At 57.3% G+C, this 68,956-nt stretch overlaps 2 protein-coding genes across 4 annotated transcripts; one reads left to right on the plus strand and one right to left on the minus strand.

The window, feature by feature from the left end:
* Positions 1-21,462: 21,462 nt before the first annotated feature.
* Positions 21,463-35,754, minus strand: TTLL1 (TTL family tubulin polyglutamylase complex subunit L1). Of its 2 annotated transcripts, none has more exons than XM_070408015.1 (11): positions 35,647-35,754; positions 33,149-33,221; positions 32,356-32,472; positions 29,895-30,103; positions 28,802-28,982; positions 27,677-27,811; positions 26,970-27,078; positions 24,948-25,091; positions 24,283-24,369; positions 22,233-22,396; positions 21,463-21,723 (listed from the first exon to the last, which is right to left on the minus strand). In XM_070408015.1, the coding sequence occupies exons 3-11, from the start codon at positions 32,469-32,471 to the stop codon at positions 21,594-21,596; spliced, it is 1,275 nt and encodes a 424-aa protein (XP_070264116.1). In that variant the 5' UTR covers position 32,472; positions 33,149-33,221; positions 35,647-35,754; the 3' UTR covers positions 21,463-21,593. The 2 variants fall into 2 exon arrangements, with proteins under 2 accessions (XP_070264116.1, XP_070264115.1); XM_070408014.1 differs by having other exon boundaries at positions 35,588-35,753.
* Positions 35,755-49,411: 13,657 nt separating this feature from the next.
* Positions 49,412-68,703, plus strand: BIK (BCL2 interacting killer). 2 transcript variants are annotated; one of them, XM_070408017.1, is made up of 5 exons: positions 49,412-49,461; positions 65,114-65,245; positions 66,941-67,048; positions 67,649-67,766; positions 68,250-68,703. In XM_070408017.1, exons 2-5 carry the CDS (start codon positions 65,121-65,123, stop codon positions 68,337-68,339), a joined length of 441 nt encoding a protein of 146 aa, XP_070264118.1. In that variant the 5' UTR covers positions 49,412-49,461; positions 65,114-65,120; the 3' UTR covers positions 68,340-68,703. The 2 variants fall into 2 exon arrangements, with proteins under 2 accessions (XP_070264118.1, XP_070264117.1); XM_070408016.1 differs by lacking the exon at positions 49,412-49,461 and adding an exon at positions 64,398-64,474.
* Positions 68,704-68,956: the final 253 nt, after the last annotated feature.

A 68,956-nucleotide genomic window follows, 5' to 3' on the forward strand; every position in this document is an offset into this window, starting at 1 on the left:
GGGGATGGGAGCATGAGTGGGGGGTGAGGGGGGGGTTGGAGGTTAATGGGGGGGATGATGACACATTTGTAATATCTTAACTAATAAAAAAAATAAATAAATAAAAATAAATTTAAAAAAGGGTGTTGTTTCCAGCAATTAGGAAATTCAGGCCAGAAATTCCCTGTATTATTACTATTATTATTATTATTATTATTATTTTGCTTTGTTTTTGGTTTTAACAGACTTTGTGGACTTGGGCAAGTCACCTCATTTCTTGGCCTCAGAGTCCTTGTCTGGACAGGGGAACAATGGCTCACCCCTATCTGGGGGAGGGGATTAAATGCGGCCATGGACTAGCATTCTGCACGGTGCCGGCACACAGTAGGTGCTCACTCCCCTGATGCTGGTCCTGCCTTTGCCCTCGTGCACATGTCCACCTGAGCCACCTCCTGGTCTGTGAAGGGGAGAGTGACAGATGACAGGCTTGGCAGGCCCCGGTGGACACGCTAGCTCCCTCACCATCCGGTCCCCACGCCCTCCACCTCCTCCCATTGACTCCCGCTATCCCCTCACTGCTGATGAGCCCGCCCAGACACGTGCTGCCCTCCTCCCCTGAGACCCTCCTCCCCTGAGGCCCTCCTTGGTGGCTCCCTCTGACAAGCATGATGCCAGGCACCTAGGCCTGAATGGAAAATGCACAGACCCCACCTCTGAGTAGCCCATTGTGGGCGCCCAGGAGGCAGCTGAGAGCAGGGCTGAGAGGGGCCAGCAGCGCCCTGGGGGGCCCTGGGGCTCCTGAGAAAAGCACATCCTCAAAGACACGCAGCACAGCCCGGCCGGTGTGGCTCAGTGGTTGAGCGTCGACCTATGAACCAGGAGGTCAGGGTTCGATTTCCGGTCAGGGCACAGGCCCGGGTTGTGGGCTCGATCCCCAGTGAGGGGCATGCAGGAGGCAGCCGATCCATGATTCTCTCTCATCATCGATGTCTCTCTCTCTCTCTCTTCCTCCCCCTGCACTGCCCGCCCCGAGAGGGGCAGAGCTAAGGGTGCTGTTCCGAGGATGAGTTTCAGGGGCGCTGGGCCTCAGCTCACCCACGGAGGAATGTGGGCACCTTCTCTCCGCCTCACCGGCCGCCCCGCCCTGCAGCCTGCGTTCCCACTCCCACGGCCTCTGCTCCTCCCCGGCCATTTCATGCCTGGCCTCACTCCCTGTCCCCCTCCCTCTGCAGGAGCCTCCAACCAAGTCTCAGACCCATCAGACCCGCCCTCCAATCAAACAGCCCACAGCAACTTCAAGCAACTCCTGCCCTGGCTGGTGTGGCTCAGTGGATAGAGGGCCAGCCTGCAGCCTGAAGGGCCCAGGTTCGATTCCGGTCAAGGGCATATGCCTCAGTCGCAGGCTCAGTGCCTGGCTCTGGTCGGGAAGCCTGCAGGAGGCAACTAATTGATCTTTCTCTCTCTGTGTCTCACCACCTCCCTTCCACTATCTCTAGAAAAAATATCCTCGGGTGAGATTAACAAAAAATAAACAAAAAGAAATTCAAGCAACTCCTTTGCCCATGGCCACCCACTTTCTCTCCCCTCTGGGTCCGGTCAGCAGGTATAGATCCAGCCAGAGCTGCCGGTCGGCAGGTTCACAGTTAAAAAGCACAGGGCACATGCCCGGGTTGTGGGCTCGATCCCCAGTGAGGGGCGTGCAGGAGGCAGCCTCAGTGATTCCCTCTCATCATCAATGTCTCCATCTCTCTCTCCCTCTCCCTTCCTCTCTGAAATCAATAAAAATATATTTTTTTAAAAAGAAGATAAGCAGGACTCGGAAGGTCACATTTGAGGGGTAGGTGATGGGGACCTGAGGTGGGGCACAGGCAGGTCCCCAAAGGCCGTGTGCAAACAAGCCTCCTTGCAGGTTAAGTCCAAGGTCAGGGGAGCAGCCCAAGTCCCGGTACCCACCCTCTAGGCCTCTGGGTCCGGCAGCTCCCGGGTGGCCTGGTGCTGGGAGCGGGGCCGCCTCCTCCCACTGTCCCTCCTGAACCCGCCCTTCCTGTTGTGACAACTCCGTTCTCTGTGCAACTGGTTCCAGCTGTGGCTCGGGTTTCAGGTTGCGGCACGTGCACCATCGAGGCTGATGCGAGTATCATGTGGGCACCGAGAGCCGCCCGCCTGCGCGGCCCGGCGGGTTAATTACAGGTCACGGCAGCCGTGTGCCCGGAGCCGGCACCCAGAGCCAGGCCTCCCGGGACAAGGCCTGGGCCCGGCCCCCACGTGCTCATTCATGCTGTCGCCAGGCCAGCCTTCCCGGAGCACCTGCGGGGGCAGATCGCCTGCTGGGCTGGGCGGGGCGGGCGGGGGGGGGGGGGGCCCATGGGGTCGAACTGACCCGGGCTCCGCCCAGCCCCCAGGAGTAACCATGGCTGTCCCCCAATGACCTCCGTCCGTGGCGACAGGCCCTGTGACGATGCTTAGACATAGCAGCTCCTGCTTCCTCACAACCCCACTGTGCACTTGGGGAAACTGAGGCTCAGAGTGATGAAGTGACTTCTCCGAGGTCACTTGGCTCCAAGCCATGCCCTTCGTACCACCCACACCCTCTAAGTCTCCCCGTGGGGAGGGCCCGGGGGGGGGGCGGGGGCAGAGTTCATGCCCTGGCCAGTGTCTCAGGCCTGGGCCGCGCTGAGCAGGGCCTTGGGACCTGCCTGGGTGTTGGAGGCTGTTGCTGGGCACCTGCTCTGGGATGCCCTCGCCCACCTAGCCCCGTGCCCTCTCCCGCCTCCTGGCATTGGCTCCCGCATCCTCCCTCCCCTGCTAGCTGCCCCTCGCCCCCCAGACATGAGCCCATCCCCTTCCTCTGAGACCCTCCTCGGTGCCTCTTTCAAGAAGGCCTCTCAGACCCCCTCCCTCTCAGGAAACACAGGCCTGGCCGGGCCTCCCACCCCACAGCTCAGGAACTGACCGAATCCTCCACGGGTAAACTCCTCGGCCAGCTCATCCCAGCACCAGGCACCGGGCACCCAGCACGGTGGGAAATTCCTCAGCAGGGGCCTCTGCAGCTCCTCCTGGGCTCAGGCCTCGGGGAAGAAAGGTCGTGATGAGAGAGGACAGAGGCACCGTCTCCAAAGGAGGACGTCAGTGCTGACAAGAAGAGGTGAGTTGTTTTAGAGCAGTTTTAGGTTCACAAAAACATTGACCAGAAAATACAGAGAGTCCCGCACCTGCTTACATGTCTCTCCTCCCCACCATAGAGCCCCTGGTTTTTACAGCCATTCGTTACATCCATTTGCTACAACTGATGAGCCTGTATTAGCACAGCATTATTATTAGTATTATTATCTACATATGAGAGGCCAGGTGCATGAAATTCGTGCACGAGGAGGGGGGGTTCTCTCAGCCCGGACTGCACCCTCTCCATTCCAGGACCCCTCGGGGGATAACCGGCCGTTGGACATCCCTCTTGCAATCCGGGACCGCTGGCTCCTAACCGCTTACCTGCCTGCCTGCCTGGTCAGCCCTAACTGCCCTCCCCTGCTGGCCTGGTCACCCCTAACAGCCTCTGCCTTGGCCCCCGCCACCGTGGCTTTGTCTGGAAGGATGTCCGGAAGATGTCTGATTTAATTAGCATATTGCCCTTTTATTGGTATAGATATAAAAGGCTAATATGCTAAGTGTCCAACCGTCCAACCGGTCGCTATGATGTGCAGTGACCACCAGAGGGCAGACGCTCAACACAGGAGCTGCCGGGACGCGCACTGGCCATTTACAAAGAAACGGCACCTTGGACTTGGCACCCCCAAAGCAACACTCGGCTTCTCCCAAGTGGAACACAGGCCCCGCCACCACCTTGGAGCGACACCCCACCAAATTACAGCCTAAACTGCCGAGACCCCATGGCACAAAATGCAGCTCACTGTAGGTGGCAGTAGGTGCCAGGTAATGACATCACACAGCAACGCCCGGGTTCCTCTCCCTAGCAACTAGCCTCCTTGCAGTTTCTCCAGCCCAGGAACAGGACTTGCTTTACAGCCAGGTGGAAACATTTCACACTGTAACCAAATGTCTGTGAAGCATTTCCCATGCCTCATCTCATTTGATCCTCACAGAAGTCCTGGAGTAGGCAGATAGAAGAGTCGGTGGAATCCTATTTTCTTTTCATTAGCCGGAAAATAGAGATTTAGAAAGCTTAGAAACTTGACCTGACTAAAAAGAAGAAATGGTAGACCTTGAAAATGACTTCAGGTTTTCCCACTGAGCAGAATAGAGTCCAGTGGTTCTCAACCTTCTGGCCCTTTAAATACAGCTCCTCATGTTGTGACCCCCAACCATAAAATTATTTTCGTTGCTACTTCATAACTGTAATGTTGCTGCTGTTATGAATCGTCATGTAAATATCTGATATGCAGGATGGTCGTAGGCGACCCCTGTGAAAGGGTCGTTCGACCGCCAAAGGGGTCGCGACCCACAGGTTGAGAACCGCTGGTGTAGTCAAACACTGCTACAGTTAAATATTTTACCCTTTGTTCTCCCTGCGAGATCTACAATAATCATCTGCTCCGTGTTGGTATTTACTGCTGTGTTGCTGACCATTACCTGAAAGAGAAGTTGGGGTGCTTCACTGGGCTGGGAAAAGTTTAGCTACATCAGAAAGCAGGTCTAATGAAGCAAGTTTATTCTGTATCTATAAAAGGCTAAGCTGACTTGCGCATGCGCGATACATATAAAGCTCTCGCTGGCGCCAATCACATGAGTGTGTTTTGATCTGTCATTGTCGATCGTGAATTTGGTTGACACTGCTATTATAGAGAAAAGGCAAATAGTGCTATTAAAATATTTCTTCTAATTAATTTCCTTTCAATGTGTACAGATCTGTGCACCGGGCCACTAGTTTTAATATATTTTTATTGATTTCAGAGAGGAAAGAAGAGGGAGAGATGGAAACATCAATGATGAGAATCATTGATTGGCTGCCTCCTGCACATCCCACGCTGGGGATCAAGCCCGAAACCCGGGCATGTGCCCTGATTGGGAATCGAACTGTGACCTCCTGGTTGATAGGTCAACACTCAACCACTGAGCCACGCCGGCCGGGCTTATTATTAATCAGAGTCCATGGTTTGCCTTGGGCTCCATTCTTTGTGCTGTACATTCTGTGGATTGTGACCAGTGCATCATGGCGTGTGTCCATCTTACTATGTCATACAGATGGTTTCACTGCCCTAAAAATCCTCCGTGCTCCGCCTACTCCTCCTTCGCCCCACCCTCAACCCTTGGCCCGCACTGACCTCTCTCCTGTCGCCATCCCTCTGCCTTTTCCAGAATATCCGGTGGTTGGAATCATACAGAACGCAGCCTTTTCAGACCGGCTTCTCTCACTTGGAGACACGTGCTTAAGGCTGCTCGGTGTCTTTCTGTAACTTGATAGCTCATTTCTTTTGATCTCTGATAACACGCCATGGCCTGGACCTGCCCCGATTTAGTCATCTGTTCAGCTATCAGAGAACATCCCGGTGGCTTCCCAGTGCTGGCAGTTATAAATAAACCCTGTAAACATTCGTGCGCAGGGTGCTGTGTGCACTTAGGTCCTCAGCTCGCCTGGGGAAATACCCAGGAGCAATCCCAGTTCTCTCAATGAGCAGCTACAGCCTCTCAGGTCCTCACGGTGAGAACAGAAGCAGCGCCGTGAGAAATGGCGTAGACATGTGTGGAGCTGGAGGGAAATGCTTGGGCCCCCAGGCATCTTCGAGCTGGGGGAGGCGGGATTCAGTGAGAGGGCAGAGAGGGGAGAGGAAGGTTCATGCAGAGCACGGACTGACCTGCGGGTGCTCCTGGCAAGGCCTGCAACGTCAAGGGCAGGCAGAGGACAGTGGCAGGGGCTGTGTCAAAAGATGGTTTAGCCCGGCCGGTGTGGCTCAGTGATTGAGCGTCGACCCATGAATCAGGAGATCACGATTCGATTCCCGGTCAGAGCACATGCCCGGGTTGTGGGCTTGATCCCCAGGGTGGGGCGTGCAGGAGGCAGCCGATCCATGATTCTCTCTCATCATGGATGTTTCTCTCTCTCTCTCTCTCTCTCTCCCTCTCCATTCCTCTCTGAAACAAAAGAAAATATATCTTTTAAAGATGGTTTAAAAAACCCATGGTGTTTTATTTTTGTTTATTTATTTGTTTGTTTGTCTGTTTATTTGTTTGTTTTTTAAATTCTCACCCGAGGATATTTTTCCATTGATTTTTAAAGAATGGAAGAGAGAGGGAAAGACAGAGAGAAACATCAATGTGAGAGAAACACATGGATTGGTTGCTTCCTGCATGAGCCCTGACCAGGGCCTGGACCGGGGAGGAGCCTGCAACCAGGTACGTGCTCTTGACTAGAATCGAACCTGGGACCCTTGGGTCCACAGGCGGACGCTCTATCCACTGAGCCACACCAGCCAGGGCCAAACCATGGTGTTTTAACTGTGGGCCTCAGAACGGGCAGGATTTCAGCAGGTGGCCCCGGGCAGGGAGGAGCATGCAGGATGGTGGAACAGCATGAGCTGTGGTCTTTTTTACATCCTCACCCAAAGATATGTTTATTGATTTTAGAGAGAGGGAAGGGAGGGAGAGAGAGAAACATCCATGTGAAAGAGCAACATTGATTGGTTGCCTCCCATACATGCCCTGACCGGGGATCAAACCCAAAACCTAGATACATGCCCTGAGCGGGAATTGGGACTCGAACATGCAACCTTTTGGTGTATGGGACGACGCTCCTACCAACTGCACCGCCTGGCCAGGCTGAGCTGTGGCCTAGCGGAGGGGTTGTGGCGGGGAGGGGCTGTGGGGGAGGGGCGTGGGTGGCTGTGAGCAGGGAGGCCTGGAGCTTCAGCTGTACCCGCCCCGGGCAGCGGCTCCAGGCCAAGTGACAGGAGGGCCAGGTGCAGGCGGGAGCTTTGCTCCAGGTGCTTCCGCTGAAGGGATCCCTGGGCTGCCATGGGATGAACTTCCCCACTTGTCCTCCGGTTTCCTGTCTTTCTCAAAGCCTCTCTGTTTGCCTTGAGGCGTGACACAGCACCCTGCCCACCGGAAGCGAGTGTCCTGTCACCATGACACCCACCCCCACCCTTGAGGCTGTGATGGATGTGACTCAGCCTCACCCAGCCCAGGCTCCGCCAGCCCCGAGCTCGCCCACCTTTGGCCCCGCCAACTGGTCTGCCCTTCCCTGTCGGCCGGCAGGCTGCTGCCCAGGGGACAGTGGGAATGGAGGAGGCGGGCCCAGCAACAAAGAGAGGTGAGCATTGCTGCTGAGAATAGGGGAGCAGCCAGGGCCGGCGGGGTCCCCTGTGTGCAAGCTCAGCCTCTGCTTCTGCTCCCCTGGCTGGGAGGGAGGCCATCACCTCAGGTCACCGTGCACACTTAGACAAGGGAACACCTCCGAGAGGTGAAGGAGCCAGCGAGGCCACACGGCCAGCGAGTGGGCAGGGCTCCCCCCGGACTCGGATCCCCAGCGCTGGGCTTTGAAGCCACAGGTTTATTGAGCACCTACTATACCCTGGACCGGGTTCTGAGCACGGGGAACGCCGTGGTGGCTGAGACAAGTCCCTGCCCTCAGGGGGCGGACCTCCTAAGGGAGAGAGGGCTACTCAAGGTCTCGCAGGGCCGCGGAGCGGGACCCTGCCTCTCCCGGCGGCTGGCGCTCCCCGTGTCTTGACATGGCTCTTCTCTTCTCTATGGGAAAATTCTAGGTCACCCCGGGAAGCTGGGACGACCTTCGATTCCTAGAAGCTCACATGCAGAAAGGCCCTGCAAGCCACCGGTTCCGCCCTTCTTCCTCATGACATCCCCTCCACCCCACCCCTGGGAGTGGCCCTCTCCCCGAGACAGGAGGCTCACTACCTCACACGATGAGCCATTGTGCAAGTAGAGAAGCTACAGAAGTCCTCCCTAAACCGCCACGGGCCTCCGTCTCCTCTGCCACTGCTCCTGGTCCTGCCTGCTGAAACACCCCACCACACATCCCTATCATCTAACGGCCCGTTGGCCCCCCTAAATCTTCTCGGGAATAAATGTCTTCCATTTTTCCACCATCTGGCCTTGCCCTGCCTGGTCAGTGCCCTCCAATGGCTTCCGCTCTGACACTGCCCAGAAACGCTTCGCCTAGTCACCATCCAGGGCCCTGGTGAGCAGGACAGAAACCGCCCTGACCTTATATCTTCCTCGTCTCAGCCTGGGCTGGAGGGCAAAGACCCAGGCAGGCAGCAGGACCACCGGGGGAGGCGGGACTGTCACAGACCAGCAGGCACCGCAGGCTCCTCCCCTCAGCCACTCAGCGGTCCTCCATCGAAGGCCACTCATGCGGGCCAGTGCCAGGAGCACGCCGTGGTGGCTTGTGGAGAAGAAAGTAAAAAAAGCAAGGGAACACCTACCGAAGGTAATTTCAGGCAGCGGTGATGCATTGAAGAAAACTGAAGGAGTTTATAAAAAAAAAAAAAACAACACAATAACAACAACCCAGCCCCACAAAGATCAAGGGGAAGAGAATTCCAGGTAGAGGGCACCTCCCGTGCAAAGGCCCTGAGGCAGGGAGGCCAGGCACATGCAAAGGCCGCTGTGGCTCCAGCAAAAGAAGCCAGGGCCCAGGGAGGGTGTTGGGGGGGGGGGCTGGGGAGGCGGGAGCTTGAGCTTATTCCATGCCCCAGGGCAAGTTCCCCTGGAGGGCATCAGACCTCAGCCGTGACCTGATTCTGACTTTCACATTGAAGAGCACCGAGGGGCCAGTGTGGACTAGTGCTACCAGGAAAGGCTTTGTGGAAGCCGGTGGAACCGTCTAACCCAGAATTACAGAAAAGTCACAAGCTAGGAGCAGTGGAAGATTTACCCCCTTTTTAAACAAAAATTTTAAATATATTTTTATTGATTTCATAGAGGAAGGGAGAGGGAGAGAGAGATAGTGTTAACGTAAAAAAACATTGATACCTGTAAAGAATTGTTGTGAGCTTATTTGAGCCAAACTGTCGACATATGCCAGGAAGCAGAACCTCAATGAATTGAGATAATGCTCCGGAGAATGGCGGGTGACATCTGTATTTATACTTTGCAATCAAAGGAAAGGGACGTAGGTGGGTTACGTGAAATTCATTGGTGACAGACTAGGGAGGTGGGAGAAAGCAAAGCAGGGGAAACCCCTGGGATTGGATAAAAAGTAGAATGATAGACACATACTTAGGTGGGTGCAGGAACAATTAACATGATAACAATGAAGGAATTGGTGGTATCTGTCCTGGAGCCCAGGCACATTAGGCTGGGCCCCAAGGGGTCCAGAAAAAGGGAAGTTACAAGTTACCCAGACATTTCAAGGCTATGTTATCATAGATGCAAAAAGACAGACAGGCTCAGTTAAGGTCAAGGCTGACCTTGTCAGTGAAGATACTGGCCTAGGAGGTGACTACCCACCATCACTGCTTTTAGTTAAAGTTTAATTTCAGACCATCCTTTGTGGTGACTTTAGGTCTCTGAGTTTGCAAGACCTCCATGCAGGCCTTCCCTGAGCTTGTCAGGTCAGCATGTGGCTCCTTTCGTCCACAATAGAAACATCAATGATGAGAGAGAATCATGGATCGGCTGCCTCCTGCACGCCCCACCCTGGGAATCAAGCCCGCAACCTGGGCACGTGTCCTGACCGGGAATGGAACCGTGACCTCCTGGTTCACAGGTCGACGCCCAACCACTGAGCCAGCCGGCCAGGCAGATGCACCCCTTTCAAACGGTTCCTCCAGGAAGAAGCAATAAGCCTGCTCACGCCCACCGCGTGGCTGAATGAGAAGGCAGGTTAGCGGGATGCGGGGAAAGTCCTGCCGCCGGCGAGAATGTGAGGGCGCAGCTGCTTTGGAAAATAGCTTGGCGGTGTCTTAAGCGTGAAGCATATCTTTATCTCCCTGTGACCTGGCGATTCCACCCTGGACACCTACCAGGAGGAATGAAAACCTTCCCACATAAACTCCTGTACCCGATGCTCCTCGCAGCAGCACTCGCTGTTAGGACGCACTGCCCTGGCCTCTCCTGCTCCGACATGTTTTCTGAAACGCACATGGTTACAAGCTTTCCCAGGGCTTGGGGCAGACGGCCAGCGTCCGCAGCAGCAAGATAAGAACTTGTCCCCCTGACGGCCCTATGCACGCCCCTCCCTCGCCTCTGCTTGACGCACTGGCGCACCCACATCCCGACCCTCCGTGGCACACTCCCGCCCCATGTAGAGAACCTGGCCGCCCTCGGCTCACACCCACACGCTGGTCTCAGCCGCCGAGAGAGGATGGAGCACAATTTCCTAAGCTCTCACCACGGCTCGTGGCCTGGCTCCTGTCCGCACGCACCTGACACCCACAATGGCCACGTGGAAACCACTCACATGTCGTCAGTGGTGACGGGCGCACAGCACGCGGAGTGTCTACCGAGACGCTGACACACGCGACGTGCGTGCGCCTCAGGACCACGATGCTGAGTGAGAGAAGCGACGGGCAGAGAAATCCCACACATATTGTAGGGTTCCGTCTGTACAAAATGGCCAACAGCCAAACCTACAGAAACAGAAAGTAGGCTGGTGGTTGCCAGGGGCTGAGAGGAGGGTGGGAAGTCATTGCAAACGGGCCGTGGGCACCTTTTGGAGGATGGGAACGTGCTAAAAGCAGACCACCGATGGTTGTGCAACTCTGTACATTTGCTAAAGAGTCACCGAACCACACACTTGAATTGTGCCCCCAGCACTGCACGTTGCTTCCTTAATCTGAGCCTCAGTCTAGACACAACCCTGGGGGCGGCCACCCAGCTGGGCCAGCTCCCCCCAGGCCTTTCCGGGCCACCTGGGGTGGGGGTGGGACTGTCCTCCACGTCACAGCATTTCTTACCTCCCTAGGAGCTGTTCCTTTCGCTCCTCTCTAGACTGGATCCGGGAAGCGAGGACTCGCCTGTCTTGTTCCTCGCTGTGCCAGCTGCTCAAACAGCGGACGCTCCTCCCGTTCGTTTGTTTGTACGGGGAGGTTTCATGGAGAAGCAGGGGATCCTGCCTGCTGGGGAGAGGGTCCTGCGGGCACACCTGCAGGACGAGGAGTGTGCCTGTAAGTCAGCTTTTCCAGATTTCCTTTCAATCTTATTGTGAAAGCTCTGGTTTCATTTTAACTAGAACAAGATTCCAGAACGGAAGCAAGCCAGGGACTCTCTCACTATTTGGTCATCCCACCGGAGCAGCATGATGCCATCACCATGTGCTAACAGGATCGCCAACAGCTCCGGGAGGTGCTTTAGTTTAGGCAACTCTGCCACGTTGACTTATTCTGCTCACAGGGCTCGAATGCTTTCACAGCCCGCCCCCTGCCGGGCCGCCGAGAATTGCTCTTGGCTCTGACAGCTCCCTCTTCAGGTGCGTGAAGCCACACCCCACCCCACCCACATATCCCCTGCCCCACCTGAGTTCACTCCCGCACCCCTTCACTGCTCTGCTTCCCTCCAGCCTCTGCCCGCCTCGTTCATCCTCTGAACTACCCCCCATCACATCTCTAAGAACACCAGTCTTATCACTCTACTCCTCAAAAGCACTCAATGGCTCCCTAGTGCCTATGGAATTGGCCCACATTCTTTAGCCTGGCATCTGAGATCCTTCATCATCTGGCCGGGAACCATCTTTCTGAAATGACCCCCGCCGTTCCCTGCCCCCCATGCAGTTTCCACTCGTTCTTTAAGACACAACTCGAGGAGGCGCCCCAGATCACCCCGCCAGCCCCGATGACGGGTGAGCCCTGCGCTGTCCATGCCGCCCCAGCACTGAGCTTACGCTGCCTCTTTCATTGCTGCTGTGTCTGGTCCTTACAAGGAACCGTTTCTAATCTCCTTGAGGACAGGCACCAGGCCTTAAAACAAACGTTACTGCACCCGGCCGGCGTGGCTCAGGGTTGAGTGTGGACCTGTGAACCAGGAGGTCTCGGTTTGATTCCCGGTCAGCGCACATGCCCGGGTTGTGGGCTCGATCCCCAGTGTGGAGCCTGTAGGAGGCCGCTGATAGGTGATTCTCTCTCATCATCGATGTTTCTCTCCCCCTCCCTTCCTCTCTGAATTAAAAAACATATATATTAAAATTTAAAAAATTATTGCAAACATTGTAATACTGGTCTGGCACTTTCGCAGGTATTATCTTTCCCTCCTCATAGTGGCCGTGTGGAGTAGGGAGCCCACAGGCTATAATCCCCACCTGGCAGAGGTGAAGCCAGACGCAGAGGCCAAGTAAGTAGCTCGCAGTGGCACAGCGCGCAGCAGGGCCGGGAGCGGGCGGGGCACCCTGCGGTCACCCTGTGCACTTCCCATTTCCCAGGCCTCAGCTACGGCGAGTCACAGCCAATATTTGTCAATTGTATAATCTCTCATTTCAATCTCTGGACAAAGTGCGGTTGCCATAGCGACCTGGTGTTTCCCTGCAAATACAGCCTCCTCTCTGCCCGCTCCATAGGCGGCCACACCCTGCGCTGGACAGACCGGGCGGGAAGTCCCACGCACCAGGTCACCAGATCCCCGTGCAGCTTCTGCCCTTCAATCCCTGTGTGACCTCGGGGAGCCCCCCCTCCCCCGAAGGACTGGGCAGCAGGCCAGGGCTCTCACATTAGGTGCTGGGAGCTGTCTGTCTGTTTTTTAAATTAGTGAGCCCCTAAGGCGCTGTGGGAAATGTAATTTGCCAAGTTTAATAGCCACACCATTGCCCCCAGCAGTCCTAGGCCTGCTGCTTCTCCCTGACCAGGCCGTAAGAAAGGCGGGTGTCCCTGGTGCCCGATGCCCAGGCCCAGCTTCCGCGCTCCCCCCGCCCCCCCCCCCCCCCTCACCGTGGGCATGCCTGCAGCACCGACTGAAGAGGAAAACGTGTTTACCTGTGATCCACTATTAGGCAGGGCTTCTGGCCCCGGCCGGTGTGGCTCAGTGGATAGAGCGTCAGCCCTCAGATAAAGGGTCCAGGTTTGATTCCGATCAAGGGCATGTACCTCAGTTGCAGGTTCCCTGGCCCTGGTCAGGTGCATGCAGGAGGCAACCAGCTGATGTGTCTCTCACATCCATGTTTCCTTCTGTCTCTCCCCCTCCCTTCTACTCTCTCTAAAAATCAATGGAAAGATAGCCTTGGGTGAGGATTAACAAATAAACAGACAAACAAACAGGGCCTCTGCTGACCTTGGGTCATGCTCACTCCGCCAGCTCAGAACCAGTGAAATTTCCCAGGTTCCATCCCTCAAGGTTCTCATAGCCTCGGGTTCTCCCCACAGCGACCACCAGGAGCTCCCCGAGGGTGACCCGGTGGGTGGATCTCTCGGTGGGAGGGGGAGCGCGCCCCCTGGGAGCCCTGGGTGGCACTCCCAAGAGGGTGCCAGAGGGCCTTGTGATGGGGTGCTGGCGGTGCTGGGGGTGTGGGGTGAGGAGGTGGCCTCCTCTGGCTTGGATGCTCTCGGGAAGGGAGTTCCTCCCTGGCCAGGTGTCTGCGTAGGCCTGGCTGCAGGGAGGGAGCTTGGGCAGACCAGCTGTGGCTGGAGAGGCGCAGGCCCTCTCTAGGGTCTGGGGAGTGGGGTCATTTTGGGGGCCTGGATGATGCCCATGCTTTGTCAGCGTCCACAGGACGACGCCCCGCTGAGGGCAGGCTTGCTCCCGCCTGTCAGACTGCTTCCTCCTGGACAGAGCCGGAGGACAGAGTCCACCACTCGGTCTCTCCAGCTGGTGCAGCCCCTGGCGCCTCTGCGGACCCTTTGAAGATGCCTTTTCCTCATCCCTCACCACCTGACGGCTGTCTGTGGGCACCTCGGGTAGGCAGGGCCTCAGCTCAGAGACCCAAGGTGAAGGGGTGGCCAGTCCCCTGCTCTGTGGGTGGGTGGGAGGGAGCACACCTGAGCTCCGGCCAGTGCACTGTTCCAGCCAGAATGGGACTCAGACTCCTCAGCCACAGCAGGAGAGACCCCAGCAGGAGACAGCCCGCCAGCCTCCTCCCCCAGGAAGCCCTCCAGCAGCAGCACCTGCCCCTGACGGTGACCTGCCAGGTATGCGCTTCAGAAAGGCAGCTCTTAGGGCAGAGGAGGAGGCTGGAGGCCGTGGGGGGTGGGGGTGGGGGAATGAGGGTCCGGGTGACAGAGGAGGCCCAGTTCAGGAGACAGAAACCAAGAAGCCTCAGTTCCCAACTGGAATTAAACGACAAGGGAGAGAAGGGTCCTGAATCGGACCCCAGAGGCACACAGGCTCCAGGGGCACGTGGACTTGACCCGCGGCAGAGGTCACGCCACTGCCATGACGGGTGAGAACTCACGAATGAAAAGCCTTTCAAAGCAGAGAGGCAACCGGCATTTATTTGAGATCCATCAGAACAGCTGTTCAGGAAGCGCTGATTCAGGCAGAAACCCAAATAGTTCTCCATCTGGAGGCAAAGGGAAGGGAACAGTGACACCCATAGAAGGAAGGCCTTTCGATGGATGTGGATAAGCTGACAGAGTGATGCTAATTCTAAACAATTTTTAAAGTTTTCAGTCCACCGGGTAGGTGGGGGGGGGAGGGGGAGGATTTCCAGCCCAGGAGGCATCAGTCTGCTAGTCAGAGTATCTGCTTTCCTGTTATCTTTGCAAACAGTTCTTTGGGATATAATGTTGCTTTAGGCAGAATCCAAGGTTATTTTGCCTGTTTGTAACAGTCCCGAGGTCTGAGGACTAAGACAGCACAGCTCCGACTCTGTCCTAGTGGCCCGTTGATGTTATTTTGACTGTCCTTTGGGCAAGCGAGTCCTTCACAGCCTACATCAGCAATTACATTTACGCACGGCCATGGCATTACTAAAAAACACCAAAACGCTGGCTTTCTCAAAGCATCTGATTTAGTCACTTAGGTGAGGGTAACTAGAGGCCGGCACACAGCTGGGCCCGGCAGTCCGGGTGGGCGGAAGTGGGAGCCCAGCCCTCGCCAGGTGGCTCGGTTGGTTAGAGGGTTGTCCAAATAGGCCAAGGTTGGGGTTTGATCCCGGGTCGGGGCACATACAGGAATCAACCAATCATTCCCAGCCGGTGTTGCTCGGTGGTTGAGTGTCAACCTATGAACCAGAAGGTCGATTTCCGGTCAGGGCACAGGCCTGGGTTGCATGCTTGATCCTCAGTGTGGGGCGTGCAGGAGGCACCTGATCAATGATTCTCTCTCATCATTGATGTTTCTATTTATCTCTCCTTCTCCCTTCCTCTCTGAAATTACAAAAAAAAAAATCAACCAATTAATACGTGAATAGGTGGAACATCAGGTCGATGTTTTTCTCTCTAAAAAAGTCAACAAGCCCTGATCGGTTTGGCTCAGTGGACAGAGCGTCGGCCTGTGGACTCAAGGGTCCCAGGTTCGATTCCGGTCAAGGGCATGTACCTTGGTTGCAGGCACATTCCCAGTGGGAGCTGTGCAGAAGGCAGCTGATCGATGAGTTTCTCTCATCACTGAAGTTTCTATCTCCCTCTCCCTTCCTCTCTCTGAAATCAACAAAAAATTATATTTTTAAAAAGGCACAAACGTAGCTCTTCTCCAAGACCACCCCACAGACCAGGCTGCACACGGGGCTTTCTCTGAGGCTGGGCAGAGCCAGGCCTGGGGCTGTGGAGGCGAACGGAGGACAGGTGAGTGAGTCCGCTGCCACCAGGGCGAGGGGCACCGGCTGCAGGGTCAGCCCCTGGGCCTCTCGCTTCTCCTCACCCGCCGTTGCTCTCCCAGGGCTGCTGTGTGAGTGTGGAGGCCACAGACACACATCACGGTGTCCTCAGGGCTGGTCCTTCTGAGGGAGACGCCTTCCTGCCTCCCGTCCAGCCTCGGTGCCACCGGCCTGCGGCTCCGTCGCCCGGGCAGCGTCTCCCGCTCGGCCTGTCGCACCTGCCTTCTCCAGTGATCGTCCTCCGGTGTCCTTTCCACTTCCGGTCAGTCATTCGATGCCGGGCTCCTGTGCAAACCCTGAGTGTGTGCTCCTCCGAGTTTGCAAAGCCAGTGCCTGCCCTGCGCGCTGGTTCGGAGGCAGCCACTTCCAAGACGCCGTCGGGCACCAGCGCCGCCAGTCCCGGGACCAGAGCGAGAGCCAGGCCACGTCCCCTGGGGCTCCTGTCTTCGAGGCTGCGGCGGATTTCTGTGACCGACCACTGGGTGACTTGCATGCTTCCTCGACCTGTGCTTTAAATGCCCGCTCTCGTGTTTTAAATTCACCAATAAACAGGGAGCCTGTGAAGGCCCAGGCCCCCACCCGCCACCCCAGGGACAGCGGAACCCCAGGCCAAGTGCCCCCCACCCCCGTCCTTGGGACTCGGCTGCGTGGCCCCAGGGATTTCCAGGCCTTGCAAGGAGTAGAGTTTGCTCAGAGTTCCCTGAGCTATTGCCGAAGGGCGTCCTGGGCTCCTGCAGTTACAGTGAGAAGCGCACGGGCTGGTCCGGCCACAGCGCCGCTGGTGACAGGCGGAGGCCCCGCAGCACGGCCCCCCTAGGTCCACAGGAGCCCGTCTGGAGGCCACTGACTAATGACACCTGCAAAGACTGGCTTCCCACACGGCACATTCTGAGCTTCTGGGTAGAACTGAATTGGGGGGCGGGGTACTCAACCCACCACACACGCCAAGGAGCCTGAGGTCCTTGATGGCCTCGGGCTGAGGTTCTGGGGGTGCGGACCCTGCAGAGACAGGCCCGAGGCAGGTGCAGAGCCCTGGCGGGCGCTGGGGGCTGTGCAGGGGGGCCAAGTGCTCCCCGGAAGTGGCTGCCACCCCCGCAGGGCCACCATCCCGGCCCAGCTCACCACATGTCGGTGTGGAGGGCCGGACAGCCCCCCTGACCCCGCGGCTGTGGCTCTGAGGGGTGCACCTGCTCCCCCTGCCGCCGAGGCTGCTGTTGCTGGCGGGCAGAGAGGCGGCTGCATGCGGCCCGGGGCTGCCCGCCTCCTCCCATGCCCCATCCACGCCACAGCTCCCCAGCCCTGACCCCTGGAAAGACACTCTGCTCAGAACTCCGCTCTCCTGTCGAGACCCACCTGCGGAACCAGGAAGAGAACCCGGACTCCGGCTGGGGCTATGGTGCAGCATTTAAAAAAAAACTTTTTTTTAAATTGATTTCAGAGAGGAAGGAAGAGAGAAACATCAATGATGAAAGAATCATTGATCAGCTGCCTCCTGCACACCCCCTACTGGGATCAAGCCCGCAACCCAGGCATGTGCCTTGACCAAGAAATCGAACTATGACCTCTTGGTTCATAGGACGACACTCAACCACTGAGCCACACCAGCTGGGCACTGCAGCATTTTTGTATAAGAAAAATCAAGGGAGTTAAACTTGAAAAGAAAAAACCCTGGACAAGTGGCGGGCAGGGGGCTCTGCAGCCCCAGGCTTGTCCCTGCGAATATAAATGTGTGAGATGGAGAGCTGGCCCCGGAGGAGGAAATGCTATTTTTAACTTCAAAGCAGATGAGATACAATATGGCTGGGGCTGGGGCAATCCGAAAAGACCTAACAGACCTCATCTTCCTAAATGAGAAACCAGAGACAACTGGAGAGCGCTCCTCTCCCCGCAGGGAGGGTCCCGGAACGCCTGAGGCATCCCACGTGGGCACCGCTCGTGTTAAAGGGCACGGGTCCCCCTCTGGGCACCTGGTCACTGAGCAGCAGGCGCTGGGCCTGGAGGTGAGCTGGCCCCGGCCCCTGTGGCAGAGCACGGCTTGCCCTCGACCATGGGAGGCGGGTGGCCTGATGCGGGGGGATCCAGGGCTGGCAGCTCAGGGGCAGCACCGCCCCCGCTGGCGGGGAGAGAAGCAGAGCTGGTGGGACCTGGAGGGAGGCTGGGGGTTGCCGGTCTCCTGGGGAAGGAAGACGTGGGCAGAGAGCTCAGGTGAGCCTGGGGCTGCTGGGCAACGTGCCAGGTCGACCCTGGGCGGAGGCTTGGCGCAGTGCACGGAGGAACCACTGTGTGGGGAGGAACCACTGTGTGGGGAGGAGACGGCCCCCAGTCAGAACAGCCCTCTTGGCCCGAGGGTGCGGCCCGGCTGGATGCCACAGGGCTGCAGCCTGAGACAGGTGGGCCCAGGCGGAGGCCAGGTGAGAGCCTGGCACTTGGCGTGGGGCCTGCTGGCTGGGCTGGGAGGGAGGGCAGTTAGGAAGATCCCTCTTTCTTGGCTGGAGCACCCACCAAGGAATACAGGGGGCGGCCCATTTGGGAAGCAGGCAAATATTCAGGGAAAAGTCAAAGAAATCAAACCAGAGTCGCTGTGACGATGACCACCTGGTGCAACCCTCCTCAAAAGCAAGTGCCCGGCATGTGGCTCAGGGGTTGAGCGCTGCACCGTGCACCAAGGGGTCGCTGGTTCGATTCCTGGTTGGGGCACGTGCGTGGGTTTCGGGCTCGATCCCCAGTAGGGGATGGGCAGAAGGCAGCCGATCCATGTTTCTCTATCATCAATGTTTCTATCTTCTCTCCCTCTCCCTTCCTCTCTGTCTAAAAAATCAATAAAAATATATTGAAAGAAGGAAAGAAAAAGGAGAGCAAGTCAGGAGAGAAACCCTCACCCTGGGGAGGCCGAGCCTCGGCCATGCGGGCGGGATGTGTGTTCACAGCCCCGCGGCCCCAGCCTGCTCTGCCTCTGCGCACTTCCTCCCGGGTGTGCCGTGGGAGTGCCGGGAGGAAGCATCTGCCCCGAACATGACATCACTAATGTGACAGTCAACACATGACACAAATCTATTTAGCAGACACTTGTTCGCACCTAGCAACCTGGTCCTCAGCAAACAGAGGCCCTCCCTGCTCTCCAGCTCAGACCACGGCCAGCGCTCCCCAGGGCTCCACCCTTCCCGGGGACATGCAAGAGGCAAAACGAAAACAGCCCGGCCAGGAGCGTGGGTTGTCAGGACTGGCGGGTGGACAAGCTGCGTGTGGAAGCCGGGGGTGGAGGCCTCAGCCACGGGGACAACGCCCCCTCCTGGTGAGAAGACACAGAGCTGTGGCTGGAGCCGGGCGGGGCAGGCAGCGGCCCCTGTGACTTCCCAGGCAGCCAGTAACGCCCTTTTTATCCCCTTAGGCAGCAAAGGTCCACAGAGCCACTGGCAGCCTTGGGACTAGTGAGTCAATGGCAGGGCCAGGCCCAAGCCCAGGCTGACTCAGAGGCTCAGAGCCACACCCACATCCTCATTGGCCCTAAACATCCAGGAACGCAAAGAAGGCATATACAAATCTGATCAATACGTTGGAACAATTTGAGGCTTAAAGTGAATAAAGCAGACAAATTCCTCCTAAATTTCGACTTACTTGGATTTGTTGTGGCTCAGTGGTTGAGCGTTGTCCCATGCACCAGGAGTCGCTGGTTTAATTCCCGGTCAGGGCACGTGCCTGGTTGTGGGCTCGATCCCCGGTAAGGGGCATGTGGGAGGCAGCGGTCGATGTTTCTCTCTCTCTCCTTTCCTCTCTCTAAAAATTAAAAAAAAGGACCTTTTCTGGCAGTGGACCATCATTAAACATGTGAGTACATATGCACACATGACATGACATGTACGTGACATGTGTTCACACATGGGTAGGGGAAAGACCTCTATCTGAAGTATGGTCTCAGCGTAATGATGTGAGAGTAAAATCCCATTACTAACATCATCACACAAAAACAGGCGGGCAGCCCGGCCAGTGTAGCTCCGTGGTTGAGCGTCGACCTATGAACCAGGAGGTCACGGTTGGATTCCTGGCCAGGGCACAGGCCCAGGTTGCGGGCTCGACCCCCAGTTGGGGGCGTGCAGGAGGCAGCCGACCAATGATTCTTTCTCATCATTGATGTTTTTTTCTCTGTCCCTCCCTTCCTCTCTGAAATTAATAAAAATGTATTTTTTTAAAACTCAGCAGGAAGGTTAACTTCTAGACAGTGAATGAGCTCAGTGAACGGGTCAGTGTGAACCAGGGAAGGCGCTCACCAAGGCTCACGCCGTCTCGGGTCATTTGGTTGCACCGGCCACTCTGCCCGACCCCCTGGGGCTCCTCCCGTGTGAGGCCCCGAGTCAGGGGGCTTCGTGTAGACACATCAAGAGCTTGTCGCCGCGGATGGCTGTCCACAGCGCTCACCTCCTCCGCAGCAAACCCAGGCGCTGGCGTCACATAAGCCACACGCGGAGCAGTCTGGCTCCGGTGACAGTGGCGCCCGCAGAGCCGAGGTGACGGGACCGCTGTCCCCCGAGAGCGCCCGGACAGGCCTTTGCAAAGACAAATTCCTGCGGGGCGTCCCAGCTGCCAGTTTCCCTCAAAATCAAAGGCAAAAGGAGCGAAACAAACAGCCTTCAGGTTAAAAACCTCGCTCTCTCGCAGCAGCATGACTCTGGGAGATACGTAGCTTCCGGTTTTGTTTTTAATTTAGTGCAAACATTTTAAGACGTGAATACTCTGCAATAAGCTAAATCACACATCGAAGCCATTACTGTCTGCGGAGAGAGCTCCTTTTGTACATTTGAGTCACTCCTTTCAGGCCTAGTGAACTGCACTGCTACTGGGACTTACAGGAAGAAACACACATATCTGCTCGTCACCCCATCTGGGCACATGGCCCCCAAGACCTGTCATTTCCTCCCTCCGAGCCACGGAGCCATCGTGTTGCTGCTTTTGCTCCTGGTTCCTGAAATAGCTCCGCACACGGAGGTGGGAGGGGTGTCTGTCATCCAGGACCAGCTCCTTTCGCTGCAAGGTCTGTGCTAATCAATGACTAGTGGGGGCTCAGAATAGCCTCACACTGGAGGTGGGGGAGCTAGTTGCCAGGGAAACCAACCATGTGATCACGGGGTTGGCACTTTCGGGCCTGCCCCTCCACCTCCAGGAGGGGAGGGCTAGAGGCTGAATCAATCACCAGTGGCCAGTGATGTACCAACCACAGTTACGTAATGAGGCTCCATAAGCATCTCTAACCATGGCACTGGGGAACGGGCCTCGGAGAGCTCCTGGGCGCTGACAGTGGGAGGCCTGGAGCACGGCGCCCCGGGAGGCACGGACGCCGAGCCCCTCCACCCCTCGCCCTGCGCCCCTCTGCCACCTGCCGTTCCTGCGTTGCTTCCTTTGTAACAACCAGTCGTCTAGTCAGCATCTTTTCCCGAGCTCCGGGAGCTCTAACGAATTAACCCAGCCCTCGGAGCGGGCGGGAGCCTACGATGTACCTTCCGTCGGTCAGAAGCACAGGTGACAGCTCCGGGAGCTCTAACGAATTAACCCAGCCCTCGGAGGGGGCGGGAGCCTACGATGTACTGTCCGTCAGTCAGAAGCACAGGTGACAGCCTGTACCTGTGACCGGCATCTGAAGTCCAGGGAGTGGGGGCGGTCCTGTGGGGCGGAGCCCTCAGGTGTGACCTGGCGCCACCTGCAGGCAGGCAGGGTCAGAACGGAAGGAAACCGCAGGACCCAGAACCCCTGGAGGACAGACTTGCTCAGAAGTTCCTGAGTGTGAGAGCAAAGGAGAAATTGGGTTTTTTCTAGGAATAGACTCCTTTACCTTCCAAAGAAACGTCTTTATTTATTTACAGGGCTTAGGAAAGGAAAAAAGCTCTAGAAAAAGGAGATTTCAAAATAGGTCTTTGGTGAGGGCTGGGCGCGGCGAGCACCGGTCCAGGCTGGAGTCTCGCCCTTACCGTGGTCACTTCCAGGTCGTGAGGAAGGATCTCCCCGAGTCTCTCGACCGGAGCCCTCTGGGCCCCAGCGACTGGCCCGAGCGACTTCTCAGCTCGCGCTCGGCCCCGTCCCCCTGCGCCAGCTCCTCATCGTACCTGCGCACCGGGAAGGAGAGACAAAGGCTCCAGGACTCGTCCCACGGCGCCCAGGGAAGCAGCCCGCCCCGCCCCGGGTCTTGGCAGCCCAGAGGCCACGGGGCGTAGGAGTGCAACCTGACTGAGTTGCACAGTGGACAGGCCAGCCTGCAGCTGCCACCGATGGAACTTCCCAAAGGAAACAGGAATGAGGCGTCAGGGGAGTGAAGGAGAGAGGTCTGGAAATGCTTCACACACAGCATCCGGGGGCGGGCATGACTGACACACTTCACACAGGGACAGGGGTGCCCAGCGCCAGGCGTGTGGCAAGAGCTTCGCTAGGATTTATTACACGGAGGCCACACAAATGGTCTTTTCTGCTACGAAATGATCTAACCCACAGCATCACTGATGAGTGACACACTCTGCCCACAGGAGGCAAGTCCACACAGAGCAGGGAATCCCAGCTGGCCTCGGCGCCCCCCGGTCTGAGACACCCAAGGACGAGGCGCCGTCGCCCCCAAACTCACAGAACTTCGTAATTGCCAAGAACCTCCTTCGGGGGGGACTTGTTCCATTTGCAGTCCGGGATCTCGCCGTTGGGGACCGCGATGTTGAGGGTGTCGTTAATCAGGTTATACTTAAGGATCCGGTCGTTGGCGGTGCTGGAGGTGAGAGACGGAGACGCGTTAACCTAGAGAGGGAAGAAGCCATGTCCTTCACTCGAGTCACTTCCTCCTCCGGGACAAGAGCGCACAGTGCAGCAGCAAACGCTGCCACCACGCATCTAGGTCACGCGGTGCCTCAGACTGTTAACTGAAGATAGGAGTATCTTCAGGGCACCCTTAGAGGAAGTATTTTGAGATCTACTTTTGTTATTGCTGTGTTGATACACACCCAAGTGCATTTTCTCCATTGCTTTTCAGAGACAGAGTGGAAAGGGAGAGGGACAGGGGAAGAGAGAGAGAAAGGGAGAGGATGAGAGGGAGGGAGAGAGAAACATCAATGTGAGAGACACATCATGCTACTGCCTCCCTCCCGCATGCATGCCCTTGACAGGTAATCAAACCCGTGACCCCTTGGTGTGCAGGCTGACACTATAACCACTGAGCACACCAGCCAGGGCTGTTCTCTGCTTTGATTAGCTGTTAGATGAAACATAAGTAATATTTAAAGGCAGGGTTAGGACTTTGATCTACAAATCGGTCATCACACAAACAAAACTTTTAAGTCAACAGATATCACGAACACCTCAGTGTCGACCTGTGTGCTGAGCTCTGTCCTAAGTGCCATGAGCCCAGAGCTTTGCTGGGTCCGTGACCCAAATGACCGTGGACAAGTCGCAGCGTGGGGTTAGAGCCAATGGTAATGGTAACGGGCCCCGTTTGGCTAAGAGAGTAATACCTCATAAAGCAACATTCCGACCCAATGAGGAGCCCATCCGACACGTGGGAAGTGAGTCCCACAGGCCCTCAGCACCTCCTCACTCACAGTCGTCATGGCCTTGGAGAGCAGAGGCAGCAGACATGCAAGTTGTTCAGGTGACTCCCAACCGAAATGACCTTGGGTGTGTGTTCACACAACAACAACAAGTAGATCCCAAAATACTTGGTCAGGGCATCGAATGTGCCGTGAAAAGGAGGGTGGGTCTCCAGTGCCCCTGAAACCGCTACTGTCGCACGGCTCTCACTAGGAATGTGCTAGAATTAACATGCTGCTGCGTCAGAAGTGATATTCTCAGTTAGGGTCCCAGCTCATCCAGGAAAGCGTGGCCTCCATTCCAGTTACTCTGTTTAAGACGGGAAGCAAGCCCTGTCGGTGGCTGGTGAGCGTTGTCCTGTACACCCAACGGCTGTGGGTTCAATGCCTGGTCAGGGCACACACCCAGGGTGCAGGTTTGACCCCCAGTCGGGATGCAATGGGAGGCCACGATCGATGTCTCTCTCTCTCTCTCTCCCTCCCCATTCCTCTCTCTAAAATCATAACAAACACATCCTCAGTGAGGTTCCCATCTCTGAACGGGATGCCACCGCTTCCCAAGGGCTTCTGGTCTGTGGGCTCCTTTCCAGAGTGGGAGCGGCGTCCCCCAGGACAGGGCAGGGCCTCCGAGCGTGGACTCGTCCGGAAGCATCCTGGAGCGCGGGGCCATCCCGCACCGAGCTCCTGTCTGTGAGCTGGGCCCCCCGGAGGTGAGAGACCCGGACAGGGCTCACCTCCCACCATCAGCAAATAGACACACCTGGACATCCTGCCCTGTTACACTTACAACCTCATCAGATGCCCTAGTCCTGCCGCCCGGCCTGGGCCGTTAGGCTGGTCAGCGGAGCCTGAGGCTGGGTGAGCGGAGCCTGAGGCTGGGTCAGCGGAGCCTGAGGCTGGGTGAGCGGAGCCTGAGGCTGGGTCAGTGGAGCCTGAGGCTGGGTCAGTGGAGCCTGAGGCTGGGTCAGCGGAGCCAGAGGCTGGGTCAGCGGAGCCTGAGGCTGGGTCAGCGGAGCCGGAGGCTGGGTCAGCGGAACTGGAGGTGGGCAGTGGCTGGGCGGGTGGAGGTGGGGGAGCAGGCTCCCTCCCACCCGCAGTTACCTCGATCAGCCAGGGCTTCAGCTTGTCGTCGATGATGATGTCATAGCCGTAGCACTCGAAGCAGTGCTTGTCATTGTTCATCACCGGCTGCAGAGAGAGACCAGGGTTGAGTGCTGACCTATGAACCAGGAGGTCAGGGTTCGCTTCCCGGTCAGGGCACAGGCCTGGGTTGCGGGCTCCATCCCTACTACGGGGCGTGCAGGAGGCAGCCGATCAATGATTCTCTCGTCATTGATGTTTCTATCTCTACCTCCCTCTCCCTTCCTCTCTGAAAAAAACAACAACAAAAAACAGCAGGCTCCCTTCAGCCCTAAATATCTATGAAACAGCAAAGCAAAAAGCCCGAAAACAAGGAGGTTGCTGAAAATCCCCTCCAAAACCTCAGCTCCTGCCACAACATCCCTTATGGACTCAATGGGCCCAGGAGAGCTGGTGACACCAGGGGACGCGCCAGGCCCTCGGCCACGGCAGGGGCGGCTCCAGGTGCACGTGGGCAGCACCGGCGGGAAGTGCCCCCCCTTCCCGAACCTGCCTCGGCCTCGAGCAGGTAAGTGGGAGGTGAGACCCTAAAAACAGGTGTTTTTAGCAAAGCACAAGCATCACCAGCTCCCAAGCACCTGCAGGGCGGGTCCTCCCCTCCCTCCCCTCCTCCCGGCCCTGCTCACCGCCACGGCCTTCAGCGACTGCACGATGATCCAGTGGATCTCGTCGAACAGCTTGCCGGTCACCTCCTTGCCTCGGGTGCTCTCCAGGTACAGCCGCAGGTTGCTCACCGTCCACTTGCCCCCGTGGATGTGGTTGTAGTCCTCCTGGCCATGGGAAAGGGGCGGAGCCTCGGGCGCTGCTCCCAGAGGAACCGAGTGCCCTCCCTCCCTCCTCCAGGCGGACCTGCCCCTGGGACCTGGGCCTCCTACATGTGCGCACTTTTTAAATACTCAACTCTGGAACATTCTCACAATCAATCATTTATACCTTGTAGTGCATGCTGAGGAAGCCACCCAGACCCCCCGCCCCCTTAAGACCAAGGCGCCTCTCACTCTACCACCAGCCACACCGACCTCCTTTCAGCGCCTACAGTGCTCCTTCCTGCCGCAGGGCCTTGGCACATGCCGTCCCCGCTGCTACAAGGCCCTTTTCCCACCTCCCCCTGGGCCACCCCTGCGCACTCTTCAGGCCTCTGCACAATCCCCTGCAGGGGAGCCTCTCCGACCACAGGCACAAAGGAAACCCCGCCATTCCACGCTCTCCCCTCAGAGCACCCATCTCAGGCTGTGGCTACACGCCCAGCAGTGACGCCATCTGACGACTGTCTCCCCGCAACAGGCCCTCGGCCCCATGAGGAGGGACCAAGGTAGGGACTGCCCAGCACTGAGCCTGGGACCAGCCCAGATGGTGCGCAGTGTGTATTTGCTGAACAAATGAACGGCTGAGCGTGAGTGCTTTCACGTGATCCTCCCAACCCTCTAGCGCAGTGGTTCTCAACCTTCTGGCCCTTTAAATACAGTTCCTCATGTGGTGACCCAACCATAACATTATTTTCATTGCTACTTCATAACTGTAATGTTGCTACTGTTATGAATCATGATGTAAATATCTGATATGCAGGATGGTCTTAGGCGACCCCTGTGAAAGGGTCATTCGACCACCAAAGGGGTCTCGACCCACAGGTGGGGAACCGCTTCTCTAAGGCTAGCATGTCAAACTCCCTGCTGGTGGGCCCACAACCAATATTTCTGCAGCATAGCCAATATAACAGTGTGTAAGAAAACATGAATTTTATCATTGCTCTTGTTCTATTTTATACTATACTTTCCGAAATAAACCTACATTTCTATGAAAATTGAAGCTTGTGTTTTCGGCCCACATAAACTTAAACCTTGTTTATTTGGCCCGTGTTAGCCTTTAAGTTTGACATGCTTGCTCTAAGGCAGCGGTTCTCAACCTGTGGGTCGCGACCCCTTTGGCGGTCGAACGACCCTTTCACAGGGGTCGCCTAAGACCATCCTGCATATCAGATATTTACATGACGATTCATAACAGTAGCAACATTATAGTTATGAAGTAGCAACGAAAATAATGTTATGGTTGGGTCACCACATGAGGAACTGTATTTAAAGGGCCAGAAGGTTGAGAACCACTGCTCTAAGGTAATGTCATCACCTTTACAACTGGAGAAACTGAGGCTGAGAGTCCAACTCACCTGCCTGAGGTCACAGAACTAGAGAGGCAAGGCTCGCACTGGCTTCCTGTGTCCCCTTGTCCCCTCCCCGCCCCAGGCTGATGGCAGCACAGCCACACCAGGAACTTAGGGCTCCCGCGCATGGCCGGTGCCAGGGCATCTTGCTATGGCTCTCATACCCACCCCACCCGCTCCTGCAGAAAAAGGGAAAGGAAGAAACCCACAGCCCTGGCTGGTTTGGCTCAGTGGATAGAGCATCAGCCTGCAGACTCAAGGTTCCTGGGTTCGATTCCAGTCAAGGGCACATGCCCGGATTGCAGGCCCGATCCCTAGTGGGGGGCATGCAGGAAGCAGCCGATCAATAATTCTCTCTCATCACTGATGTTTCTCTCTCTCTCTCCCTCTCCCTTCCTCTCTGAAATTAATAAAAACATATTCAAAAAAAGAGGAACCCACAGAATCACCCCGCTTCCTGCTTCCGTAGGCTCGAGGGAAAAGCCACACTCACCCCGTGCTTCTGGATGGCGACGTTGGTGAGGTGCACAAACATGTTGTCCAGCTCACTGGTGCTGGGCGTGTACTTCACGGTGCAGAAGCGGCAGAAGCCGAGCTTGTACCTGAGGGGGCTCAGATCAGTCAGTACCCGGAGGAGAAGCACAGAAACCCAGCCCTGCGCTCTCTACACGGAGCTGTGGGGCTTGTTGTTTTAACGTCTAAGCACCGTGTGTTTTTAATGCTTCGTTTTTATAACAGCTTTATCGACATGTAACTCGTATGTACATGTACCTCACCCACCTAAAGAACTCGATTCCAGGGGTTTGGGCGAACTCAGAGTGTGCGACCATCACCGCAATCCATTCTACAACATCCGCATCGCCCCAAAAGGAAACCCCGTGACCACTGGCAGTCGCTCCCCATCCCCAGCGCTGGGCCAACACCCGTCTACGTTCTGTCTAAAGACCTGCCCGCTCTGGGCATTTCACGTAAACAGAATGATTCAACGCGTGGCCTTCTGCGCCTGGCTTCTCGCCCCGAGCGCGTCTGTGAGGTTAAAAGAGCTGCTTTTTATCTGTAAGCCTCGCGTGTCATCACTGCACTCAATGCTCAGCCCGCACCCGGCGGTGGGCACCGGTGCGCCTCACCAACCTCACCTTGGCGCCAGGGAGCGCGCCCTCACGGCACCGCCCTGAGAAAGGAAATGGGCCCGGCGCTTACATGTAGCAGCGCAGCGGGCGGTAGGTAGACACCAGGACGTACAGGCGCAGGTCGAACTTCCTGCCGCCGATCAGCAGCGGGTTGCTGATGTAGAGGGAGATCACGTAGGCTTCCTTCGTGGACTGAGACACAAACCTAAACGTGGCGGAGGAAGCCGGAATTAGACGGCAAAGGCCACAGGCGCGTTCGGTCGGCGGGTAACCAGCGCCCGCCTCTCCTTCAGTGAGAAAACAGGGGAGACGCTGTCCATGAGGAGCCCCGGGCCGGGCCCAGCCCCAGGGGCGGCGGCAGCTGCTGGGAACCCCAGGGCAGGGCTCCTGGGGCTGACCCTCGCGGGGCTAGCGACGTGTCATCAAATCTAAGCGCCCGTCCTGGGATCTCCCGTGGGACAGGCTCACAGCGACAGCAGTTGAGGGCCTCCCGGAGGCAGAGAGCCTGGGATGAAATGCCCTGGAATCAGTTCCAAGGAGACCCCCTCCAGGGAGGAGGCTGGGCCTGACCTAATGCGACCCGTCCCACCACGGCGCTCAGGGGCAGATCAGCCGCGTCCCTGCCCACCCGCCCTGCGAGGCGAGGCCAGGCCATCGGTTCCCAGTTCACCGGGGTGAGGAGTCTAAGGGTCTACAGGACAGCAGGTGTCAGTGAGTCAGTCCTGGGTCTTCAGCAGACACTTTGCTGTCTCAGAAACACTGTGACTGGCCCGGCCGGCATGGCTCAGTGGTTGAGCATCGACCTATGAACCAGGAGGTCAGGGTTCGATTCCCAGTCAGGGCACATGCCCGGTTGTGGGCTCGATCTCCAGTGTGGGGCGTGCAGGAGGCAGCCCATCAATGATTCTCTCTCATCATGGATGTTTCTCTCTCTCTCTCCCTTCCTCTCTGAAATCAATACAAATATATATTTTTAAAAAACACAAACACTGTGACTGGACGGGTCTCCCACCAACTTCGGGAACACAGGCTCCTGCTCTGTGCCTCCCACTGGGGTCACACCGTTTCCCTCTGCACCTCCCCTCGGGGGGAGCCCCCGGGACAGATCTGCACTCCTGCGGAAGCCAGCCCGGGGCCGACAGACGGACTCGGGGCGCTGCGGCGAGGCGGCCCGCGGCGCGGGTCCCCCACTCACGAGGACGTCTTGCTGTCCCGGGACCACTTTTTGATCTGCGAGAGCTTGTTGATGAGGAAGATGCCCTTGCCCTGGGCTTTGCCGCACGGCTTCATGATCCACGTGCTGGACGGGCTCTTCCGGAACTCCTCCACGAACAGGTTGTAGTCGGCGGGCAGCATGTAGGTGACCGGGACGAAGTCTGAAAGGGAAAGGAGAGGGGACCCGTGAGCCAGCCCGCAGTGGCCGCGAACAGAAAATACTGCCACTGCCTTTCCAGGGCCTGTGTCCCACCCCCGACCCCACCCAACCCAGCGTCTGGCAGAGCAAGGACTCCTGCGGTCCAGGGCTGCACAATGATAACTCAGTTACTACCTGTGTGCTAAGCACATTACAAGTCTGTACCATCGACTCACCACAGCACTGTGAGCTAGGGACTCGCAGCGTTCCCATTTATCAGATGAGGAAACTGAGGCCCGGAGAGCTCACTTACATGATTGCGCCCAGGAGTGTGAAGGGATTCTGAAACTATCCGACAGTCCAGCCTTTTTTTTTTTTTTTTTTAAATATATTTTATTGATTTTTCACAGAGAGGAAGGGAGAGGGATAGAGAGTTAGAAACATCGATGAGAGAGAAACATCGATGAGCTGCCTCCTGCACACTCCCCACTGGGGATGTGCCTGCAACCAAGGTACATGCCCTTGACCGGAATCAAACCTGGGACCCTTCAGTCTGCAGACCGACACTCTATCCACTGAGCCAAACTGGTCAGGACAGCGACAGTCCAGCTTTAACACCAGACAGGACAGGGGTGCGTGCGCTCCCTGGGTGTCGCTAGATGCAGCATTTGCAGCTCAGGAAGTGGTCACACATGCTGAGCACCGCAGACATTCTCTCCCTCACAGGAAGCACACTCCCCAGGCCTCAGTCAGATTCCGAAACTGAGCCCCACCCCCACCTCTAGAGGCACTGGATCCAAAGAGGCGCCCAGCGCAACCTGCACCCACACATTCACCCGTCGAAGCCAGCAGGTGTCACCTCGATGCCTTGTGCAGCTGACGTTAAAAAACTCAACTGTTTACATTTGAAACCCGGCAGTGAGAAGGCACACACCCAGGTAGAGGTATTTCCCGTTCTCGTCCTTCTCCGCCAGGGGACTCCCCTCCTTCTCCAGCTCTTTCCGGTACCGTTTAATGTTCTTCACCATCAGGTCCTTCCGGGTCAGCTCGTAGTGGTTGGGAAAGTGGTTGACTATCTGATCGTCTGAGAGCCGATAGCCCGTTTCCACACTGAAGACGTTTCGGATGGTCTGCACGCTCATCCTAAAGGGGAAGCACAGAGGCACTCGCAGGACAGAAGCTCAGGTTTGTCCACGCGGGGGTGGTCTCATTAAGGCCCGGGAACTCCCCGGAGCCCTCACCCACCCCCACCCAGCACCCACGGCCCACGGCGGCACAGGAAACGTGTCCAGTGACCGGCTATGGCATGCACTGTTTGAGGCAGGAGCTGTTTTGACTATACCCTGAACAGTTTCATTCTCTGCACACAGTAGGTGCTCAATAAATGTTTATCAATTAATGATAACGCCGATTATCGACAACAATCTAATGACAAACAGACTCTCCCAGGCTCTGTAGTCAGGAGAGTCATTTACACAATATTTGCACCCAAAGTCGGGAAGGACAGGGAGCCCTTAAACCCAAACCCCAGGGGTTACTCAAGGCCGAGTCAGCACGAACCCGGGCTGCCCGCCATGAAGTGAGGAGGAGGAGAGAGAAGAGGAGGGAGAGGAGGAGGCCAGTGCCCTGCCACCCCTCTGTGCCCTCACCAGCCCCAGGCAGGGAAAGGGCAGGAAGGACGGGAGGGCTGGCACCCACAAGGGAACCAGAGTCACAGAAAGGCAGCTGGTGGCCTCTTGCTGTGTGGTCCCTGCCCTGCCCCCACCCCAGGGCACTAACCTAAGAGGGGGTCTGGAGCACCCAAGATCATTAGAATAAGGAGATTTTTTTTTTACTTTGTATTATGGTAACAGTCAACCATACATGAAAGTCGAGAGAAACGTGTAACAGATTCCCATGACCAGCCCACAGCTGTCACCACCCAGTCAGCCTTGTTTCGTCTGCGCCCCGCCCACTCCCCACACACGCGCCTGCTGTTTTGTTTTCTTAATTTATTTTTTAATTATATTTGACAGCACTGGCTTGTTCTGCAGCAATTCCCAGACATCATATCATTTCATCCAAAATGCTCCTGCAGGAACCTCTAGCAGCTAAGGACTCCTTTTTCCGATACACGACATCCTCTGTTATACTGTTACCACAACTGAAAAAAGCAGCAGGAATTCCTGAATATCATCAAATATCATCAAACCAGCGTCCCAACTTCCCTAATTGTCTGATATATTTTTACAGCTCATGCAAATAAGGGTCGGGCCTTCTGATTGGTTGTTCTCCCTCTCAGGTCTCTCTCTCTTTTTTTAATTGATTTTAGAGAGAGGGGGAGAGGGGGAGAGAGAGAGAGAGAGAGAGAAAAACATGGATGTGAGGAACATTGATTGGCTGCCTCCTACAAGGCCCTCACGGGGATCGAGCCCAAAACCTGGGTATGTGCCCTGACCGGGAACTGAACCGGCAACCCTTCAGTGTGTGGGGCGATGCTCAACCACCGGAGCCCCACCTGAGAGGGGCAGGGAGCACAGCACGGCACAGGTGCGGAAGCAAGAATGACAGGGGAAAGCGTGCCGCCCACCGCATGGGTGGAGGAACAAGAAGGGAAGTGGCTAAACAGAGGCTGTAACATCTCTCGAGGCAGCGGCAGGGAGAGTGAGTCTGGAGGAGGGGGATGTGGGGGGTACAGAAGCCCCCAGAGACACCGGTGAGCCCGCCTGCCCGAGACTCGCGGGGAGCTGGGCCCAGGTCTGCAGAGGGTCGATGACAGAGGCCACGGCCGACTCCATGTAACCCCGCCAGAGGGGGGCTGTCCCGAGCAGGGAGCTGTCCCCACTGAGGGCGGGAGCAGACCTGGACCGTGGGGGGCCGGGACCTCAGCCCGAGGAAGGCGGTGGAGGAGGAGAGTCCAGGACAAAGCCCAGGCCCCTGGTTGGGCGGAGCACCGTCCAGGAGGCGATGCCAAATCCTGAGACTAACTCACCTTCGGGGGTGGGGCTGGGATTGTCATCTAGGCCACCTAGCGCCCTCTCGCCATCCGAGAGGGAAGCAAATAGAAGCACGGAACCGCTCCCACAGGGCCCTCCTGTGACCCCCAACCCCACCCTTGGGTGCTGGGCAGTAAGGGCGCTGACTCCCTGGGTGCTGGGCAGCAAGGTGCTGACTGTGAGAAACTACCCAGAGGGGGGAGGGCTCTGGTTTTTCACCCCAATCCCCCCGGTGGGGACCACACCCTGCTGCCTGGTAAAGGGGACTGCGCGCCCTGAAGCGCCGCGGAAAGAAGCGGGAGGAGGCACGGGACGGCAGACAGCTGCGCCGGGACCCGGTCCTCGCCGGCTGCGATCTGGACCCGAATCCGTAACTGACCAATGGGCTTCGGAGACCCAGCGGCCCTGCTTCATACTCACCAGTAAAAGTTCCAGTCCTCGCTCTCCGTCACCTGGACCCATCCTCTCTTTTCAAAATTATTGATCAGCACTGACTTCTCGATGTCAGTGACCCACTTCACTCTTCCGGCCATCATCCTGCATGAGAGCAAGGCTCAGGCTGGGAGACGCCCACAGCTCCCGTCGCCCGGGGGAACCCGAACATCCCCGGACCCTGGACGCCCCCAAGTTCAGTCCCCGCAGCTGTGGTCTCAGCCAGGGGCCTGCAGTGTCCGGGGACACCGGGCAGTATCTGGAGGCATTTTGTTTGTCACAACTGGGGGTGGGAATGCTTCTGGCACCTAGTGAGAGAGGCCAGGGCCGCTGCCCGACACCCCACAACGTACAGGACGGCCCCCCACAACCAACCACCCAGCTCAAATGTCAACTGTTGCCAAAGCTGAGAAATCCCGGTGGAGTAGGAAATAAAGGCAGCCATTAGCCATCAACAAATGTTCAACTGCAATTGCAACAGGGTCTCAGGTGACGCCCCCTCTCCCCCCACCAGGCAGCACCCACACCACAACCACCCTGCCGGCCGCACAACTCGTTCTCCTACTTTCAACCAATCTCCCTAGCGGGCTCGCTCCAGCCACTGCCGCCCACCAGGGGACAACGCAGAAGGGAGGGCAGCAACGGAAAACCACCAAGGCGCGTGTTGTGCTTCACGGAGCAGGAAATGGCCCTCCGAGAAGGTGGGGATTTCTTTCCGGGCCCCTGCTCCCTCGATCGTGACAAACGGTCACTCGAGGAGAACGCCTGAGGCTGGACTTACCATCGGAACTATGGAGCCAACACGGACGTCCAATTTCTCGCCACTTTCACTGACTCTCCCCGAGGGTTCTGGCCTAAAATACAATGAATACACAGGTGAGGTTACACAGCACAAGACCCAGGGACACCCTGACTGTTATGAACGTAGAGAACTGGCTAAGCCGAGGGCCCAGTGGGAAGTCTTGTGTTAACAAGTGCACCAGAGGGCTACCCGCAGCATTCCTATTGCCCGGTTGTTTAATCCGGCGCCAACTCAAAGCACCGCCCAGGGACCTGCAGCAGGGGCATCGCTTGTTAGAAATGCAAATTCTTGATGCCCCGCCACCCCATGATGCGCTGGGTCAGACTTTTGGGAATGGGACCCAGCATGTGTCTTAAGCTCTCAGGAGATTCTTACGCATGCTGAGTCCCTTGTTTGAAAGGAACGGGTCTAGCCCTAGCCGGTTTGGCTCAGTGGATAGAGCACTGGCCTGCAGACTAAAGGGTCCCGGGTTCGATTCTGGTCAAGGGCATATGCCCAAGTTGCAAGCTCAATCTCCGGTACAATCCCTAGTAGAGGGTGTGCAGGAGGCAGCCGATCAAGGATTCTCTCTCATCATTGATGTTTCTATCTCTCTCTCTCTCCCCCTCTCTGAAATCAATAAAAATATATATATATTTTAAAAAAGGAACAGGTCTAGTTCATGTATTTGGTTCCTGTCTTCAACAGGAATGTGGTCCCACTTTTATCTCTTGCTGAATCTCCAGCCCGCCAGAGAAGTGTCTAGTAAAAGCACACAATCAATATTCAATGAATTAACAAAAATAAAGATGTGAATTCCCGGCACACACCATCAGGTAAGAGCTGCCTGTGCCAAGCAGTGAATTGGGCACGGCCTGGCCCTGCAGGGGAGAGAAACTTGCACACGATCACCCAGGACATGCCATAGCTTTGCCAGCATGTGTAGTCGGGGCCGAGAGGTTAGCTGATCTCCGCTGAGCAAGGGAACAGCTCGGGGATCATCCACGCCTACAGCCCCAGGAGGACAGAACTCTGCCAAGAGGCCTAACATCCTGGAGTTATGATGACTCTCAGGCAAAAGCCAGGACAGCCTTTCAGGAGACAGCAAGCAGGGCAGTCCCGTCTCACTCATCTGGTCCAGCCTTCTAAAACCAGAGCCCGGCCCGCATCCCACTGCCCGACTATCGCTGACTTCCCTGACTTCCCGTCAAGTCCCAGCTGGGCCAGGACTCTAGGGCATCTGGATTTGTTTCCAGCTGGCCTTCTTTGACAAGGAAAAAGCGCCATCTTTACTTACTATTTTAAAAATGTTTTTATTGATTTTAGAGAAAGAGGAAGGGGGAGAGAGAGAGACACATACATGGATTGGTTGCCTCCTGTAGGAACCCTGACCCAGGATCAACACCCCCCTCCACCCCGACCCCCCACCCCCAAACTGAACATGTGCCCTGACCAGGAATCTAATTAGCAACCTTTGGGTGCACGGGAGGACACTCTAACCCAGCCGTGGGCAAACTACGGCCCACGGGCCGGATCCGGCCCGTTTGAAATGAATAAAACTAAAAAAAAAAAAAGACCGTACCCTTTTATGTAATGATGTTTACTTTGAATTTATATTAGTTCACACAAACACTCCATCCATGCTTTTGTTCCGGCCCTCCGGTCCAGTTTAAGAACCCACTGTGGCCCTCGAGTCAAAAAGTTTGCCCACGGCTGCTCTAACCCAATGAGCCACACCAGCAAGGGCCAAAAGCGCCGTCTTTAAAGAAGGTAATAAACAACGTAAATGACTTCACATCAGTGCATCCGATGGCAGCTGCATTGCCACCGGGAGGCAGTGCCATGCTCCACGAAACTGTTGGCTGTGCCTGTGATTCTTTGAGTGCAGAGCAGGCTGAGGGTTTGCGCTACCACAGCCTCGCACTGAAATGTGCTCTTTCCCGAACAAAGAACCGCTTTGCAAACCGTAAACGGCTTACAACGACACGATACTTCTACGTCTAGGATGGATCCCCAGTGATGACCCAGCTACTCCATGAGGTGGACGACTCGCTCTGCCCACACCCACGCTAAGTGGTAGGGGAACCCGGAGGGGAGGTGCCTAGGTCCAGACCCCAGAGAGAGGTGAGCAGAGCGGGGAAGCCCAGGCTCCCGCCTGCCGCGCAGAGCCCTCGCCGCAGGTGCACGGCGCGCAGCAAGATGCCAACTGAAACAATACAGATGGCAGCAGCAAGAGCCGAGGCACAATGAAACGCTGCGAAAGCAATCTTAAGAGAAATGCAATCACAAGGGTCCAGCGGCACAGGGTAAGGAGGAGGGAGGGGCACAGCAGCCAGAGCATTCTCCCAGGAGGGCGCGGCCCGCCCAGCACCAGCCGAGCATCACCCTAACGGCGGAGAGGACCCGGGCGCCCACACTCGCTCGCGCATGCGCACTCACCCACTCACGCACAGCCACACCCTCGGTCCTGGGAGGCGGCAGCCCGCGCGGGGCCTCACCTGTGGGCGCAGAGCGCGGGGCAGCACCGAGGAGCGCGGAGCAGGGTGGCCCCGCACCGCGCCCAGCCCCGCTCCTGCGCTGGCAAGAGGACACCGCCCGCCGCCCCGCGGATCGAGCCGCCGCCCACTACTTCCGGGGCGGCGCCCTGGCAACCGAAGACGCTACCACCGGCGCTACAACGGCTTCCGGGGTCAGATTTTCCCCGTGGGTCTCTGAGCCTCGGGCTGAGAGCTGGGGAAAAGCCAGCCGTTTAGCCTCCACCCCCACCCCCACCCCCCTATTCCCCCATTCCCCCCCACCCCGAGCCTTTTAACCTTCAGGGCCCAGAAATGAGGCTGAGAAAGGTGTGGGCGCGGGACCGAGCCTGACAGCGCGAGGCAGAGCGGCGTGACGGTTGTGGCACTGAGGCCAGTCCGCTCTTACCCCTCCGCTGCTCAGCTTCTGTATCCGCAAAATTGGGACAGCGTAGCGCCTACCTGGTAGACTTTGTTATAAGGATACTATGACAAGTTGAATGCTGCACATAGTAATCCATAAATGGCATACTCAGCCATGACCCGGCAGCTCAATTGATTAGAGCGTCCTCCCCATTCGTCAAGGTTGCGGGTTCGATCCCGGTCAAGGCACATATGAGAAGCAACCAATGAATGCAGAAATAAGTGCAACAACACATTGATGTTTCTCTCGCTTCTTCTCTCCAAAATCAATACATTTTAAAAAATATATTTCTTTATTGATTTCAGAGAGGAAGGGAGAGGGAGAGAGAAACATCAATGATGAGAGAGAATCATTGATCGACTGCCTCCTGCACGCCCCCTACTGGGGATCGAGCCCGCAACACGGGCATGTGCTGTTGGTGGAAATTGAACCTGGGACCCTTCAGTCCGCAGGCCAACGCTCTATCCACTGAGTCAAACTGGGAAGGGCTAAAATCAATAAATTTTTTAAAATTTAAATAACTGGCCCACTCAAAGGTCAGCTCATTTGTGGAGTGTTCCCTTGAGTGTGGGATAGGTCTAGTTCTTCAAACTATATATTTTAAAATTCTCTCTGTAAGGAAGAAGCAGCCTGGTTTAGTGAGAAGAAAAACTGAAGCCAGACCTGGGTTGAATCCTTATTGGGGCATTTAGGCTGAAGCCATGTGTTTTAGTCTGTTCCGGCTGCTATAACAACAAACACTAGAGGTGGGGTACCTTCTAAACACCACAAATTAATTTTTCACAATTCTGGCACCGGCAGATTGGTCTCTGGTGAGGGCCTGCTTCCTGGTCATAATGATTGGTTATCTTACTTTGTCCCCCCATGGCAGAAGGAGTCAGGGTGCTCCTTTGAGGTCTCTTTTATTAGGGCACTAATCCCATTTATGAGAGCTCCACCCTCATGACCTATTCACCTTCCAAAGGCCCCACCTCCTGATACTGAAAGGGCGAGGGCTAGGCCCTCCACCTTGCCCCAGGGTAAAGGCTACACCCTCCATCTTGCCCCAGGGTAAGGGCTACTTCCTCCATCTTACCTTGGCCACGTGCTTGGCAAGAAGGTTCTTCCCGGAAGTCTAAGACTCTGCTAGCCACACCCAGGAACAAGACATCGACTTGCGCCTGGCCAATCGGCAGAGCACAGTCCTTTCTCCTCCCCTTACTCCAACCCCGCCTTTAAAACCCGTCTCTAGGCGGGGTTCTGTCTCTCGGCCACTTGGTTTGCCGTTGTGTCAGTGAGTCTGGTGGAGGGGAGCTCAAGCTAGCTTGAAATACAGATTCTTATGCTTTTGCATCGGATTGGCTGGCTCCCTGATGTGGTTTCTTGGGAATCTTGAAATCTGGGCATAACAATACCACCACATTGGGGATTAGAATTCCAGCACATGACTTGGAGGGGACATAAACATACCACTCATTGTGCTATGAGAGTAGTTCATGAAAGAGAGAGTTGACACTCAACCAAAAATATTGAAGACCCACAACATTCACGAAAGGCACAAAAACCAGCCAAGATGAACTGGACACCAAGGAAACTTCTAGATCAGCAGTGAGCAAACCACTGGCCACATCCAGCCTTACACCTGGTTTTTATCTTTTTTCTTATTGTCCCACTTGGTTTTTATAGATCAATGGTCTATACCCATGACCCCAATGAAGTGAAATTTAATTTATCCCACCACCTCTTAAAAAAAAAAAAAGTCCACTTGCTCATTAGTAGACCTGTATTACTAAAAAGTTATACTCCATTATTATTATATTCGTATGTCATCAATGAAAAAGTTGTACAATGTTATGGAACTTGTAAGTGGCAGAGCCTGGATTTGAACCCAGAAAACCTGACCACTCCCACTCCTGCTTCCTTGGAAAACAGAGAGAAGCCTCTGGAAAGGTGGTGTGTGTTTCTAGGTGAAGTTCTGAGCGTTGCTTCCAGGGATTCCGGAAACCTCCCATGAGCCTCTCCAGGGCTATTTTCATTCCTCATCACTTACCGTTGGCACCATCTAGTGGAGCCAGCACTCATCTGGAGCCGGACGGGCCAAGTTCACACCCACCGCACAGCGGCCACTGTCCCTCCATGGCCCTCAGCCTCAGCGTTCTCCCCGTCAAAGACTATCTGTCCGTCTGTCTGTCTCTCTCCCTTCCTCTCTTTCTAAAATCAATCAATCAATAAATGTATTTTTAAAGAATTTTAACTTAGCTGCAGCAGCACTGAAGCCATTGCGAGGCAGGTCTGAGCAGGGGGCTGTGCAGCTGGCCAGGTTGCAGCCCTCTGCAGCCGGCCCTGCTGCGTGCAGGACACTAAGGGCCCTAAATACCTGGCCAGAGCTCTGCCCACTCACCCTTCACAAGAACCCTGCCCAGTGAGTGGTGTTATCCCACTTTTAAAAAATAGATTCATGTTTTTATTGATTTTAGAGACAGGATGGGAGAGGGATAGGAAGATGAAAACATCAGTGAAAGAGAATCATCGATTGGCTGATCGAGCCCACAACCTGGGCATGTGCCCTGTCTGGGAATCGAACTGGGGATCTCTTTGGTTCATGGATCGACTCTCAACCACTGAGCAACACTGGCCTTGCTTTTATTGATTTTTAGAGAGTGAGAAACATAGATTTGTTGTTCCACTTATTTATGCATTTATTGGTTGATTTTTTTTCTTTTTCTAAACAACCTCCCTTTCCTTCAGGCGTTTATTTATATATATATATATATTATTGATTTCAGAGAGGAAGGGAGATAGAGAGAAACATCAATGACAAGCTGCCTCCTGCACGTCCCCTACTGGGGGGGGGGGGGGGGGGCGCGGAGGGTGTGGAGCCTGCAACCCAGGCATGTGCCCCCGGCCGGAATCCAGGAATCCAACCTGGGACCCTTTAGTCCGAAGGCAGACCCTCTGTCTCCTGAGCCAAACCGGCCAGGCCAGGGCCTGTGTTTTGTTTTTTTTTGGGTTTGACAGCAGCCACCCTAACGGGGTTGCTATCTCCGTTTCTTAAATAAGCAAATAAGTCGCCTGAGGCCATGCAGCATTCATGTTATCAATTCAGCTGCGACCTCCTGAATGCCCTGCCCAGCTCAGCAGCCACCAAGGACTTCGATGGAGCCCCAGCCCATTGCTCCCTGAGGCATGGGTGCCCCATGCTAGACAGAACCCAGCGCCCAGCCCACCCCGCCCACTCTGTGGCCAGGCCCGCCGGCCCTGCCCTGCACTGTGCAGGGACTCTGTGCTCCACCCAGGCACTGCCCCACCTCAGGGCCACCCTCAGGCCCTAGTTACCACGGACTCTAGCACCCCCAACCCCCATCCCCCAATCCGTCTCATACACCACCCTTCACAGCACAGAGGGGAGGGAACCAGGACTCAGACAGCATCCACTGAGGGTCAGGGAGGCGCTGGACACTGGGGCCCAGCTCTGGCTTTGCCAAGCCCATTTCTGGCCAGGGGGGTGAGAAGGGGGGTGAGGCCTGAGACCCAGAGGACAGGCTGCCTGGTCTGGGGCCACAGGAGTGGAGATAGACCCTATGGGCTCAAAAAAAGGTGAAAACAGAGGCTGGGGAGAAAATCGAAAGCTGGGGCCTGGGGGGCGGGGAGGCCCTCTCACAGCCTGTTCCTCAAGACCACGCTGCCCGCCCGAGAGTGGGCTGCGAGCTGCCTACAGGGCAGCGACCAGCATTACACGCAAACTTCGATCCAGTCAACAGATAATTACCGCGCCCACCCCATGCTCAGGCACACGCATTCCTGAGCACGTATGTACTAACTATGTCCTGTGGAACAGAACACGCAGGCCCCGTGGGGCCGGCCGTGCCGACCTCCCAGGCCTGCTACTGGCCTCCTTCATTTCACCCCGTTTTTCCTACAAGTTTCTCCTGTCACGTCCTCTTCCCTTCCTCCCTTTCCTTCGACATGGGTTGCGTCTTCCCCTGTGGACCTGTCCTTTGCCCAGGGTCCTCCTCCGCCATGCAGCTCCCCGGGATTTCTCCAGCCCCTCTCCCACATGCCGAGCCCTCCTCCCCGCAATAGGGACCAGCAGGAAAGAGCACTGGATTGGGAGTCCCGCATTCGGGCCTGGGTTCGAATCTCAGGCCTATTGCTGGCGGTGTGACCCCGGGCAGAAAATGCAACCCGAGTACCTTGGTTCCCATCTCGTGCCCCACGTCCCAGGCCTGGAGGGGCCTGGAGGGGCCTGGAATGCCACGTGTCCTGGCCAGGAGCCTGCGCTGCCGGGAGCTGGGCCCGGCCTCCCCGTTGGCCCCAAATCGGGGCTGCCACGCGGTAGGTGGCTGAATGAGGCATACACGCACAGGCAGGGGTCTGGGGACCCCCGGGTCACCTTGCCCAGCAGAGCGTGGAGATAATCCAACTTCTGAGCGAGTGGGCAGAAAGGATCTCCCAGGCCCAGAGCTGCTGGGAGGCAAGGGGGCTCCCCACCTGTTGTTCCTCGAAGTCTGTGGGCACCCAGCTTTCAATCCTGTCCCCCTGCCTGCCTTCTCCCCATATGTGCGCCCACAGGGACCCCTCTGCCCTGCTGCCGGCCCCTCCCTGCCCCTCCTCCCATCCCCCCGCCCTGTTGGTCCCAGGTGCTCAGACCCTCCACCAGGTAAAGCTGAGTCAGCCTCGGAGGAAGGATTGTAAGGAGAGAATGATTCTGTCCGAGAGCCGCCAGGAGCTGCGGCTCTGAGCACTGACCTCTGTGTGCCGGCTCCTCCTCTTGCAAACGGGGTTCAGAACAGAACCAGCTCCGAGGGGTGGCGAGGTTCAGTGAGGCCGCAGGGAACAGCTCAGCAGGGAGCAGGCCCCGAGGAAGGGCGGTTTCTATCAATAGGATATTGTTGTTATCATGATACATTATTAACAAACAGAAGCACTCACATGAGAGCCACAGTTGTGTGCGTGTGTGTGTGTGTGTGTGTGTGTGTCAGGGAGTGTGTGTGTGTGTCAGGGAGAGTATGTGTGTGTGTGCACACACGCATGTTTTAGGGCAAAGGCTGGGAAGGGAGGGACTGGAGTCCAGACTTTATCAGCTGGATCTCAGGTTCCTGGGAAATCTGCCCTCCTTCCCTCCCCCTGCTAAGGCCCAGCCCAGACCCTGAAGACCACAAGGGGGAGGGGGCTGATCTTCCCAGAGCAGGGGTTTGGGGACACCCAGAGCCAGGGTCCTGCACGAGTCCCCAGTGCCCAGCGGGGCTCAGGAATGGAGCCTTGAGCCCACTGCAGCCTCTGTGCCACCTCCTGGACATTCCCCGGGCCCGCCCGCTACAGGGCTGAGGAGGCGGCAGGCAGGCGAGCTTCTCTGTCGAACGCCCACACTTGGCCTTCCCGGCGGCACACCTGCCAGAGTGTCCGGAAGTGAAATGTCGGTCGGAGAGCACCCTCACAGGGCGTGTCTCGAGATGTTCATCAGGCTGCCTCCTAGCAGGCTGCGTCTAGGGCCGTGGTCAGCAAACTGCGGCTCGCGAGCCACATGCGGCTCTTTGGCCCCTTGAGTGTGGCTCTTCCACAAAATACCACGTGTGGGCGCACGTACAGTGTGATTGAAACTTCGTGGCCCATGTGCAGAAGTCGGTTTTCGGCCTGGGCGAGTCTATTTTGAAGAAGTGCTGTTGATATTTGGCTCTGTTGACTAATGAGTTTGCCGACCACTGGCCTAGGGCGTCCCCAGCGGCGCCCAGAGGACAGGCTCCCACACTTCTCCAGGGCTCAGCTGCTGGGCAGTGTCACTGTTGCTCTTATTTGCATTTACGTTCGTTATCAGTGGGGACATAGGAGCATGGACAGGTCCTCAGAGAAAGGACAGGTCTGCAGGGCTTGAAATGAAAGAAATGAGGTCCTGCGAGCTCAGGTGGCTCCAGTGTGCCGCCCCCACGCAGCGAGGTTGCAGGTTCGAGTCCCGGTCAGGCACATGCAAGATCAACCAATGAGTGCGTAAGTAAGTGGGACAACAACTCTCTCTCTCTCTCTCTCTCTCTCTCTCTCTCTCTCCCCCCCTTATCTCTAAAATCAATTTTTAAATGTTGTTTTATTTAAAATTATTTCCTTTGAGAGACAGAAATCCCAAGATTCTGTGGTCCCGGGTCCTCCTCATCCTCCGAGACAGGAGAGGGAGCTTGGGGGCTGCGATTAGCATCTGTGAGTCGGGGAAGCCCCCCCCCCACCACCACCTCACCCGCCTGGCCTCGGCTTCTCCCTCTGCGAAGTGGGAACCGCAGAACCCGTCCCAGGAGGCTGCTGTGAGGACGGAGGGGAGGGTGACGGGGACAGCCACCCGTCGGTGAAGCAGTGTCTATTGTTGGGTGTAAGGGAGTGAAATTGCACAGGGGACCCTGCCCTGGAGGGGCTTACGGATCAGGTACTCCGAGGGCGCCCACCCAGAGCAGCGGAGTGGACAGCAGTGGCCGCGGACACCGCGTTGGCTGCGTGAGCTGCCAGGACGGCTGTCATTGTTCAGAACAAATCTGTCATCGCGCAGATAAACTCGGCTGTCAGAGGGATGTTATTTCTGGATGGAAGGAGGCTCTGCAGGACCGGCCTCCTTCCTGCCGGCACCCACAGGGGCCTGGTCCCTCTCACGATAACCCGGGGCCTCCAGCCCGCCGCCCGCAGGAAGTCCAGGCCCGCGCCGCCCCACAATGCTCCCCGCTGACCCGATTCCTGGCATTGTCTGCGGAGCGGAGGCCTGTTCCCTGTCTCCCTGACAGGCTGCATGAGATTCGGTTATTTCGGTCACACAGGCCTCTTGGTTTTTGTCCCGAGCGCGTGTCTATTGGATTGTCCTGGCCCTGAGCGAGCCAGGCTGGTTGAGCCTCTGCAATCTGCCCTGAGACGCGCTGGTCCTGTTTCCAATTGTCATCCTCAGCAGAAGGAGAAGGGACCAGAGGCCCACTCCTCAGTGACCTCGGACAGGAATGACGATCGTCAGGCGCTGTCTGCCATCCTCACAACCATTTGAGCTGGGTGCTGCTCTCTCATTTCCCAGAGGCCCCGATGCACTAGGCCGTGCTGGGAAGGAGAGCCCAGCCCTCACTCCCAGCATCCAGGCCTCTCCGCCTGCAGGCCAGCTGGCCTCTTCCAGCCTCGGCCTCCTGGCCTGTAAAATGGGGATAGGAAGGCTCCCAGAGGCTCTCCTCGTCCACAGAGGCACCGCACAGTGCAGGACGGGCCGGATGTGCTGAATGCCAAGGGAAGAAGGTGCTGCTGGCCCCGGCCAGGGGAGGGGCAGCCTGGGCGCTTCTGCATGAGGCTGGGATGCCCCGTTCAGGAGCCCTGGGCACTCTGAGACTCCGGGCATCATCTCTCCAATACCCTTCCACATGGCTGCCCATTCCAGTTCCTGAGGCTCTAGCTCCTGTCCCACTGCCAGCCCTGCCAGGGCCCCCTGCTACCCACAGGCCGAGGGCAGCCCCTCGCCAAGGTGCCCTCATACCCTGCTGGGGTCCAGCCTCAGGGGACCCAGGGGGTCCCAAAGGTGTGGACAGAGTCGGCGAAGAATGTTTTACACAGAGACTGTGTTCAGAACTCTCTAACTTTCCTTAGTCTCCGTGGATCTTCCCTGTGCCTGGCTGAGGCCACAGAAAAAGATCCCGAGGCAAGCTGAGCCTTTATTTTATAGTGAGAGGTAAACAAGGTAGTGGTTTCCATAGTTACAGGGTAGAGCCATAACCTCTCCATCGGCCCTGCCCTGAGTGTGACAGTGGCGGCGCCCCAACCCCCTGATCGGCCCTGCTCTGTGGCTGATAGAGGGTGGCACCCCAACCCCCCTCCACGGGTCTTGCTCTGTGTGTAACAGGGTAGAGCCATAACCTCCCCATTGGCCCTACCCTGAGTGTGACAGGGTGCAGCGCCCCAACCCCCTGATCCTCCCTGCTCTGTGTGTGACAGGGGGCGGTGCCCCAGCTCCCCTATTGGCCCTACTCTGTGAGTGACAGCGGGGAGCTCCTCAACCCCCTGATGGGCCCTGCTCTGTGCGTGACAGGGTACAGAGCCCCAACACCCCTGATGGGCCCTGCTCTGTGTGTGACAGGGGGCGGTGCCCCAGCTCCCCTATCGGCCCTGCTCTGTGAGTGACAGGGTACGGAGCCCCAACCCCCTGATCGGCCCTGCTCTGTGCATGACAGGGGGGAGCTCCTCAACCCCCCTGATGGGCCCTGCTCTGTGTGTGACAGGGGGCAGTGCCCCAGCTCCCCTATCGGCCCTACTCTGTGAGTGACAGGGGGGAGCTCCTCAACCCCCTGATCGGCCCTGCTCTGTGAGTGACAAGGGGTAGCACCCCAAACCCCTGATCAGCCCTGCTCTGTGCGTGACAGGGGGTGGTGCCGCAACCTCCCCATTGACCCTGCCTTGAGTGTGACGGGGGGCGGTGCTCCAACCCCCTAATCGGCCCTACCCTGAGCGTGACTGAGGGTGGCATCGCAATCTCCCAATCCGCCCTGCTCTGTGCATGATGGGGCGGTGCCTCAACTCCCCAATCGGCCCTGCTCTGAGCCTGACCTGGGGCTGCACCTAGGGATTGGGCCTGCCCTCTGCCACCCGGGAACAGGCCTAAGCCAGCAGGTCGTTATCTCCCGAGGGGTCAGGCCGGGCTGGGGGACCCCACCCCCAGTGCACAAATTTTTGTGCACCGGGCCTCTAGTTTTGAAATAAAACGTTAAGTAATCTCATTGTAGGAGAGCTTACAGCTCTGCCCTCTCTTGCCACCTTTGAATCTCTCCACACCAGAGGCGGATTTGGCAGGGGGATTTCATTTCTTATTACAGATTTTAGATTCCAAACATGAATTAAGATATTAATTTGAACAAGAACCAAAACTGGTTTGGCTCGGTGGATAGAGCGTCGGCCTACAGACTCAAGGGTCCCAGGTTCCATACCGGTCAAGGGCATATACCTTGGTTGCGGGCACATCCCCAGTGGGAGGTGTGCAGGAGGCAGCTGGTCGATGTTTCTCGCTCATCGATGTTTCTAACTCTCTATCCCTCTCCCTTCCTCTCTGTAAAATATCAATAAAAATATATTTTAAAAAAAAAGAAATAAAAAAAAATTTGAACAAGAAACCACATTGAGGTGACCATGGCACTCTTTTTTTCAGCCTGATTTAAAAGAGTACCTCTTAATATTCCAATTTCTTTATAGTTTGGCCTTTTTTACACAGGTGATTCTATTCACGGAGAATTAAACAATTCAAGATTAGCATATGGAGGGGGCCATGAAGGCCATTCCTCCCATTTTTTCCTTTTCTTTCTGCTCCTCTTTAGGAGCAGAGGGTGCAAGGGGAGATCTATCCTCCTTGGCCTTTCCTAAAGGCTCTAGCAAATGAAATACCGTTTTCCACAAGGGGAAACAATTTTTAGAGGCAATTTTTTCCTGCTGCTGACTTTTTTTTTTTCCAAGTTCTGATTAACTTTTTGGCAAACTTTTAAGATTTAATGTACCTTTTTCAAGAAAACAAGGGTTATGTTCTATAATAACATGCAAAAACTGTAAGAGATTACCTTCTGAAAATTTAACTCCTTAAGCATGCAAATCAATAGTCTATAATAAAATTTTTTACTTTTTAAAAGCCGAATCCTGCCCCGTTAGCCTGGTTAAGAAAACGTTCCCAGCCTACTTACAGATCCGGAGAGCTAACTTTGATATGTTAAAACTAAGTAAAATGCATTTACTCAATCCAAAGCAGGCATTCAAAAGAAAAACCCCAAATGCTCTCTTGTATCCGTTTTAAGAGTAAGATTGGTGCTTTCCGCTAGTACCTGAGTCCTGATCTATCACCCCAGGGAGAGCCTGCCAATCCTGCACTTTCCCGGGGTGGAAAGGCTGCAGTGGGGTTAAGGATAAGGCTCCTTGGGCCTACCTTCTCCCATGCCTCTACATTTACCTTTCCGGCACCTTTCCTTACTCAGAAAAGCATGGACATGTTAAAAGATCAATACGGAGTCTTTTTTTTCTTCTAGACTCAGTATGGCACATCTTCTCATTCTAAAGATCAATACAGAGTCTTCTTTCTTCTAGACTCAGTATGGCCCATCTTCTCAATCTAAGTTCTGTACTATCCACCCACTTACCCTACTTATCCTCTATAGGGGGGTCTGCAGCGCCCTATGGTGGAGTCCTCTCCGTCCCAAGTGCCAAGGGGCTTACCTAGGGGAATCCTGTTCGAGGCGCCAAATGCTGGGGTCCAACCCCATGGGGTCCAGGGGGTCCCAAAGGTGTGGACGGAGTCGGCGAAAACTATCCACCCTCTTCCTATGGTGGAGTCCTATCCGTCCCTAGTGCAGCGGCCTTACCTAGGGGAATCCTGTTCGGCCTGTCCGGGCGCCATATGCTGGGGGCCAGCCCCAGCGGGTCCAGGGGGTCCCAAAGGTGTGGACGGAATCGGCGAAGAATGTTTTACACAGAGACAGCGTTCAGAACTCTCTAGCTTTCCTTAGTCTCCGTGGATCTTCCCTGTGCCTGGCTGAGGCCACAGAGAAAGATCCCCAGGCACGCTGAGCCTTTATTTTATAGTGAGAGGTAAACAAGGTAGTGGTTTCCATAGTTACACAGTTCTTGTGAGTTTCACTTGTTTACACTGTTCTTGTGAGTTTCACTTGTTTTTGTTCTTGTTGCACTTCCCTCAGCCCATTAGCTTCCCAGGTAAGATCTAGGGAGCGTCATAAGGTCAAGCCTAATTATGCTTAAGAGGACTGTGCCCTCTAAGCTGGGACTTGTTTGTGACTTTGCCCACAGGTCAGTCCGAGGCTTAACCCTATATCAGCTCCCCACACTGAGGTCAGACCCTACAAGACTCCCCTGACCACTGGCTAAGGGCCCCCACCCCCCCAACTCTCATGCCCTCCCCAGCTTCGCTCTCCCTCTGAGTGTGGCCTGTGCCACACTGCCCAGCGCCCTGTCTCCACTGTCTCCCCCACTTGGGTATGGGCCCCCCATCAGACTGTGTCATCTCTAGATCCCCATTATCTACCGCCCTGCCTGGCATAGTGTAGGTGCCATTCAGTATTTGTTATGGGAATGATAAAAAAAAAAAAAGTCCTACCAAGGACAGAACTCTACCCTATGTCGGTTCCTGCAAGGCCTGCTGGGCAGCGGTCATGGCCTCAGCAGGAGGGGCTCTGGGGAAGGGGCCCCCGGGGAAGAAAGGGCTGCCCCACTGGGTCATGGCCTCCTCTTAGAGAGCAGGATCCACACACAGTCCCATGGCGCTGGGAAGGCCAGCAGCTCCCCGTGGAGAAAGGGAAACCAAGGCCTGGGCAGCTGGGGCCAGCCGTGGATGGGTGGCGGGGGCAGGAGGTGTGGGGAGACCTGGGCTTGAACGACTGCTGCCCACAGGCTGGATGGGCTCTGGTAAGTGGCCTCCTTCTTCAGAGCCTCAGTCTTCTCATCTGTAAATGGGGTTACAAGTTCTCTCTTGCCTGTGCACTGACCCCTGGGGGTGCTCTGGTGTCTGTGGGGGGGGAGGGGGGTGGCCAGCTCCAGGCAGCAGTTGTAAGGATTCCAGATCAGAAAAGGTGCTTAGTCCTGAGACTGGGGGACCTGAACAGGTGGTGGTGATGGGAGTGGCCATTATTGCTGTTATTACTATTGTCATTCACCTTCTGCCCCAAGGCCTACTTTGGACTGGGAAGAAGCCAGGGTTTCCGCAGGCCCAATTCTTATTCAAAAGCTGTTTTCCTCCTCCTGTCCGTGGATCAGCATGTTGTCTCCAGGCCTTGCAAGGACATTCTCACCTACCCCTCCCTCGGGCCTTCCTATCTCCCATCTGTCCCCAAACTGTCCTCCTCCCGCCACCAGTTTTGCCAATGCTCACAGAGCACCTAGGTGTGCCTGGCACTGTGCCTTCACATTCTCACACACCTGGGCCCCTGGGCCCCAGGGTCACCCTCCCCGGAGTCTGTGTTTCCATCTGCAGAGTGAATTTGGGGAGAGGCCCTATTTTTAGGCTTCTGGCTCCTGCCTGGGAGGCAGCCTGTGGCTGTTAGGGTCAGTGCCATCCAGACTTTGTGGGGCTGGAGCAGGGTGGTGGTGGGGGGATCACAAAGTCATGTGAGGCCAGAAGGGCTCCCAGGGAGGGGGAGGCAGAGTTTGGAAACATTTTAGGATTATCTTCTCTGACTCTCCCCGCCCAGCCTGGGGATCTAGGGGTGGGGGTAGGAGGTGTGCTTGGGGGTTGGGGGTGGGAGGGATGTCGGGTGCTGTCCTCCCGTTTCTCAGATGAGCACACAGAGGGAAAAGTAGGTTACACTGGTCTGTTCAGAGGCGGGAAGGGGCGAGGGGACCCCAACAGGTAGCAAGTGAGAGAACCAGGAGCAGGGAGCCCCCTGGACCCCCGCTGCTCCGGTCCTCGGAGGCTGCAGGACGGATGTAAACAGCCTGTTGTTGTGTTCCTGGGACAATGGTTACTTTGTAATTCCAGCCCCTCCACCTCCAACAGAGACCCTCCCCCCCCCCCCCCCCCCCGCCAGGTTCCACCCCTCCCCAACCTGCCCGCTGGGCCCACCCCCCAGGAGCCTTTCTGATTTCTCTTCCCTCTCAGGGCCTTTGGGGTCGGTCTCAGTCCCCCATTTCCCCCTGGGGCCAGGAACCCCTGAGTGGGGCTGGCAGACCCCGCTGTGGGAGGCAGGAAAACGGGGGTGCTGTGAGTGGTGCAGCGGGAAGGATGGGGCGGGGAGGGGGCGCGGGTGGAGGAAGCCAGACAGCGGGTTGTTTCGTGGGTACCGGGGTCTTACACTCAATGGAAAGTTACGCAGATGGAAGGCGGCGACGGCTGCACGTTTTGAGTATTTCACGCCACCGGGCGGTACACGTCAAAATGGTTAAGGTGGTACAATTTATGCGTATTTTACCACAATAAGAAAATTTAAAACCAAAACAGGACCGAACTCCCGGAGCTTCCAGCACCAAGAGCGTGAATATTGGGGCGCTGAATTCTCGCTGTTTTTATTGAGCGAGTCATTTCGTCCTCCCTGAGCCTGCGTCCTGCTGAATCGGCACGAAGCGCACCGCGCCCGGAGCCCCGCTTGCGGGACGGAGGATGCCGGGCTCGTCCACAGGTGTCCCCGGCCCGCGGCGCGCACCCCGCACCCCGCACCCCGCACCCCGCACGCACACGAGCTGGGACGCGGAGCGCAGGAGGGGAGACATGTCAACAAGTAGCCGCGACACTGTAGCGATTGGGACGTTCGCGATCCCGGATTCGGCGCGCGGCGGCGACGGAGGCGGCCGGGGGCGGGGCGGCCGGGCGGGGCCGGCGGTTTATACAGCAGCGCGGGCCGCCGCGCGCACCAGACGCCTCCTGGCTGGAGCGCCGCGGGCACCGCCACCCTGGGCACCGCCGCCACCGACGCCAGGTGAGTCCGAGCCCGGCCTTCCCTGCCGGGACCCCCACCCCGCCGTCGCCCGCCCCTTGGCCCCTTTACCCAAGCCTCGGGCGCTGCCCTGGGTGGCGAGCGGCTGGAAGGTCGGAGACCGTGTCGGGTGCGTCTGCCCCAGCAGCTGTCGGGGGTGGCGCTTGCGGGACCCTGGCTCCGAGACACCCCCTCTCTGGCGGGGATCTGGGGTCCCCGCGGGCCTCGTCTCCGCATCCGAGCGAAGGGGCGGCCCCTAAGTGCCCCGCCGGGAGGACCCGATGACTCGTCGTCCCGCTCCGCCCTCCCGCGCGGCCTCCGGGCCCGGCACCCGCCTCCTCCGTGCGCACCGGGCCAGGACGCGGGAGCGCCGGCCGGGCGTCCACTAAAAAGGGAAGATGGCGTCGGGCACCGTCCCCGCGGGACCGGAGGTGCCGCCAGTCGCCGCGCACCTGCCGGGAGTTAGAGACGCGCCCGAGGACGGGGCGCGCGGGGAAGGACGGGGCGCGCGGGGAAGGACGGGGCGCGGGGGGAGGACGGGGCGCGGGGAAGTCCGCAGCGGGAACTGGCGCGGCCGCCACTCACCTGCCGGCGACCAGCGCAGGTGCGCCCGCGGGGGGCGGCGTGCGAACCGCTGCGGCCGCGGCCTGTTCCCGGGAACCCGGAGTCAGCGCCGGTCGGTCCGTGTCCCATCCGGTGACCCGCAGGGGTCCTGCCGCGGCCCCGAGCTCAGGCAGGCGCTCCTGGGCGCGGATCGTTTTGTAAACCGGTTGTTAATTGTTACTGTAATTCTGCTGCCCGAGCCCCGCGGGGTGGGGTGGGGGGGGGGACGGTGCTGTTTTTGTTGTGTTGCTGCCGATGTAACATTTCCCCGCGCACCTGCTGTCGGGGCTCCGGAAAGTGTTCTCTCCGTCGGTCGGCGGGGCTCGGGCTCCCGGCAAGGAGGTGCTCAGCCCTGTCCTTCCCTCATTAGGAAGAGACAGGCTGTGGCGCTCCCCCCGCGGCTTTGGGATGGGTCCCCTTTCACAGACGGAGAGACTGCGAGGTTCCAGGAGGGAGCTTACGTGCTGCCTGGCTGAAGGCTCAGAGCCACGTTCCGGAAGCCAAGCAAAAACCCTCTTCTGCTCAGTCGCTTTTCACCCGTGTGGTCTCAGATGGGCTATTCTGCGGCGGGGCCTCAGTTTGCTCTTTCTGTAAAATGGGTCCGTGAGGTTTCCAACCAGGTGTGGAGAACGCCTACCCCGGTGTTCCCTGCTAGTGGCGCCCTGGAGTTAACACTTTAACCGTATTCTGCTGCTTTGGGGCATGCCTCAGGAAGAAGTGTGTAGGAGCGGCACGTTTTTGTATCATTGGTACCGTTTTGCATTTGTTCCCTGACTGGTCTGTCCGAGGCCGAGGCTGGGCCCAGATCCGGGTGCTGGCTGCTGAGTGCTGCTCCTCCTGCTGTTTCACCTCTCCACCTTCCCCTCCCTCCTCACTGCGGGGCTGGGGGATTTCCCACCATCTTCTGAACCTCAAGGTCACACGCGTTTAGCTGTGGCTTCTCCAGTCTTGCCCACCAACCTTAGACTGTACAAGTTTAGTGTTGCTAGCTTTTTTGTGTTTTTGGTGTTGTTGTTGTTTTTTTTTTTTTTTTAGTTTTTGTTTTAATATGTCTGAAGTATCTAGGAAGACCAGCTTCCAAGCTGCGGGCTTTTAGCCAGTGCCTCAGAATGTCTTCCTGGGCAGGGGGATATATATTATATTTTCAGTGATTTCAGAGAGAGAGAGAGAAACCTCAATGATGAGAGAGAACCATTGATTGGCTGCCTCCTGCACGCCCCCCTCCCCTACCGGGGATTGAACCTGCAACCTCAGGGCATGTGCCCTGACAGGGAATGGAAGCGTGACCTCCTGGTTCATAGGTCATCGATCAACCACTGAGCCACGCCAGCTGGGTAGACACATTTAATAAACCTTCTGAGTTGGCCGCCAGTTGATCTTGGTTTTGGTGGGACCTGTCTCCGCAGGGATATTTCTCCAAGCACCAGGGATCCCGTGAGGCCTTCCATGGGATGGTGTGAGGCTGAAAACAAGTGGAGGGATACGCTCAGCACGCCCCCTGTGGGTGTCACTCTCATCATCCTTTGCCATCTAGGCTCAATGGCCGCCTCCTCTGAGAAGTCTTCTCTGATTGCCTGGGGCAGTGATGGCGAACCTATGACACGCGTGTCAGAGGTGACACCCGAACTCATTTTTTTGGTTGATTTTTCTTTGTTAAATGGCATTTAAATATATAAAATAAATATAAAAAATAAGTCTTTGTTTTACTATGGTTGCAAAGATCAAAAAATGTCTATATGTGACACGGCACCAGAGTTAAGTTAGGGTTTTTCAAAATGCTGACACGCCGAGCTCAGAAGGTTCGCCATCACTGGCCTGGGGTAAAGGTGCTGCCCTCCCTCTCCTCCCACCACCTCCTCTGTCCTGGGCCCTTATTTCACTGCCTTCAGGACCCGACAGACGGTGTGAAACGGCCCGAGTGGGCTCACTTGGTGTGACTTAGCCAGCCCGCGGGTCCCTGAGAGCAGGAGCACCAGACACAGCCTGGGCCTGGGAGGAGCTGGGCGGGGGGCCGATGCAGTCGGTTGTGGTCCGTTTCAGGCGGGCGGTGGGTGAAAAGCCGGGTTCCCTGAGCTGCAGGAAGGCAGTGAGCTGTGTGTGCGCTTGTGATTGTCTCTCTAGTGAACAGAAGGGGGGCCGGGAAGGGGTCCATCCAGCTGTGTCCTGACGCTGACCCGAAAGCATCCTGTTGGTAGTGACCCCACTAAGTTTGGGGGCGAGGAATGGCTCCTTGCTCCCCCTGCCTCGGACAGAGTGCTTTTCCCGCTGCTCAGAACAATTTTGAGGAAGTCCCCGGCGCTCGGGCTTGTTGTTGGCAGCCACCAGGAAGCCTGCCGCGCCCGGAGTGGACACGTGCAGCCGCCCCCTCATCCCTTTGTCCTGCCAGGGTTGGTTGGGGCTGGGCTCCCTGGGAGAAATACGGGAAAGTACGCTGATACGGCCAGCACGGGGCCAGCTCGGCCAGCGGGCTGCCGCTGCCCAGTCGTCTTTGTTGGCCCTGAAGCAGGAGTGAGGCCGGGGCCGGGGCTGCCCCGGGCGGCTCAGGGAGAGCAGCTGATTTTCCTAGAGTCAACATTAGGATGTGACAACACAAAACACCGCGGGCCTGGCGGCCCCGCTCGGTAAACCTGTTTTTCTGGCGGCTGGAGAAGACACCAGGTCACCAGGCTCAGAGGACGTGCACGTTCTTGGGCGAAGAAAAGCCGCCCTGGCCGGTCGGGCTCAGTGGCTAGAGTGTCGACCTGCGGACCCAATTGTCCCGGGTTCGATTCTGGTCAAGGGCTTGTACCTTGGCTGCAGGCTCCTCCCTGGCCCGGGCCCTGGTCAGGGCTCGTGCAGGAGGCAACCAATCGATGGGTTTCTCTCACATCGATATTTCTCTGTCTTTCTCTCTCCCCCTCTCTCTAAAAATCAATGGAAAAATACCCTCAGGTGAGGGTTAACATCAACCAACAAAAAAAGCAAAGAAAATCCCACCTGGCTGTTGGGAGGCTCACTGTGACCTGGAAGTTTAAGATTTGAGGTGACCTGTGTGTCTGGTTTGGAGCTCAGAAGGGCCCCCTCATGAGCCCCGCCCCCCCCTCCCCCCGCCAGGGCAGAGCGAGCTGCCGACTCCACGGACCGACCCAGGTCTGACCCTGGGTGCCCAGCGTGGGCGGAGCTCCCGGCTCCCGGGCCGCCAGCTCCCCATGGGTGAGCAGTGCTCACAGCTGCCTCCCCGAGAAGGTCCCACGCCTGCCCTTTTGCAGAAGGTGAGGGTGTGTCCAGTCCAGGGTTCCCCAGCCGGGCCTGCCCGGCACCTTGAGCCCAGCTCCCACACTCTGTGACCGAGCTGCCCGTGTTCACTGGGGCCTGCGCTGAGCTGGGGCGGACGGACAAGGAAACATTTAATGAGACTTTAATGGGCTAAGTGCCCAGCCAGGTCTGTTTACCCAAGTGCTGGGACCAGGAAGATGAGGAGCAATTGATTGGTGGGGAGCAGCTGGGTTCTGAGGCCTGCCTGGAGGAGGGAGCAGCCCCCCCCCCCCCATGCCAGCCTGCGGAGGCCGAGGGAAGGTGTAAAGATGGGGTTGAGGCTGCAAAAGGGCTGGGGTGAGTCTGGGTGGAGGGGTGGGCCCTAGGGGTGTCAGAATCTGGTGGGTGAGGCCCTGGAAGGCACTGCAGGGAGACCCCAGCCTGGGAGGAGGAGACCCCGAGGGCTGCCTGCCTCTGGGCTCCGCAGGGATCGCCCCTCGGCCACTGTGAACACGTGCTCGTTACACTTACCTGGCGGGCCAGGCGGGCCAGGCGGCATCGGCACCGACACCTGACTGTCCAGTGGCGATGGGAAAGCACGGGGTCCGCTTGCCGGTGTCCCCCAGGTCCTGGGATCCCCTGTGACTCGGAGAACGTGACCCCTGGGTTTCTCTTGCCCTGCCCCTCCTCCCCCCTCCCCACCTTCTCTTCATCTCATTGAACTGTTTATCATAACAGACTGGGTGGCTCATGAGCAACACGATTTATTTCCCGCACTTCTGGGCGCCACTGACTTCCATCTCCGCCCAGGAGGACGGGCAGGGCCCCTTTCAGAAAAGCACCAATCCTATTGGCGGAACCTCCCAAGGGCCCGCCTCCTAAAGCCCGAGGCCTGTTAGGTTTTCAACATAGGAACTGGGGGTGGGAGTGGGGGACACAAACACTCAGGCCAACCACAGCAAACTGACTTAAAATCACTTTCAAGCCCTAGGCTGTTGGGCTCAGTGGACTGAAGGGTCCTGGGTTCGATTCCAGTCAAGGGCACAGGTTGTGGGCTCCATCCCCAGTAGGGGGCGTGCAGGAGGGAGCCGATGGATGATTCTCTGTCATCATTGATGTTTCTATCCCTCTTTGAAATCAATAAAAATATATTTTAAAAAATTATTCTCAAAACCTGTTGTCAAGAGGATTATTAATGTTACACTGCTGCTGCAGTTTGGAGTATTTTTATAGATAATCAAGAAGGAAAAGACAGAAAAGGATCTCCCCGACGCTTGTTTCACAGGCGAGGACTTAGTCCAGAGCGCAGAGGGGCTAAGGAACGTGTCCCGTGTCCGTGGCCGAGCCAGCCGAGCACCCAGGCCCCCAGCCCAGTGTCCGCGGCCCAGCCGGTGTCCTCGGGCAGCCGCTCCGCACTGCCTGCCCAGGCCAGCACAGCCCGGGGCCGAGCGGCCTTCTCTGGAGGGAGACCGCCCAGGGGACCACAGGGCCGTTTTCCTCTCCTAAACCCCACAAACAGCGGAAACAGCTTTGTCTCCGGGCAGGTGTGAAGGCGGCGCGCACACACCTGTGTCTTTTCAAGTTCCTAAGGGTTACCACGCAACCTGAAACCGCTCTCAGGTAGAATTGGAAACAGGAACCGATTCGTTCTGTCTTGCTGAAGGTTTCAGGGTCACCTGAGGATATTTTCCCATTGATTTTTAGAGAGAGTGGAAGGGTGAGGGAGACACAGAAACGTCGATGTGAGAGAGACACATCAATTGGTTGCCTCCTGCATGCACCCCGACCAGGGCCAGGGAGCCTGCAACCAAGGTCCGTGCCCTTGACCGGAATCGAACCCAGGACCATTCAGTTTGCAGGCGGGAGCTCTACCCACTGAGCCACACCGGCTACGGCAGTGGTTGGAGTCTTCAATCCTGTCCCCAGGCTGAGGGTGGGTCCTCCTCCCTGTGCCTTTGAGGAAACAATGATCAGAGAGGTGGTCACATGTCCAGGGTGACACAGGACAAAGTCCACACGTGAACCGCTGGGTTTGGGTGAGGGATGATAGGGTAATTGTAGAAGTAATTATACACTCATTAGAACACTGAAGTCTTCCTCCATCCCTTGCCAACTACCCCAGGAATTCCATGAGCCCCTCCAGAGGTAGCCAGTACGAGACACATTTCCTTCCAGACCTTCTGTGTTTCCATTTGTGCATAATGTATGTAACCAGCCTGGCCGGTGTGGCTCAGTGGTCGACCTATGAACCGGGAGGTCAGGGTTCAATTCCAGGTCAGGGCACATGCCCACGTTGCGGGCTCGATCCCCAGTAGGGGGTGTGCAGGAGGCAGCCCATCAATGATTCTCTCTCATTGATGTTTCTATCTCCCTTTCCCTTCCTATAAATAAATTTTAAAAATATTTTTAAAAATGTACCTAACCAGTGATATGTACACATTTGCATAAAAGGTGTCACAGCTGGTTCCTCACTTGTGCCGTTCACCGCGCCTTCTTTCCATCTCCTGTGGAGACCCACCCAGACCCACCTCCTGTTTCCCCCGGGGCCCCCTGCCACCGCGTGCGGACTTGGGGAGGAAGGGGGTGCTGGCTTTCTCCAAGCTGAGGTCCCCAGGGCAACCCCGGGGCCTGGCAGTGAATCTGGCCTGAACAGCTCCTGCCGAATTCTGACCTGAACTGTGGCTATAAAGGAAGTGCCTGGAGTGGGAGGCCTAGCCCTTCCCTGCTGAGCCTCAGTTTCCTCATCTGTGTACAGGGGGGACCCTCCCGCAGGGTTCAGACTGTATATGTGCACATGTCCGTGCGGCCTCGTTCCCACCGCGCGTGGGCTCAAGGGCAGGATGCCAACAGGTGGGGTGACGTGTTTTTCCGAGCGTAGCGACCCAGGTTGCTGCGTCAGAGTGTTTGTGGAGCCCGGATGTGAGTGCTATCTATGCTTTGTGGCGAAGAGGCCCTGGATTTCCGTCCTCAACCCCCTTGGGTCCCCATCTGTGAAAGGGGGCGAACAGTGCCCCCTCCTGCTGAGGGAGGTGGAACTCAGCAGATGCAAATAGAAAGGAGGTGGGCGTCACCCAGAGCGTGAAGGCACAGGCCCTGGGAGCGCCGCCCTTAGGGGAGGCCACCGCAGCCAGAAGCTAAGCTGGGACTGGCCTTCCTGCCCTGGTCCACCCAGCCCAGGGGGAGGCTCAGCAGGCACCAGGGGGCGGGGGGGGGGGGGGGGGCGGGGGTCGGCCAGCACCTGCACTGCTGTTCCAGGGGGCAGGCCGTGCTGCAGGTGAAGGCCGGGACCCAGGGGCCGGGGCCTCAAGAGTCCCTTTCAAGCCACAATGTTCCAAGTTTGTGAACACCCCACCCACCCCCAAGGTCAATTTCCAAAACTTTCTTTTTGCTTGAAATACCTTTCTCCTTACTTATCTCTCCCTCCCTTTCCCCCATGATTTCTCCATCACTCAGGGAAGGGAACCCGCCCACTGAAACAGGCTGTTTGGGCATCTGCAGGTTCAGAATGGCCCGCGCTGGAGTCTGGAGTATGGGCTTCCGCTCCAGGTGCGGGGGGAGTGGGAGGAGGGGGGTGGAGGGCGGGGGTGGTAGCGGGGGGTACTTGATAACTGAAATAGACCTTTAAGACAAACAGCTCTGCCTCCTCCAGATACCCAGTCAGGGCACATACAAGCATCAACCAATGAATGCATTAGAAGTGGAACAAACATCCATGTTTCTCTCTCCCTGAAATCAATAAAATTAAATAAAAATTATAAAAGACAAACAGCTCCATTTCAGACCAAGTCAAGCTATCAACTTGAAACAGCGTTTTTTAAATTAAATGTTTGTTTGTTTTTATTGATTTCAGAGAGGAAGGAAGAGGAAGGAGAAATAGAAACATCAATGATGAGAGAGAATCATTGACCAGCTGCCCTTGCACACCCCCCACTGGGAATTGAGCCCACAACCCAGGCATATGCCCCGACTGGAATTGAACCCGGGACCCTTCAGTCTGCAGGCGGTGCTCTATCCACTGAGCCAAACTGGCTAGGGCTTGAAACAGTTATATTTGCTTTAGTTTTTTTTAATATATTATTATTGATTTCAGAGAGGAAGGGGGAAGGAGAAAGAGAAACATCAATGATAAGAATCATCAACCGGCTGCCTCCTGTATGCCCCCTACTGGGGATCGAGCCCACAGCCCGGGCATGTGCCCTGACCTGGAATCGAACTGTGACCTTCTTGTTCATATATCAGTGCTCAATCACGGAGCCATGCCCGCTGGGTTTTGCTTTAGTTTTGAGTCAGTGATGGCTGCACACACATGAAAGTGAAAGTTCCAGAGCACAGAAGCATCCTATATAATAAAGAGGTGATATGCAAATCTACCCTCACTCCGTCACGCCGTCACAAAATGGCTGCGCCCACAGCAGAGGCGGGGTTCCCGTAACACAACATGGCTGCGCACACAGCAGACGCGGGGTTCCTGTAACGAGTGATCAGCAGGGACCTGAGGCTGTGTGGCACTGGGCCAGGGCGGGGGACCTGAGGCTGCACCTTCCGCCCAGCAGGGCTTGACGGGTGGGGCCGGCTGGGTCTGGATCTTGCCCAATGGGGGTGAGGCTGGCTGGGTGATTTCAAGGTGCACACGGGTGGGTGGGACTTGACTCTGGGTCCCTTGGCGTGCCCCAGACTCCAGTGACAGGAGGAAGATTTTCATATACATTTTACTAATTCTCTTTCATCTCTGACACTTCTATTATAGAGAAAGGGCAAGTAGCAATATTAAAATATTTCCTCTAATTAATTCCCTTTTAATGTGCATGAATTTCGTGCACCGGGCCACTAATATGTAATAAAAATCAAGTCTCCCTCCTGCCCGTCCCAGAGACACCGGCTCCTGGACTGATCTGTGCAGACAGAAGTGTCCGTTTAGTCTGCATTTTACTCAGGGCAGCAGCACGGTTACAAACTAACTGTTCCCTCCCGCTGTGTCCTGTAGCCGCGCCTTCAAGATCTTGGCTCATGGACACCTCCAGACCCGCGAGTGTCCTTCCAGGGCCGCCGGGATGCGTCGGGGTCTCTGTCGGATGCGTCTCTGAAGTCAGAGGTTACGTACATTAGCGACTTTGGATGCTGCCTGAGGGGACCCCACAGCCGTCTTGCCCCTCATGACTGCTCCCTTCCTTCCGACCTGCGGATTCTGTGGATTCCTTAGCGGCGTTGTTTGGCGCCCTGCCAGGCACACTGAGGGCCACAGTTGAATCTGTTCCTCCTCACAGACCTGGGGTGCTGTTTGCCTGCAGAGGGCCCTGTCACGGCGGCTCAGGTTAGTCCTGGTCGCACTGCAGTGGCAGAGCTGGGACGGAACCCAGGCCTTCCTGCTGAGGTCAAGGCCGTTCTGCTCGAGCGTGTGCCCGATGCTGTGGGCAGTGGGTGCTCCATCCGCCGGGGCATCACCCCACTCATGGGTGGGGGCAGGGCTGGTGACTGGGACGGGGGGTGGAAGCCCTCCTGGAAAAGACAGGACCAGGGCTCCCCAGCCAGGCCCACCCCACAGCCACTGGCCTGGCCCAGGACCCAGTGACCAGGTGGCATTGCTGGGGCCATGACCTACCTGTTCCTGGTTGGCTGACACATGGCCAGGCTGGGCTTAAGGAGGCAGAGGGTCCACACTCCGAGGAGGGGCCTGCTGTTAGTGCCCCAGTGTGTGTGTGTGTGTGTGCGTGTGTGTGTGTGCGCGCGCGTGCGCGGGGCAGGGCACAGCCTGTGAACCTGTAGCCTGTTGGAAGGAGCATCTCCCTCCACTGACCTCCTTGTGGCCCATCTGGCCCCTTCCGCCCTCTGTACCTTGGTCTGCCATTTTTGAAATGGTCAGAGTCCTGCCTGGGTCTGTAGGTCCCCCAGCAGGAGGTTGACACCCCTCCCCCACTTCTGCAACCCTGGCTTTTCTGTCTTGTGCAGAACACCTACTGTGTGCTGCACCGGAACTCTCCTCACTCAGCTTTCATGCAGCCTGGGAGGGAGATGGCATCTCCCCATTTCCCAGGTTTGGAAACCGAGGCCAGGCCGGGAGCTGGTGGCTGGCGCAGAGCTGTTTACCGGAAGCAGGCCAGCTGTGTCCTCCGAGGCCCGCAGGTGTCCTCACAGCGTGGGGGCGGCTGTCGGCACAGGGGCGAGATTTGCATCCTGATCTCTGTGGGCAAAACAGGGCTCCTGGCCGTGTTTTCCACTGAGTGTGTGTGGGGGGTAAGGAGTGGGCTGTCTGGGTGGGTGGGGACGTGCGGCTAGGTGTGCCTTCCTTTCACCAAGGAAGGGCTTTAAACCACGTATTTGCAAATCTGTTGGAAAAAATAGATGCTTAAAACCAGGCCCGGCTCCTGGATGCGCAGCTGCGAGGCCTTTGCCTAGTCACTCGACAAGCACTGCTCTGCTCTGTGCTGAGTCGGGATGACGGAGGCCGCTCCTGTGCTGCCGGCTGACGCTGAGCCTGGCTCATCAGCAGGGATTCCGCCCCTTTGTCCCCTCAGCAGCCCGGAGAGGCAGGCGCTGCTAGTGTCAGTGAGGAGGGAGGACACCCCGCAGCCTGGCCCCGAGTCCCTGCTCGAAGTTACAGGTGCAGGACCCGCCACGCCCATGTGGTCGGCTGGAGACGGAGGGAGCAGAGACGGCTGTGGGAGCCCTGGTGCCCCCACCTGACTCTAGGATCTGGGACGGGGACGCTAGAGCGAGCTCTTTAGGATGCAAATCTCGCCCCTGTGCCGAGTTCCAAAGCTGAGTGAGGAGAGAGGAGTGAGCCAAGCAGAGGAGCCAGGATGGTGGCCAGCGGGCACGGCCCATGACACATCGGGCACAGTTACAGCGTCCGTAGTGTGGCAGGGACAGGGTCCAAGATTAGGGGGGCAGGCTGAGCTGGCGAGGCGGCCTTGGTGAGGAGAGGGCCCTGGTAGCGGGTGGCCTGGCTCCCCTGGGGACTAGGAGCCGAGTGGACCTGTGACGGGCAGATCGCAGACTGCCGTCTAGGAATCAGGTCAGAGACAAGCAAGGCCGGGCAGCGGGGCCGGGCGGAGGTGCCCAGACCGCACGGGCCTGGGCCAGGGGCTGGGGCCACAGGCGGGAGGACCAGGGCTGGAGGCTGCTGCAGGGACCCTGCCCCAGTTCCCAGCCACACTCTGTTCTGCCCAGATCTAGAGCCCAAGGCCAGTCCGGCCTGGCTGGGGAGCACGTAAGGGGCCCATACCCAGGGCTGAGGTCAGGCCTGGACAATGGTAGGTGCTCGGACACCTGCCAGGATTATAACGGCGCCGCTGGCTTTTGCCTGGAAAAGGAGCCCGGTTTGGGGAGCATTTTCCCTATTTTACAAATAAGGGCATGGTGCCTCCACCAGGCTCACACCGCAAGTGACCAGTGGGTGAGGATGTTAACCAGGAACCCCGCCCTCCGGAGTGTCCGCAGTGGGACTCAGCCGGGAGGAAGGCTGAGACTCAGGTGTAGACTCAGACCCTGCCCCGAAACAGTTCAGTCCATGGGGGGAGGCCCCACCCCACTGCTCACCCACCCTGGCAACTGCTCAGACCACTCAGGCCCCAGCCCCAGCCTGGCCAAGCCTCCCGCGGTCACTGTCCCTGGCCAGGCACCTGCCCTGTAGGACTGGCGGGGTGGTGCCGCCCCATTTGTTGCCAAAGGTTTCTGGGATTGTCTGCGGGGTCGGGTGGGGGTGGGGTGGGGGAGGGATGTGGGGACAGTGGGTCAAGGTGAGGCTTGGAGACCCCAGGCCCAGTGAGGTCCCCTCGAGGCCCCAGCAGGGAGGGGTTTCCAGGGGAGCACCCAGCAGCCTCAGCCTGCGGAGGGGGTTGGGGTGGAGGGAGGGGGAACCCGGAGGCGGATGCAAATGAGGGCTGGGGCTGCTTTCCCAGGGAAATGGTCATTTTCATAGACACCAGCCCCCTGGGGCCTGGGCGCAGGCAGCGTTCCTGGTCACAATTCCTCAACAATCCGCCTAACACCAGCTCAAGTGCGTGTGCGCGCACACTGCCTGCAGCCTGTGCCCTGCTCCCTCACCCAGGAGAGCTGTCTCCATTCATCTGGGTCTTTTCTGTCTTTAATGGAGTGTTACGTTTTCTTTCTTTTTAAAATAGGTTTTTGTTGATTGCAGAGAAAGGAAGGGAAAGAGAGAGAAAGAAACATCAATGGCGAGAGGGAATCATCGCTTGGCTGCCTCCTGCACACCCCACACTGGGGATCGAACCGTGACCTCTTGGTCATTGGTCGACACTCAGCGCTCAACCCCTGAGCCACACTGGCTGGGCCGGAGTCTTCCGTTTTTCTCCAGAGTTTAAGCGTGTTTTGTGAGGTCCGTGCCTGATCAAAGCCTGGAAAGATGTGTTTCTTTTCTCCTGATACTTCCTGGTTGCCTTTAGGGCTGCGGTAGGTTTTTGTATGTTGGTCTTGGATCTGGAACCTTGTAACTCAGTGGTTCTCAACCTTCCTAACGCCGAGACCCTTTAATACAGTTCCTCATGTTGTGACCCCCAATTTCTTTTTTTTTATTTTTTATATTTTATTGATTTTTTACAGAGAGGAAGGGAGAGGTATAGAGAGTTAGAAACATCGATGAGAGAGAAACGTCGATCAGCTGCCTCCTGCACATCTCCTACTGGGGATGTGCCCGCAACCAAGGTACATGCCCTTGACCGGAATCGAACCTGGGACCTTTCAGTCCGCAGGCCGATGCTCTATCCACTGAGCCAAACCAGTTAGGGCGTGACCCCCAATTTCATCGTTACAAATTGAACATAATTAAAGCACAGTGATTAATCACAAAAACAATATGTAATTATATATGTGTTTTCCGATGGTCTTAGGCGACCCCTGGGAAAGGGTCGTTCGGCCCCCAAAGGGGTCGCGACCCACAGGTTGAGAACCGCTGTTGTAACTCCTGGCACTTCCAAGAGCTGCTTCTCTTCGTGAATGTTCGTATCTGCCCGGCGCTTCCTTCTGGCCTTTTACGAAAAGGACCCCTCTCCTCCTGCCGGATTGGACGGCGCATCCTCCATCCTCCATCCTCTCCGCGGCTTCCTCTCATCGCTCACGTTCAGTCGGGTGTCTCTGTTGAAGTCTCGCTCGATCCTCTTTCCTTTGGTACCAGTGGCCCCTCCTCCCGAGTTCTCCTTTCTCTGTTCAGACGGGCCAAGTTGCCGGAAGGAGTGGTGAAATGAGTGTCAGGGCTGGGGGCCAGCGCCCCTGGCTGCCTGGGGTCAGGGCCATTCACTTTGAGCAGCCAACGCTCCCCCCTCCCTGCCCCCCAATAATAAGGCTAAGAAGTCAGCTCTGGCCACAGCGGTGGCTTCAGACCATACTGGTGACGTGTCATGAACAACTGCAGGGGGCCACCTTCACTGCCCTCAGCGTCCCCTGGCGCTGATGGGGATCTACACACCCAGCGCTGGGTGCTGAAATTGCTGACAGCATTTAGGCCAGGGGTGGGCAAACTTTTTGACTCGAGGGCCACAATGGGTTCTTAAACTGGACCGGAGGCCGGAACAAAAGCATGGATGGAGTGTTTGTGTGAACTAATGTAAATTCAAAGTAAACATCATTACATAAAAGGGTACGGTCTTTTTTTTTTTTTAAGTTTTATTCATTTCAAACGGATCCTGCCCGCGGGCCGTAGTTTGCCCACGGCTGATTTAGGCCCTTAGAACTGTCCCGTGCCCTTCCCTGTACAGCTGTGCAGGCCGATGGTTTGGGGGCGTCCCTGCGTCTTCGCCCTACAGGCTTTTAACATTTCGCCTGCAGGTCCCTCGGCTGGCAGCAGCGCCCCTCCCCCCGGGGTGCGGTGCTGGGCCTGGCCTGCCAGCTCCCCCGGGCAGGGGCTGTCCTGACAGGTGCGCCGGCAGATGCCAGGCCGCGGGCTCTGCGAGCCATTGTGGCTGTGTTTACGTGTCTGCTTTCCCCGCCCAGCTCCCGCTCCCGCTCCGCTGCCTTTCCGCGGGGCTGCCATCGGGAACAGACGTAAAACTGCGCTTCCCGCTCAGGAAACTCAGCCGGCCGGCCCTCTTTGGGAAACACTCGGAGCAGTTCTGCCCTAGAACAATGCTGTCCTTATGCGGTCCTTCCCCTCTCAGAGGCCAGGCCCTCACGCCTGTCTGCGCCCTCGCTGACGTCACGCCCGTCCATCCCCTTGCCTGCCTTCTGGGTGCATTGTTGAGACTCACCTGTCTGGACTCGCCGGACACCTGGGGACCCACAGCTTCCCTCTGTGATCCCGGGAGCCCTGGCCCCCCTTCGCCTCTGCACCCTCCCCCTTTCATGCTGGAGCAAGTGGTGAGCGCAAGCTTGTCCAGCCTCAGTCCCCGGAGGGTGGGTGCCCGTGCAGCCTGCCGCCATCACTCTGGGAGCCGGGAGGTTTGGGGCTCTGCTCCTTCCTTGTTCGGGGCAGGCCAACGTGCGGAGTCAGACCCGTTTAAAAACCCCGGATGCTATTGTAAGAAGATAATAAGGATATGCAAAGGCCCTAATGGTTAGCGCCTGCTCCCTCAGTGCTCCAGGCTCTGCTCAAGGCACCTGCAGGGGACCCCTCCCCTCCAACCCCCGAGCGAGGGGCTGTGGGTGCCGTGCAGATGAGAGAACGGGGCGCCATGGCAGAGCGGGGACGTGAATTCGGACTCTTTGGTTCCATTCCTCCTCCTCCTCTGGCCCCACGGCCGTCTGGTACAGCAGTGGGGGGGGGGGCGGGGGGATGGTAAATGATGTTCAGCCAGGGCAGAGGCTCACCCAGCGGTCACATGGTGACGTGAACAGGGATTGATGTGGGCGTTCACAGTTTAACAGGTGGACCTTTGGCTGCAAGGAATGGGAAAGGCGGTGAATGGTGATTTGAGCACATTGGGTTTTTTTTCTCGCACAGGCGGGCAGTGGCTTGTATTTTTCTGTTGTTCCAGGACTGCCCGCTGGGAGCCAGCTCTCCACTTTGGCTCTGTGTCCTCAGCACGGTCGTCGTTCTTGTCCTCGACACCTCAGTGTCCTAAAAGGGCTGCTGCAGCTCCAGCCTTCACGTCCGGGTTGCAGGCAGCGGGGAGGGGAAGGGCTGCCCAGGCCGTGTCTGCTCCCTCTCAACTCCCACATCAGACTCCTGAGACCTCATCGACCAGGATGGGTTACATGCCCATCACTAGCTGCAGGGCATGCTGGGAAAGTGAGAACGGGAGTGTCGTGATGGGCTTAGGGAAACTGGTTGTGAGCAGGGGGCGGGGAGGTAAGAGCCTTGCTGAGATGGTGGAGAACGGAGGCTGTACCACTCTGTGAGGAGGGTCCCACGTTTGAAATCGTGTCAATGTGCTTACAGAGCCCGGGAGATCGGCAGGGTCCCCGTGGAATCGGGGCTGCCCACGACGACCCCTCACTTAGCTATTTGCTTTCCCCTAGCTATTTGCTTTCCCGCTCAGGGGAAACGGCGGTGCCCAGGGGCCGTGCTCCAGGTGGCCCCAGCCTCCGTCACTATTGTGACAATAGACACCTGGGTCTTGTAGTTTGCCAGCTGCCTCTTGGGGGCCAGTATGAGAGCCTTTCTTATATTTATACGCTGATTCCTTTTTTCTTTCACAAAGAGAAAAGACAAGAGCCCTTATGAATCATTCTCAGATCCCTGACTTTAGAAATGTATGGTGGAGAACAGAGAGGTTCGGTGACTTGCCCAGAGGCACACAGCCAGCGTGTGGCGGGCTTCATGCTGGGGGACCTGGGGGAAGAGGCTGATGATGGCTTTAGCAGAGGGGGCAAGGGTGAGGGTGGAGGTAAGGGCGTCAGTCAGCCTGTGTGTGTCTTTCTTCCCCAGAGAAGACATGTCTCAAGCAGGACACCTCTCCAGGAGCCTCATCTTGTGCACCTTCCTGCAGGAGCACGGGCTGCAAGCGGTGGAGGATCCCGGCGTGACCAGCCTCCTCCAGTACTCGCCTGAGCCCCTCGGGTAGGTCCCACCGGCTGTCTGCGGGCCCCGCCCTCCCCATTCCTCGTCCGGGACCTGGGGGGTGGTGAGGAGAGCAGGCCTGCTGGGTTCCGGGCAAGGCTCCAGGGTGGAAACTCCCGGGTGTGGTCGTGGAGGCCAGCGCCCGGGCAGGAGAGCTTTGTTCTGACCCCATTGCACGGAGGGCACCTCAGAGCATCCCAGGACCTTAGGCACCAGCATCCAGTGCCTCAAGCTTGTGGATTGGGACGGAGTGCCTCCCGGCCCCGTGACCCCCCATGACCGCGACCACTGCACCAAGGCCTCTTAAGAGCCAGGCCGGGTGTGGCTCAGTGGTTGAGCGGCGACCTTGAACCAGGAGGTCACCGTTCGATACTTGGTCAGGGCACATGCCTGGGTTGTGGGCTCGATCCCCAATGTGGGGAGTGCAGGAGTCAGCTGATCAATGATTCTCTCTCATGGGTGTTTTCTCTCTCCCTCTCCCTTCCTCTCTGAAATCAATAAAAAAATATTTTTTTAAAAAAGGCCTCCTGCCAAAACTGGTTTGGCTCGGTGGATAGAGCTTCGGCCTGCAGACTGAAAGGTCCCAGGTTCGATTCCGGTCAAGGGCATGTACCTTGGTTGCGGGCACATCCCCAGTAGGGGGTGTGCGGGAGGCAGCTGGTCGATGTTTCTCTCTCATCGATGTTTCTAACTCTCTATCCCTCTCCCTTCCTCTCTGTAAAAAATCAATAAAAAAAAAAAAAAAGGCCTCTTAAGAGAGGGATCGAGGTAGCCTGAGGCCGCTTCAGGCTCAGCTGCAGCTCCCGGCCCTGGCTGGTAGGGCGGCAGAGAGGGCACGTGCCCAGGATCAGTTCAGGGCCCGGAGTCATTAGGTCCTGGACTTGGGGGTGGGGCTGGTTGGGATGTTAGGGCCGGGGGGACCCACCATGTGCCTTTTTCCTCCACCCACCCGTTTGTAGATGACAGCAGGGGACATCATCGGGTATCGGCATGCAGGTGGGACCTCGGCCCACCCCTGGTGCCAGCCAGCCCTCCCCACCCTCCCGCCCCCATTGCTCCTGGAGCAGAGAGAGCATGGCCCCGAGACTGGGCAGGTGGCCGGGCTGTGCTGGGCTGGGAATTCCCAGGCAGCTGCCTAGTCACTGGGATGGAATGTGTGGGCAAACCCCTGAGAGCAGGGCTGCGACCCGCCCAGCACACAAGGGGGAGGGGAGGATGTCAGACTGGGCAGCTGGGGGGAGTGGAGCCTCCATGTCCATGAAGGAGTCTATTCAGGGAGAGTGGGCTAGTCAACCCCTCCTTTCTCAGGGGTGATGACGTAGAGGAGGTTTCAGGATTGGGGACCAGGGACCAGGTCCCTGAGCACCTCCCCACGAGGAGGAGGGTAAGGTGAGGCCCCTGTGCGAAGTCAGCCTGTGATCTGGGGGGCTCAGCCCCCCACCTGCCCAGCTCCAAGGCCCAAAATGCCTCCATGTCCTACCCCAGCTGAGGGCTCAGACCAGACCAGAGCCCCTGCCCCCGCTTCTGGAGCCCCCGGTGGACAGACCTCGATGGCTGTCTGCAGCGAGGTGGGAGCCAAGGAGAGGCCTGAAGGTTCCCTGCCCTGCGCCCCTCGAACCTGTGGCCCCACTGGCTGGGTGGGCCTAGGTGTGCGTCACCGGCACAACCCACCCTCCTTCCCTGCACCCCTCGCAGAGCCCTCCCTCACGAGGTGGCCATGCGGCTGGCCTTCATTGGGGACGAGTTGGAAGTGAGATGGACGCTGCCCCGCTTTGCCCACGTGCCCTGGATGGCCATGTACAGGTACCGGCCCCCGCCCAGCGTCGCCAGCCCAGCGTCGCGCTTCGTCCTTCCTGCCTCGGCTGCCGGCAGCAGGACCTTGAATGACAGGACATGCTGAGTGGGTTCCGATGGTGCTGCCCGAGGCCCCAGCGGAGACGCTCACGATTGGCCAGCCTCCCTGAGGGTTCTCAGACCTCATGGGGTTGTTCAGGGGGGGCCGTAGGGCCCTTACTTGAGACCAGGCCCCAAGCGGGTGCGGTCCCTTGGTCTCAGGGAGGCTGCCTTCTCTTGGGGAGCCCAGGCCTGTCTTCAAACAGCTTCTCTGGAGGGAGGACCTGCTCCCGGGACCCGCCTCTTCGGGCTGTGGGCAGTGGAGGGTTTTCCACGTGGCCAGGTCCAGAGCGCAAGGCCAGACGCCAGTGCGCTGGCAGGGGGGACAACAACAGAGACAGAAAGTCAGATGAACTGAGGACCAGAAACAGCCCATGGAGCATGGAGAGAGGCCCTCATTGCGGAGCTGCCCAGGGAGGAGGGCGAGGGTGGGCGTGGGGGGCCGGGGAGAGGGGGCCCTCTGCCCTGTCCGCGTGGTAATGGCCGCTCCCGCTCCCATATGTCTCACAGCTTCGCGCACACCTACAACCAGACCGGCCTGAGGGTGGTCCTTACCAGTGTTATGGGTGGCCTCCCTTACCTCAGGGGGAACAGAAGGTTCTGGAGCTTCCTGATCCTCAGGGCCTGGGTAAGCCTGGGCAGCGGAGCTGCTCCGTAAAGCATTCCTCTTGTGGCCCCAGTCCCCCACTCCCTGTGCTAGTCTCGCCTGCTCCACCCACTTCTGCCTGGTCCCAGAGGCCTCTGGGTTGAGACTGGGATTGCTGACCGGGCACGGACCCTCGGGTGCCTTGCCTGCTCCACACCTGTGTCCACACCTTCCTCTGGTTCCTCACTCACCTGCCAGGGCAGGGGACGCTTGTCCTGAGCAGCTTTCCCAACCCCCAACCCGTCCTCCCACCGGCAGTGGATTGCCCCCCACCCCTCGGCCTGTCCTCAGGGGCACTTGCCTCTCCTACCTCCTGCCCTTCTCTCTGGACCAGGTCCCAGAGCCCGGTTCCTGCGGGAGATGCCCTTGTTCACCCGCCTTACCAACTTCCCCTCACACCCCACTCACCCACAGGGCTGACCACCAGCCCCCCAGGTGGTCCTCACTCTCCCCTTCCTCTCACAGGTGTCCCCCCACCAGGGACGGGGCCGCAAGCTGTCCGGGCTGCTGCTGCTGGCGCTGCTGCTAGACTGGGGCCTGCACCTCCTCCAGTGACGCGCTGCTGGCCAGCGCGGGGCGGGCTGGCCCCTCCCCCCCCCACCCTGGAGGTGGCCTTGTTGGTTTTGTCTTTTTAACTGTTTTCTTATGATCCCTTTTTTATATTTAAATTCCGAGTGCTGGGACACTCCTGAGGTTTCATACGTGTTTTTCTGGTTTTGTTTTTTGTAAGAGAAATGAATTATACCTCTGGGATCTTCATGGCTAACTGTCCTCCTGGCCCCAGGAGCCATCCTCTCCTGTGGGCCATGCAGCAGGCGCTGGGGGAGTGCTGGTCACACCCGTGTCTGCCATGCCCGCAGCAGAATCTGCTGGAGTAGATTTTGAGGGGTGAGGAGAGTCAATAAAATGTTGGTTTCCATTTGTCTCTGGTCCTCTCTGGGTTTGCAGCGTGAGCTCCATCTTGCCCCTTGGAGGGAGATGATGGGGGGAGGGGGGGGGGGAGCATGGCCCAGCAACTTGCCTGCGTCACAGCCTCGAGCTCCCCCCACACCCGAGTGCTGCGTGGGCCCCAAAGCACCGGTTCACTCCGCCCCTCATGTCTTGGTGCCTGAAATCGACCATAGGGATTCTTTCCTGGGGCTGCCTGCCCTCCCGCGTGTGCTCACCCAGCC

This window comes from Myotis yumanensis, unplaced genomic scaffold, assembly GCF_028538775.1.
Source record: "Myotis yumanensis isolate MYYU_CA2020_CCGP unplaced genomic scaffold, mMyoYum1.0.hap1 SCAF_3, whole genome shotgun sequence".
Taxonomy (NCBI): Eukaryota; Metazoa; Chordata; class Mammalia; order Chiroptera; family Vespertilionidae; genus Myotis; species Myotis yumanensis.

Coding starts and splice junctions, on each gene's coding strand:
- TTLL1 (XM_070408015.1), bottom strand. CDS start 32,471: ATGATGGCCGGAAGAGTGAAGTGGGTCACTGACATCGAGAAGTCAGTG. Junction 24,370..24,947: donor AGTCGCTGAAGGCCGTGGCG/GTGAGCAGGGCC, acceptor CTCTCTCTGCAG/CCGGTGATGAACAATGACAA. Junction 22,397..24,282: donor TGAAGCCCTGGCTGATCGAG/GTAACTGCGGGT, acceptor TTCCCTCTCTAG/GTTAACGCGTCTCCGTCTCT.
- BIK (XM_070408016.1), top strand. Junction 65,246..66,940: donor TACTCGCCTGAGCCCCTCGG/GTAGGTCCCACC, acceptor CACCCCTCGCAG/AGCCCTCCCTCACGAGGTGG. Junction 67,049..67,648: donor CCCTGGATGGCCATGTACAG/GTACCGGCCCCC, acceptor TATGTCTCACAG/CTTCGCGCACACCTACAACC.